Genomic DNA, 72,089 nt, shown 5'->3' with positions numbered 1-72,089 from the left:
AAAAAGCTATCTGATTTAAGGGCGGCACAGTGGCGCAGTGGTTAGCACCGCAGCCTCACAGCTCCAGGGACCCGGGTTCTCCCTGTGTCTGTGTGGGTTTTCTCCGGGTGCTCCGGTTTCCTCCCACAAGCCAAAAGACTTGCAGGTTGATAGATAAATTGGCCATTATAAATTGTCACTAGTATAGGTAGGTGGTAGGGAAATATAGGGACAGGTGGGGATGTGGTAGGAATATGGGATTAGTGTAGGATTAGTATAAATGGGTGGTTGATGTTCGGCACAGACTCGGTGGGCCGAAGGGCCTGTTTCAGTGCTGTATCTCTAATCTAATCTAGTCACGCTCTACCTCTTTGCTCATAGCCCTGCAAATTTCGCCTGTTCATCTATATAGCTAACTGCAACATATGCAATATTGAGAGCATGAAGAGGTAGATGGGGTAGCACCGAGAATAGGGAGGGAAATACAAACAGAACGAGAACATTAAACTGTCCATTCAAAAGGAACCCTAGTATGCAGGTCGAGGTGTAATACAGCAGGAAAGGGGAAAAATTTGGCTTGTGTAGAAGTATACAATTTATTATGAGTTTATATTCCAATAGGATGGGTGGCCAAGTCCATTCCAGTAACCTGGTGCTGCTCAGACAGTTCAGATAGAATATCACCAGTCTGTATACTGTCACACACATGGGAAGTGCGATGATGCAACATTCACAGAATAACTCTGAAGAGTTATGAAAAAAACTTTGTCTTTAAAAAAATGAACCTTCATTATAAAAGGTGGACAATGGTCCAAAATGTCACTAAAGAAATAGGGAATTAGCTTTTGTGTTCCAAACAGTCTGATAAAGACAAATCTTCAAAGCCAAAAAGTGTTAAAACCCATCTCACACCTATCCTACAAACACTTCAGAACTGAATGTCTTCTTCTAAAACAGAGGAAGTATGAAGTAGCCACGTCCTGGGCCATTGTGTGATCACCATGGGAAAGAAACCAGAGTGTCTCCTAACTGGAGGTGAGAACTGACACAATTTTACCTTAAAAAAAGACAGCCAGAGAGGGGGAGAGTGACTGACCCAGAAGGTGAAGCTACTTGTAACAGCTGGCATTCCAGCAAGCCAGAAAGCCCCTCCCCTGCTGACCAAGTAAAACCGACCTACTTCTTTCCCTTCTCTATCTGTTTCTTCTTATGTGTGTGTATGTGCGTGCGAGCGAATGCATGAGTGAATGAGGGTGCGACAATTTCAGGATATGGTGTATTGATCAATAAATAAATGACTCTGTTTTTAAACCCACAAGAAAAACTGTCTAGTTATTTGAAAAATAAAACGCCAAGGAGTTAAACTCTCATACAAATACACTTGCTGTGGTCAGATGGGGAGTTGAACAGTGGGAGCCACCCACATCACACCACGTGGCTGTAACAATACCATAGAATAGAATAGAATCACAGAATGGTTACAGCACAGGAGGGAGGCCATTCATCCCATCCAGCCCGTGCCAGTTTTCTGAAAGAGCAATTTCGGTCCCACTCCCCTGCCCATTCCCCGTAGTACTGCAATTTTTTTCCCCCTTCAAATACTGAAAGGGCACAGGCCTGAAAAGTTAACTTGTTTCTCTCACCACAGATGCTGCCAGACCTGCAGAGTATATCCAGCATTTTATGTTTTTAGTGCCAACCTATTTCCATTTGTGTGGTCTCTGAAAGAAACTAATTCCCACCTCAACATCTACTGCACTACCTCAATTAAACCTAAACTGTAAACAATGTTTTAAACAGTAAAATGTTTTAAAGAGTGTTTGGTCTTATTTGATGCACAGTATAACCATCTCTGAATATTCAGAGAATAAATGTTACAAAATTAGTTACATCCCATACTGCTAAAGGAAAACCTGCTTTTATATAGCACCTTTCATGACCTCAGGAGGCCCCAAAGCACTTTACAGCCAATAAAGTACTTTTGGAAGTATAGTCACTGTTGTTATGTAGGAAATGTAGCAGCCAATTTGTGCACAAGACTCCATAACAGTAATGTGATAATGACCTGATAACCTAATTTCATTTGAGAGATAAATATTGGCCAGGACACCTGGGAGAACTCCTCTGCTCTTTTTTGAAATAGTGCCTTGGGTTCTTTTACACCGAGGGGGCAGACTGGGCCTTTGTTTAACACGTCACCCAAATGATGGCATGTCCAACACTGCAGCATTTCCTTCATCTCCGGAATGGGATTTGAACCCAAAACCTTCTGAGTCAGAGGCAACAAGTGCTATCCACTGAGCCAGAGTAACATTACTTATATAGGCATATACATACATACACAATTATATGAGTTGGACACAGTGATTTTCCTGACAACAATTTCAGAGTTCACTGGGATTAGAAATCTCGCTGAATATATTGATTTATTTATAGGGATCTAAGGTTGCACCAGGTTGCAGAACTCCGGATGTAAACTATCTGATTCCAGCTTATGACTGCTGTTCCTTGGGAATAAAACAATGGTTCCCTTTAAGAAAAAGAAAGTAACTCGGGTGGACACGAAAGTAAATTGCAAAAAGCAAAACACAGCACGTGCTGAAAAACAACATTAAATTGTCTCCACTCAATACCAGTATTCCAAAGTGAGTTGTTCTCTACCACTGTGACAGGCTTGGGGGAATTCAGGGTCCAAAATAGGATCCCGACAAAGTAGTTTTTATGGGCTACCTGCTTGCTGGTGGAGAATTTACAGAGCTTGAAACAAACCACCATAAGACAAAGTTTCTATTTAAATAAGGAGAATACATTACAATCACACTCCAAAAGTACTTAATTGGTTGTAAAGCACTTACAAAGTACTTGTAAGTACTTGGTCCCGATTCCTGAAAGGTGTTATATCAGACTGCTCATTTGACATCCAGTACTGGACAAGCAGAAATTTCCTCCAACTAAATATTGGGAAGACCAAAACCATTGTGTTTGTCCCTGGCACAAACTCTGTTCCCTAGGCAGTGACTCCATCCTTCTTCCTAGCAATTACCTGAGGCTGAACCAGACTGCTTGCAACCCTGGTGTCATATTTGACCAGGAGATAAGCTTCTGACCACATATTAGTGCCATCACTAAGTCTGCCTATTTCCACCTCCGTAACACTGCCCAATTCCACCCCTGCTGCAGCTCATCTGCCACTGAAACTCTCGCCCCTGCCTTTGTTACCTCGAGACTTAACTATTTCAATGAACTCCTGTCTGGACACTCACATTCTAGTTTCCATAAACTGGAGGTCATCCAAAACTCTGCTGCCTGCATCCTTATTTGCACCAAGTTCCACTCACCTATCACCACTGTGCACACTAACCTACATTAGCTGCCAGTTAAGCAATGCCTCGATTTTAAAATTCTCATCTTTGTTTTCAAATCACTCCATGGCCTCACTTCTCCCTAGCTCTGTCATCTCCTCCAGCCCCACAACCCTGGGAGATAGCTGTGCCCTGTCTTCAGCTGCCAAGGTCCTAATTTCCTACCTAAATCTCTTTACCTCTCTTTCCTTTTTAAAGATGCTCCTTAAAACCTCTTTGGCCAAACTTTTGGTCATCTGACCTAATATCCTTAAATGGTTTGGTATCATATTTTGTTTTATATTGCCCGTGAAGCGTCTTTGGATGTTTTATTACATTTAAGGTGGTATATAAAAGCAACTTGTTGTAAATAAATGCAAGTCGTTGAGAAAAAAAATCTCAAATCAACTCAAGGGAAGAGCCGCTTGTATATTGTGACAATATGAACCCCAAAACAGATGGTACAATGTTGTCAGAGGGAGAAGTTTTGGTCCAATTTCATTCCACCTGCTTCCCAATATACTGATTACAAGGGATTGGACCTTGTTTGCCAAGTCTCACACGTGAGACTTAAAGGGATAGGGAGTAGGGAGAAGGGAGAAGGGGGGTGGGGGGGGGGGAGAATGGGAGAAGGATGAGTAGCAGAAAGGAGCATTGGGGGGGGGACGGAGGGGGGTAGGGGAGGGCTTGGGAGCAGGGAGGTAGCAGGAGATAGGGAGAGGCAGTTGGGGAATTGGGAGAGGGGAGGGAGAAGGGAGACTGGGAGAATGGGGATTGGGAGAGGGAGAAAGGGAGGGAGATTGGGAGAGGTGAGGAGAACGCAGGGGCAGAGAACATAAAAACATAAGAAATAGGAGGAGTAGGCCATTCGGTCCCTCTAGCCTGCCCTGCCATTCAATAAGATCATGGCTGATCTGCCCCAGACCTCACTCCTATTTCGTGCCAGCTCATCGCAGCCCTCAACTCCCCAATATTTCAAAAATTTATCTACCTCCTCTTTTAAGAGGAGAGAAGTGGGGATTTTGATTTTTGGCCTCGCTTCAGTCATGAATGATTGGCAACATCATAACCTGGTTTGATTAAATATGCCCATTCAAATATTACTGACACTTGCCCATTCCAACTGGACAACTCGCTTTCTCATTTGCCAATTGTACAACCCAGCAAACCATACGCATGAAAGATATCATCTGTTTGCTTAGTTGACTAGCCAAGCAATCTACCCACTTTCGTCTTGGTGTCTAATGACACGAAAGTGATATTTACATATTTGAAAAATGAAAGTTTTTACTGGGACATACTTACCCTGAACAGGTCGCTCAGGTGAATTTAACCCGTAAAGGTTGCAGAATCTTTATTTGGCGGGTCTCGTGGGCGAATTTAAAGACCATACTGAGCTATTGTAACACCACAACTGTAAACAAAAAGGAAGATTGCCAAATTAGTCATTAGAATTTGAGTAGCCAAAACAAAGGCGATATCGATTGCAAAAATATTCGGCAAAGAATTAGATGAACCGTGAGTGCCAGTAACTCATTCCCTGCCAATTCCTCATAATAAGCAGGATTTTAGCGATTGCCCCCGTCCAGGTTGTCGCACTGATAAAAGAACGATGTAAATTAAACCCAGCACTGATTTGGAATTTGTCTGGAGACATATTACCCCCGCCCCCGTTTAAAATGTTTAAATTACTTCGTCATTAAACGGTTAATCGATTCGCTCCTATTTCAGGAGCTGGCTGCACTTTGCAGACTGGATTCCACTGGTGAATTGTTGTGTTGGCAGCTGCTAGGTAACCGGTTCATACAAATACAGGTGTGTAAAATAAGCCAGTGTTACTCACAATCAATCACTCGTCAGAGTCACAATCTGTCAGACAGGTATTTCGAACGGCGGCCCATACAACTAGCAGCATTCACCTTAGAAATAGGTTAATTATACTGTAAGTGTGTCTCATTAAATTGTTTTATTCCTCACTATGAAACAATATTTTCCAAGGCTTCCGGTTAGCGCACAGTTCTTTCAAGAAAAACTGCTGGCCGGATTTTCACATAATCGATAATCAATCTTCCATATACATACGTCACCAATTTTGTAAAACTTAAAATAAACCATTAAATCATCTTTAAAAATCCGGCTGCTGACGACGAGAGCACGGGCATACGGAAGGTTTCCCGAGGCACATAATCTCTTACAATTTTCCCAATAAATCAGTCCTCTTTTACTCCTGGTCAATTCAATGTTATGATTCTGCATTAAAACTGAAGCAGTACCGAAACCGCGCTAAATTCCTTTGATGCCGGTTCTGTAGAAGATAACATCGAGCAATGCGGGCCAGGGCAGGTCCAAACCAAAATAAATGGATCAACAGCTCATCTGTTTTTGCTATTTTAGTGTGATTCCCATCTCTTAATTAAATGTACCAGTCTAGAAATTGCACTAGTAGGTTTTCACAGCCCATGTGAAACCAGCATAACACCCCGGCACAGTGGTTAGCACCGCAGCCTCACAGCTCCAGTGACCCGGGTTCAATTCTGGGTACTGCCTGTGTGGAGTTTGCAAGTTCTCCCTGTGTCTGCGTGGGTTTTCTCCGGGTGCTCCGGTTTCCTCCCACAAGCCAAAAGACTTGCAGGTTGGTAGGTAAATTGGCCATTATAAATTGCCCCTAGTATAGGTAGGTGGTAGGGAAATATAGGGTCAGGTGGGGATGTGGTAGGAATATAGGATTAGTGTAGGATTAGTATAAATGGGTGGTTGATGGTCGGCACAGACTCGGTGGGCCGAAGGGCCTGTTTCAGTGCTGTATCTCTAAACTAAACTAAACTAAAACAATTTGTAAAAGTGAATGGGCACTACAGCAGTAAGGAAGTCTTGCTGCAATTGTATAGAGTCTTGGTGAGACTGCACCTGGAGTATTGTGTACAGTTTTGGTCTCCTTACCTAAAGAAGGATATACTTGCCAAAGAGAGAGTGTAACAAATGTTCACCAGACTAATCTCTGGGATAGCGGGATTGTTTTATGGGGACAGATGGAGGAAACTGGGCCTGTATTCTCCAGAGTTTTGAATAATGAGAGGTGATCTCAATGAAACTCAAAATTTTTACAGGACAAGACAGGGTGGATATAGATAGGATGTTTCCCTTGGCTGGTGCGTCTAGACCCAGGGGACATAGTCTCAGAATAAGGGCCCCATTTAACACTAGATGAGGAAGAATGTTTTCACTCAGCAGGTGATGAATCTTTGGAACTGTCTACCCCAGAGGGCTGTGGAAGCTCAATCATTGAGCATGTTCAAGACAGAAATCGATTAATATCTGGATACTAATGATATCAAGGGATATGGGGATAGTGTGGGAAAGAGGCCTTGAGATAGATGATCAGCCATGATCTAACTGAATGGTGAAGCAGGCTTGACGGGCTGAATGGCCTACTCCTGCTGCTATGTTCCTACAAGTAAGGAAATGGAGACAAAGCTATTCCTGACCATACAAAGCAACAGGAGCCATGTTTTTACAAACACAAATGCAATATGTCATTATGTTATTGACAGCTAAAATCATAGGAAGTCACACAAGACTAATGTAGATAGGACCTAATCTAGGGATTTTTGGTGCTGCCCCATGGGTTGTGGCATCATCACTGCAGAAATAATATGAATGGGATCTTTGTGTTGTTGGCAATTGCCTCCAGGGCACCTGTGCCGAATTGCACCATCACAAGATTGGAGATACCAAAGGAATGGAAACAGAAAGTGTTGGAAATACTCAGCATCTCTGGTAGCATCTGTGGAGAGAGAAACAGAGTTAATGTTTCAGTTCGATGACCTTTCAATAGAACTGGCAAAGGTTAGAAATGTAATAGGTTTTGAGTAAGTGGGGGCAGGGTGGAGGGGAGAGAAGAAAAAATGGAAGGTCTGAGAGTATAAATTGTTGCTCCCTTTGAAATTTGGCACTCTTGCATCTGTCCTGATGAGTAAAATCTTCAACACAATGTCTCTTCTTTTCAGCAATACAGGAGTGGTAATAGTGGTCGTAAAAGACAAAGCATTTGCCATTAATACTCTCTCTGGACAAATACTTTGTCTTTTACTACAACTATTACCATTCCCTTTGCCTATTGTTCCATAACATCTTTGTCATTTAAACTCTCTCGCCCTATGCCCCATCACAGATCTTCCCTTTTGTTCTTCCCCCCACCCCCCCTTGCTCAAAGCCTATTACATTTCTAACCTTTGCCAGTTCTGATGAAAGGTCTTTGAACTGAAATGTTAACTATGTTTCTCTCCCCACAGATGCTGCCAGACCTGCTGAGCATTTCCAGCACTTACTGTTTTTATTTCAGATTTCCAGCATCCACAGTATTTTGCTTTTATTTTACCAAAGCAATGGAACTTGGTTACTCCTGCTACTACAGTTCTGAGGGAGTGCTGCACTGTTGGAGGAGCCATTGTTCGGATGAGCCATTACAAAGATCTCTCTGGTGAATGTAAAAGATCCCTTTGCCCTACTGATAGATGGGCGGGGGAATTCTGTTTTGGTCCATATTTATCCCTCAACCAACATTTAGAACAGATTATCTGGCCACTTATCTCATTCCTGTTTGTGGAAGCTTGCTGTATGAAAATGGGCTGCCCAGATTCTCACATTACAACAGTGACTACACTTCAAAAGTACTTCATTAGTTATTAAGTGCTATGTTTCTGCATCAAGTCTTTACTTCAAATTTGTTTTCAAAAAATCAAAACAAAATTGGGTTAGTTGTTGGTATTGCACACAGTTAGGGACTGCTGCCACCCAAGCCAATACAACAGGCAACCTATGTAAACATCAGTCGGAGCAAACAATTCTCAAAAGTGCAGGTAAAGTCCTCAATTCTGTAACAATAGCTGTCTATTTGGCACCATGTAGAAACTGACTGCACATTGGCAAAAGATACCTCCATCTCTGGACGAGGACGATGCATAACTTTGGCTGGGGACTGGGAACAAATAGTCAACAATAAAAAAATGTCTGCCAGTCTTAAAAATAAAATTAATATTTTAAAACTGAGACAAAGCTTTGAAAGTACTGTTCACACTAGATTTACTGCATTCTCGCTTTAAATTTAATTCTTTTGACCTTGTGTAACTTGCCTTATCTCTCCAGAAGTTGCTGACTCGTACTGTGGCTCTTGGCCTTCCTCCAGTAATTTGGCCAAGTCCAATGCCTATGGAATAAAAGGGACAGTGACAGCATGGATATGAAGTTGACTGAGTGACAGGAAAGAGAGAGCAGTGGTGAACTGTTTTGTTTTGGACTGGAGGAAGATACATAGTGGGGTTCCCCATGGGTTAGTGTTAGGACCACTGCTTTTCTTGATATATGTTAATGACCTAGACATTGGTGTACAGGGCACAATTTCAAAATTTGTGGATGACTCAAAACTTGGACGTATTGTGTATTGTGAAGAGGATAGTGATAAGCTTCAAGAGGACATGGACAGGCTGGTGGAATGGGCAAACAAGTGGCAGGTGAAAGTTAATGCAGAGAAGTGTGAAGTGATTCACTTTGGTAGGAAGAATGAGGAGAGGCAAATAAAATAAAAGGTACAATTCTAAAAGAAGTGCAGGAGCAGAGAAACCTGGGGGTATACATGCATAAATCGCTGGTTGAGAAAGTGGTTAATAAAGCATACAGGATGCTGGGCTTTATAAATAAGGGCATAGAGTACAAAAGCAAGGAAGTTATGAAAAACCTGTATTAAAAACTCTAGTTCAGCCTCAACTGGAATATTGTGTCCAATTCTGGGCACCCACTTTAAGGAGGTTGTGAAGGATATAGAGAGAGTGCAAAAAGGATTTACAAGGATGGTTCCAGGCATTAAGAACTTCAGTTACGTAGATAGATTGAAGAAGCTGGGGCTGTTCTTCTTGCAGAATATTAAGAGGAGATTTGATAGAGGTGTTCAAAAATCATGAGGGATCTGGACAGAATAGAGATTAGATAGGGAGGAAACTGTTCCCATTGGCAGAAGGATCGAGATCCAGAGGTCACCTATTTAAGGTGATTAGCGAAAGAAGCAATGGCGACATGAGGGAAAACATTTTTTTTTAAAACACAGTGAGTAGTTAGGATTTGGAATGCATTGCCTGAATGTATGGTGGAGGCAGATTCATTTGAGGACTTCAAGAAAGAATTCAACAATTATTTGAAGCAAAAACATTTGCAGGGCTAGGGGAAAAAGGCAGGGGTGTAGGACTAGGTGAGTTGCTCTTCCAGAGAGCTGGCATGAATATGATGGGCCAAAAGGCCTCCTTCTGTGCTGTAACCATTCTATGAAATTACCATACTCTGTGTAAGCCTAGAATGTGAACATTGGAAAGCCATTCGACCAAGGGTAGCACAGTCATCCTGATCCTCTTGTCACTCGACACCAGCACGCTTTTCCTGCAAGGTTAACTGGATGCCAATCAAGAAAGGGAACCCTGGCAGACTTTTTCCTTCTCCACAGCAGGGCAGAGGTTATTTGCACCATCCCAAAGGCCACACTGGCTGAGATTAGTTAATTCAGCTCAGACTTGAGACTAAACCTGGAATCTTTCTGGTTTGCAGGATTCAGTACAACGCCAATCAGCAATTTTAAACAATCAGCCACTAAAACATTACATTATACTCCTACATCACACTAGTGCAAAACAAAATACTTAATTGTTATAAAGCACTTTGAGTGGTCCAAAGTCTTGAAAAGGTGCTATATAAATGGCTGTTTTTTTTATTCTTTAAAGCCTACTGATCCTATTATTGCTAACACGCACCCCCCCCCCCCTCCCCCAGAAGCAACTTTTTGAATATTTCTTTATCCTCACTATTTCCCACTGACAACTTTTGAAGTTGAAACAAATTCAGAACATTGGATGTTCATAGGTTTAAAGCTGGCTGTAAGACAGAGTATTGCAGCCAATGAGAAAGCCCAGCATTTGGAAAATTGGTCAGTGGCAACTTCAATCGTTATAAGTCCAATTGAGGACTGCCAAACAAGCATGCCTGTCAATGGATCCCTAAAACCAAGGAAGGGTTAATAATGTACTACCCCCATCTAAAACTGCACACTGATAGCATCAATTGTTTTCACTACTTGGGGGTTTTGTAATCAAAGGTTCTGTGCACTTACCTCTCACAAAAACACTGGGTCTTTGCAACATTCATTGGGTTGCACAGCAGTGGTCAGTTTCAGGAACTTGAGTAGCATCCCAATTCTAAACTGAACATTTCTCTTTATGATTGACAAAAAAAAACCCCGCAAGGTCATTGCCTAACATGTACAAACACTAACTCTTTTTTTAATTTGCTCTTGGGATGTGGGCATTGCTGGCAAAGCCAGCATTTATTGCCCATCCCTAATTGCCCATGAGAAGGTGGCAGGCAGTGAGCTGCCTTCTTGAACTGCTGCAGTCCAGTTGGTACAGGTACACCCACAGTGCTGTTAGGACTGTTACTGCACCATTGTAATCCTGTTCCTTTAATACAGAAAAACATATTCAAACATTATAAAATTAACACCTCACCTTCACCACAAACACACTTCAGTATATTAAGTCAAACATGGGCCGCTGCTGTCCTGGAACTCGTTGCCTACAAGGGTGGTGGGAGCAGAGATTATGAATGATTTTAAAAGGAAATTGGATGGGCTCTTAAGGGAAATAAACTTGCAGGGGCTAAGGGGATACAGCGGGCAATGGGACTGATTGGATTGGTCTATAGAGAGCCATCATGGATTCAATGGGCCAAATAGCATCATCCTGTGCTGTAATGATTCTATGTTCCCAAAAGCAGCATATATCAAAAGAAAAAACTGCAGCAAGAACAGGGCACTGCAGCTTTAAGCAATCTCTCCTGCAACTAACTGAGCATCTGTCTTGATTCACAGCCTTTAGTTAACCCTTTGACATTCCTATATTGGGGGGCTTAGCAGTCATCAGAGAAACAACAAAAACAATAAAAAGCATACCGGATGATGTTATTTTAATAGAGTATTTTAACAGATATAATGGTGCATCCTAGAAATATGTTTGCTGTAAAATTTGGCCATAAAAAAAAAAAAATATATATATATAATTATAATTCCTCCAGGTGTTTCATTGCGTCAGTGATTACCTGTATTCAAAATGCTGGCAGCAGCTATGTTTCATCAGATCTGAAATACCCAAATAGCTGTTTAATACATTATAAAATTATTAATGTCAATTTGGTTGACTCTTAACTACCCTCTGAAACGGCCGAGAAAGCCACTCAGTTGTATTAAAGCGCTACAAAGTCTAAGGAATGAAACTGGACAGACCACCCAACATCAACCTTGGCATCGGAAATGACAACGGCAAACACAGCCCTGTCGACCCTGCAAAGTCCTCTTTACTAACATCTGGGGAATTGTGCCAAAATTGGGAGAGCTGTTCCACTGACTAGTCAAGCAAGAGCCTAACATTGTGATACTCACAGAATTATACCTTGCAGACAATAGCCCAGACACCACCGTCATCATTCCTGGGTATGTTGTGTCCCTCTGGCAGGACAGACCCACCAGCGGCCGTGCAGTAGTATACAATCGGGAGGGAGTTGCCCTTGGAGTCCTCAATATTGAATCCGGACCCCATGAAGTCTCATGGTTCCTGAATATTGAGGGGTGACATTCAAGAAGAATAGGAAGCTAGGCAAAGGTGGAGGGATAGAGCTGTTAATCAAGGATGACATTGGTGCAATAGTTAGAGATGACCTTGGTTCAGGAGATCAGGATGTAGAATCGGTTTGGGTGATGAGGAATTGTCGGGGAAAGAAGTCACTAGTGGGAGTGGTCTACAAGCCCCCGAATAGTAACCACAATGTAGGACGACGTATACAAGAAGATTTGGGTGCTTGTGATAAAGGGACGGCAATAATCATGGGTGATTTTAATCTACATATAAACTGGGAAAAATCAGTTTGGCAATAATAGCCTGGATGAGGAGTTCATACAATGCTTTTGAGATAATTTCTTAGAACAGCATGTTCTGGAACTAACCAGAGAGCAGGTTATATTAGACTTGGTATTGTGTAATCTGACAGGATTAATGAATGACCTCAGAGTAAAGGCACCTCTAGGTAGCAGTGACCACAATATGATTGAATTTTACATCCAGTTTGAAAGAGAGAAGACTGGGTCTAAGACTAGTATTTTAAACTTAAATAAGAGCAACTATGTGGGCATGAAAGCTGAGCTAGCTGAAGTGAACTGGTATACTAGGCTAGGAGATAGATGGACAGAAAACCAGTGGCAGACATTTAAAGGGATATTTCAGAATACTCAGAGTAAGTATATTCCTACTATAAAGAAATATTCCAAGGGGATGACCCACCATCCGTGGTTAACTAAAGAAGTTAAGGAGAGTATCAAACTTAAGGTAAAGGCATATAGTTGCGCAAAGATGAGTGGCAGTTCAGATGATTGATTAGAATATAAAGAACGCAGAGAATGACTAAAAGGTTAATCAGGAGAAAGAAATTAGAGTATGAGGAAGCTAGCTAGAAATACAAAAACGGATAGCAAGAGTTTCCACAGGTATTTTAAAAACAACGACGTCAAGCCGGTGTTCTTCTCCGACCACTGCCTCTTACTGGCCGACTGTCACTTACAGGACGACCAGCGGGTTGGCAGAGGGACGTGGAAGCTCAATGCTACACTGCTGACCCCAGAGAACGTTGAGGAACTCAAAAGGGATTACAAAGGTTGGAGGACCGTGAAACCTCTCTTTGAGTCTCCAGTTCACTGGTGGGAAGCGATTAAGGAGATCAAGAGGTTCTTCATCCACAAAGGTGTTCAGAGGGCGAGAGAGAGACAGAGGGAAATGTCCCGACTCCAGAAAAGTATGCAAAATCTGCTCTGGTTGCAGTCAATGGGGGTCGAGGTCAAGGAGGACCTCCAAGAGGTGAAGAGCCAGCAGGCCTCGCTCTTTGCCAAGGAGGCCTCCAAGATCATCTTCCGGTCCAGAGTCCGCTCCATCGAGCAGGATGAGACGTGCTCGCGTTACTTCTTCCAAAAGGTACAGAGAGAGAGCTCTGTTATCAGCAGCCTGAAGGAAGAAGATGGCTCGGTAACATCTTTGCAGTCTGACATACTAAGGATCAGCAAATCCTTTTATGCTGGGCTGTATGACGCGAAGCCCACAGACAGCAGAGCCTCCCAGTCCTTCCTGTCATCTATCACAGAGGTCTTAGATGACAGCAGGAGGGAGAGACTGGACAAGCCGCTAACTCTGGATGAGCTGACAAAGACCGTCGAGTCTTTCGAGACCAGTAAAACTCCCGGAAGCAACGGCTTACCGGTTGAGTTGTACTCGGCCCTGTGGGACTGGGTCGGCCCGGACCTGCTGGAAGTATACGAGAGTATGCTCCTGGCCGGCAGCATGTCAGAATCCATGAGGAAAGGCATCATCACCCTCATCTACAAGCGGAAGGGGGAGAGGGCAGAAATCAGAAATTGGCAGCCCATCTCACTGCGTAATGTTGACTACAAGATTCTGTCCAAAGTCATAGCCAGTCGAGTCAAATCTGCTCTGGAGTTGGTGATCCACCCCGATCAGACCTGTACTGTACCCGGCAGGAAGATCTCTGATAGTCTCGCGCTACTGAGGGATACGATCGCCTACGTACGGGACAGGAGGGTGGACACCTGCCTCATCAGCCTGGACCAGGAGAAGGCTTTTGACAGGATATCGCACACCTACATGATGGACGTGCTTTCCAAAATAGGGTTTGGGGAGGGAATCTGCAATTGGATCAAACTGCTCTATACAAACATCAGTAGCGCAATCTCAATCAATGGGTGGGAATCGGAAAGTTTCCCGATCAAATCTGGAGTCAGACAGGGCTGTCCTCTCTCCCCGGTCTTGTTTCTTTGCTGTATTGAACCCTTTGCTGAGTCTATTAGGAAGGATGCGAGCATAAGAGGGGTGACAATCCCAGGCAGCGGAGGCACTCAGGTTAAAACCTCCCTGTACATGGATGACGTCGCTGTCTTCTGCTCGGATCCGCTGTCTGTGCGCAGACTGATGAGCATCTGCGACCAGTTCGAACTGGCCTCGGGAGCCAAAGTTAACCACGGCAAGAGCGAGGCCATGTTCTTTGGGAACTGGGCTGACTGATCCTTTGTCCCCTTCACCGTCAGGTCAGATTACCTGAAGGTGCTGGGGATATGGTTCGGAAGGGCCGGGGTGTGCACCAAAACCTGGGAGGAGCGAGTAGCCAAGGTACAACAAAAGTTGAGCATGTGGGGGCAGCGATCTCTCTCCATTGTGGGTAAGAACCTGGTCATCAGGTGCGAGGCGCTCACGTTGTTGCTGTACGTGGCGCAGGTCTGGCCCATACCCCACTCCTGCGCTGTGGCGGTCACCCGAGCCATTTTCCGCTTCATCTGGGGATCTAAAATGGACCGGGTCCGGAGGGACACGATGTTCAAATCTCTGGATAAGGGCGGGAAAAATGTACCCAACGTGGCCCTCATCCTGATGACCACCTTCGTATGCAGTTGCATCAAGCTGTGTGTAGACCTCCAGTATGCAAACTCCAAGTGTCACTACATGCTGAGGTTCTATCTGTCCCCGGTGTTGCGAAGGATGGGCCTGGTCACATTGCCGCAGAATGCTCCATGCAGTTGGGCCGTGCCGTACCACCTATCCTTCGTGGAGCAGTTTCTGCGGGAAAACACCTTTGACCACCGGTCCATCAGGCTGTGGTCTGCACGGAATGTCCTCAAGGCCCTACGGGAAAAGGAGACGGTGGATCCTGTCGGATGGTTCCCCGAGCAGACCGTCAAAGTCATGCCTCATGCCTCATCACCAGAACTTTCAAACAAGCACCAAGATGTAGCTTGGCTGGTGGTGAGAAGGGCCCTCCCCGTCAGATCCTTCATGCACACCCGAAGTCTCGCCCCCTCCGCACAATGCCCCCGCGGTGGCTGTGGTGGGGAAGAGACGGTTGCCCACCTCCTTCTGGAATGTGTCTTCACAAAGCAGGTGTGGAAAGAGATGCAGTGGTTTTTGTCGAGGTTCATCCCAAGCAGCTCTGTAACACAGGAGTCTGTGCTCTACGGGCTGTTCCCAGGGACGCACACCGAGACAAACATCAACTGCTGCTGGAGGACTATCAATTCGGTGAAAGACGCCCTTTGGTCTGCCCGAAACTTGCTGGTCTTCCAGCGAAAAGGGTTGTCCACGACCGAACGTTGCAGACTGGCACATTCCAAGGTCCAGGACTACGTGCTGAGGGACGCACTAAAGCTTGGGGCAGCCGCAGCAAAGGCTCAATGGGGAAAGACCACAGTGTAAGGTCCCCCCACCAAGCTGAACTGAGGGGCTGGATCCATGGGAAACCCCTCAAACTGTATCGGAGAAATTTTGTGTGCTGTAAATGTAAAAATGTACATGGCATGACAATGAAATGGAAGGGTTGTGAGGCAACTCATGATTGTATAGAAGGTAACTGATCACCTTTGCACTGTTTGTATTTTTTGACTTGATACTGTTTTAAACTGTTTGGGAATGTAATTTTTACAGATTTTTATGAATAAAGTATATTTTGGAAATTAAAAAAAAAAAATTTTTAAACAAAAGTGTAAGTAAAGTGAGTGTTGGTCCTCTAGAGAGTGAGAATGGGGACCTAATAGTAGATAATAAGGAAATGGCGGATACAATGAACAAATATTTTGCTGCTGTCTTCACTATAGAGGATACAAAAAACATTCCAGTAATAGCTGTAAATTAGGAGGTGGAAGGAAGAGAGAAACTTGGTGAAATTACAATCACCAGGGAAACAGTACTGACCAAACTGATGGAGCTGCGGGCTGACAAGTCCCCGGGTCCTGATGGGCTTCATCCTAGGGTCTTAAAAGAAGTGGCTAATGAGGTAGTAGATGCATTGGTGCTAATTTTTCAAAATTCGCTAGATTCTGGAAAGGTTCCATCAGACTGGAAAGTAGCAAATATAACCCCTTTATTCAAGAAGGGTGGGGGGGGGGTGGAGTAGGGGGAGGCAGAAAACAGGTAACTAAAGGCCAGTTAGCTTGATGTCTGTCGTGGGGAATGTGTTAGAATCAATCATTAAGGAGGTTATAGCTGGCCAAAGAAAAACTCAAGATAGTCGGGAATAGGGGAGCTGGTGGCGTAGTGGTATTGTCACTGGACTAGTAACCCAGAGACCCAGGGTATTGCCCTGGGTACACAGGTTCAAATCCCACCACAGCAGAAGGTGGAATTTGAATTTAATTAATAAATCTGGAATTAAAAGCTAGTCTAATGATGGCCATAAAAACCCATCTGATTCACTGATGTCCTTGAGGGAAGGAAATCTTCTGTCCTTACCTGGTCTGGCCTACATGTGACTCCAGACCCACAGCGATGTGGTTGACTCTTACATGCCCTCTGAAATGGCCTAGCAAACCACTCAGTTGTATCTATCCACTACAAAATCTATAAAACGGAATGAAACCAGACGGACCACCCGGCATCGACCTAGGCACTGGAAACGACAACGGCAAACCCAGCCCTGTCGACCCTGCAAAGTCCTCCTTACTAACATCTGGAGGCTTGTGCCAAAGTTGGGAGAGCTGTCCCACAGACTAGTTAAGCAACAGCCTGACATGGTCATACTCACGGAATCATACCTTACAGACAATGTCCCAGACACTGCCATCACCATCCCAAGATATCTCCTGTCCCATTGGCAGGACAGACCCACCAGAGGTGGTGGCACAGTGGTATACAGTAGGGAGGGAGTTGCCCTGGGAGTCCTCAACATCGACTCTGGACCCCATGAAGTCTCATGGCATCAGATCAAACATGGACAAGGAAACCTCCTGCTGATTCCCACCTACCGCCCTCCCTCAGCTGATGAGTCAGTACTCCTCCATGTTGAACAGCACTTGGAGGAAGCACTGAGGGTGGCGAGGGCACAAAATGTACTCTGGGTGGGGGACTTCAATGTCCATCACCAAGAGTGGCTTGGTAGCACCACTACTGACCGAGCTGGCCGAGTCCTAAAGGACATATCTGTTAGACTGGGTATGCGGCAGGTGGTGAGGGAACCAACAAGAGGGGAAAGCATACTTGACCTCGTCCTCACCAATCTGCCTGCCGCAGACGCATCTATCCATGACAGTATTGGTAGGAGTGACCACCGCACAGTCGTGGAGACGAAGTCCCACCTTCACATTGAGGGTACCCTCCTTCGTGTTGTGTGGCACTACCACCGTGCTCAATGGGACAGATTTCGAACAGATCTAGCAATGCAAAACTGTACATCCATGAGGCGTTGTGGGCCATCAGCAGCAGCAGAATTGTACTCAACCACAATCTGTAACCTCATGGCCCGGCATATCCCCCACTCTACCATTACCATCAAACCAGGAGACCAACCCTGGTTCAATGAAGAGTGCAGGAGAGCATGTCAGGAGCAGCAAACCTCAAAGTGAGGTGTCAACCTGGTGAAGCTACAACCCAGGACTACTTGCATGCCAAATAGCGTAGGCAGCATGCAATAGACAGAGCTAAGCGATCCCATAACCAATGAATCAGATCTAAGCTTTGCAGTCCTGCCACATTCAGTTGTGAATGGTGGTGGACAATTAAATAATTAACTGGAGGACATGGTTCCACAAATATCCCCATCCTCAATGATGAGGGAGCCCAGCACATCAGTGCGAAAGATAAGGCTGAAGCATTTGCAACAATCTTCAGCCAGAAGTGCCGATTAATGATCCATCTCGGCCTCCTCCCGAAGTCCCCAGCATCACAGATGCCAGACTTCAGACAATTAGATTCACTCCGCACGATATCAAGAAACGACTGAAGGCACTGGATAGTGCAAAAGCTATGGGTCCTGACAATATTCCAGCAATAGTACTGAAGACCCTGTGCTCCAGAACTTGCCGCGCCCCTAGTCAAGCTGTTCCAGTATAGCAACAACACTGGCATCTACCCGGCAATGTGGAAAATTGCCCAGGTATGTCCTGTACACAAAAAGCAGGACAAGTCCAACCCGGCCAATTACCGTCCCATCAGCCTACTCTCAATCATCAGTAAAGTGATGGAAGGTGTCATCAACAGTGCCATCAAGCGGCACTTGCTTAGCAATAACCTGCTCAGTGACACTCAGTTTGGGTTCCGCCAGGGCCACTCAGCTCCTGACCTCATTACAGCCTTGGTTCAAACATGGACAAAAGAGCTGAACTCCAGAGGTGAGGTGAGAGTGACTGCCCTTGACATCAAGGCAGCATTTGACTGAGTATGGCATCAAGGAACCCTGGCAAAACTGAGGTCAATGGGAATCAGGGGGAAAATCCTCCGCTGGCTGGAGTCATACCTGGCACAAAGGAAGATGGTTGTGGTTGTTGGAGGTCAATCATCTGAGCTCCAGGATATCACTGCAGGAGTTCCTGAGGGTAGTGTCCTAGGCCCAAACATCTTCAGCTGCTTCATCAATGACCTTCCTTCAATCATAAGGTCAGAAGTGGGGATGTTCGCTGATGATTGCACAATGTTCAGGACCATTCATGACTCCTCAGATACTGAAGCAGTCCGTTTAGAAATTCAGCAAGACCTGGACAATATCCAGGCTTGGGCTGATAAGTGGCAAGTAACATTCGCGCCACACAAGTGCCAGGCAATGACCATCTCCAACAAGAGAGAATCTAACCATTTCCCCTTGACATTCAATGGCATTACCATCGCTGAAACCCCCACTATCAACATCCTAGGGGCTACCGTTGACCAGAAATGGAACTGGAGTAGCCAAATAAATACCATGGCTACAAGAGCAGGTCAGAGGCTAGGAATCCTGAGGCGAGTAACTCACCTCCTGACTCCCCAAAGCCTGTCCACCATCTACAAGGCACAAGTCAGGAGTGTGATGGAATACTCTCCAATTCCTGGATGGGTGCAGCTCCAACAACACTCGAAGCTTGACACCATCCAGGACAAAGGAGCCCGCTTGATTGGCACTCCATCTACAAACATTCACTCCCTGCACCACCGACGCACAGTGGCAGCAGTGTGTACCATCTACAAGATGCACTGCAGCAAAGCACCAAGGCTCCTTAGACAGCACCTTCCAAACCCACGACCTCTATCAACTAGAAGGACAAGGGCAGCAAATGCATGGGAACACCACCACCACCTGCAAGTTCCCCTCCAAGTCACACACCATCCTGACTTGGAACAATATCGCCGTTCCTTCACTGTCACTGGGTCAAAATCCTGGAACTCCCTTCCTAACAGCACTGTGGGTGTACCTACCCCACATAGAGTCATAGAGAGATACAGCACTGAAACAGGCCCTTCAGCCCACTGAGTCTGTGCCGACCATCAACCACCCATTTATACTAATCCGACATTAATCCCATATTCCCTACCACATCCCCTCCTACATTAATCCCATATTCCCTACCACCTACCTGTACTAGGGGCAAATTATAATGGCCAATTTACCCATCAACCTGCAAGTCTTTGGCGGTGGGAGGAAACCGGAGCACCCGGCGGAAACCCACGCGGTCACAGGGAGAACTTGCAAACTCCACACAGGCAGTACCCAGAACTGAACCCGGGTCACTGGAGCTGTGAGGCTGCGGTGCTAACCACTGCGCCACTGTGCCGCATATGGACTGCAGCGGTTCAAGAAGGCAGCTCACCACCACCTTCTCAAGGGCCATTAGGGATGGGCAATAAATGCTGGCCTCACCAGCGACGCCCGCATCTCATGAATGAATAAAAAAAATAGTCAGCAAGGTTTTGTGAAAGGGAAATCATGTTTAACCAATTTGTTGGAGTCCTTTGAAGGAGTGACATGTGCTGTGGATTAAGGGGAGCCCATTGACATACTGTACTTTTGGATTTCCAGGAGGCATTTGACAAGGTGCTACATAAAAGGTTATTGAGCAAAGTAGGAGCTCATGGATATTAGCAAGGATAGAAGATTGGCTGGCTGGCAATAAACACAGAGTGTGCATAAATGGGTCCTTTTCTGATTGGCAGGATGTGATGAGTGGAGTCCCGCAGGGGTCTGTGCTGCAGCCTCAACTTTTTACAATTTATATCAATGACTTGGAAGAGGGGAGCAATGGCATGGTAGCTAACTTTGCAGATTACACAGCGATAGGTAGGAAAGTATGTTGTGAAGAGGACATAAGGAGGTTACAGACCGACATAGACAGGTTGAGAGAGTTGGCAAAAATCTGGCAGATGGAGTATACTGTGGGAAAATGTGAAGTTGTTCACTTTGGCAGGAAGAATAAAAAAGCAGAGTATTACTTAAATGGAGAACGACTGCAGAATTCTGAGGTGCAGAGGGATCTAGGTGTTTTAGTGCATGAACAAAAAAAAAACAAAGAAAGTTACAGCACAGGAACAGGCCCTTCGGCCCTCCAAGCCTGCGCCGATCCAGATCCTCTATCTAAACATGTCGCCTATTTTCTAAGGGTCTGTATCTCTTTGCTTCCTGCCCATTCATGTATCTGTCTAGATACATCTTAAAAGACGCTATCGTGCCCGCGTCTACCACCTCTGCTGGCAACGCATTCCAGGCACCCACCACCCTCTGCGTAAAGAACTTTCCACACATATCCCCCCTAAACATTTCCCCTCTCACTTTGAACTCGTGACCCCTCGTAATTGAATCCCCCACTCTGGGAAAAAGCTTCTTGCTATCCACCCTGTCTATACCTCTCATGATTTTGTACACCTCAATCAGGTCCCCCCTCAACCTCCGTCTTTCTAATGAAAATAATCCTAATCTGCTCAACCTCTCTTCATAGCTAGCGCCCTTCATACCAGGCAACATCCTGGTGAACCTCCTCTGCACCCTCTCCAAAGCATCTACATCCTTTTGGTAATGAGTCACAAAAAGTTAGCATGCAGGTACTGCAAGTAATAAAGGCGGCTATTAGAATGCTATCCTTTATTATGAGAGGAATTGAAAATAAAAGTAAGGATGTTATGCTTCAGTTATACAGGGCATTGGTGAGACCACATCTCAAATACTGTGTGCAGTTTTGGTCTCCTTATTTAAGGAAGGATGTAAATGTGTTGGAGGCAGTTCAGAGGAGGTTTACTGGATTGATACCTGGAAAGAGTGGGTTATCTTATGAGGAAAGGTTGGGCAAACTGGGCTTGCTTTCACTGGAGCTTAAAAGAGTGAGGGGAGACTTGATTGAAGTTTATAAGATCCTGAAAGGTCTTGACAAGGTGGGTGTGGAGAGGATGTTTCCTCTTGTGGGTGAGTCCAGAACTAGGGGGCACTGTTTTAAAATTAGGGGATGCCCTTTTAGGACAGAGATGGGAAAAAAAATGTTCTCTCTAGAGGGTTGTGCGACTTTGGAACTCTCTGCCTCAGAAGGTTGTGGAGGCAGGGTCATTGAATGTTTTTAAGGCGGAGGTAGACTTGCTGCTGTTCAACCTTCAGTCCGTTAACACCCTATTTGTACTAATGCTTTGTCTTTCAACACACTATTAACATATTGTTTGCCTTTACTCCATGACCTTTTGGTCAGCTATGTGGCCTTGTTCAATCTACGCCTTCTCCTTTGTTATCTCTTGCCCCAACCCCGCCTCACTTGCTTATAACCTTTGACATTTCTAATATTTGCTAGTTCCGAAAAAGGGTCACTGACCTGAAACGTTAACTCTGCTTCTCTTTCCACAGATGCTGCCAGACCTGCTGAGTGGTTCCAGCATTTCTTGTTTTTATTTCAGATTTCCAGCATCCGCGGTATTTTGCTTTTATTGTAGATAGATTCTTGTTCGGCAAGGGAATAAAGGGTTATTGGGGGTAGATGGGAGTGTGGAATTCGAAACACAAACAGATCAGCCCATAATCTTATTGAATGGTGGAGCAGGCTCGAGGGCCGAATGGCCTACTTCTGCTCTTAATTCGTATGTTCATAGCATCAGGTCAAACATGGGCAAGGAAACATCCTGATTACCACCTACTGCTACCCTTCGGCTGATGAATCAGTGCTTCTTCATGTCGAAGACCAATTGGAAGAAGACCAAAACTCCTTCCACAGCACCTTCCAAACCCGCGAACTCTCCACCTAGAAGGACAAGGGTAGCAGATGCATGGGAACACCACCACCTGCAAGTTCCCCTCCAAGCCATATACCATCCTGACTTGGAACTATATTACGTTCCTTCACTGTCGCCGGGTCAAAATCCTGGAACTCCCTTCCTAACAGTACTGTGAGTGTACCTACACCACAAGGACTGCAGCTCACCACCACCTTCTCAAGGGCAATTAGGGATGGGCAATAAATGCCGGCCTAGCCAGCGACACCCACATCCCCCGAACAAATAAAAAAAATTATTTTTAAACTGCAGATGCTTTTCAATTGATGGCATTCTTAAAAACACATAGATCTCCTGCAGTATTGGTAGTTTGTTGGTCCAGAACACAGGATAAGAGCAGTCAGGCAAATGTTTCAATTACACATGCAAAATTCATGTAAATATCACAATTACACATGTGTGAATGGCAAGAAGTATTTCAATCACATATGTACGTGCCACCAAGATGCAAAAAAAGCAAGTCAATCCAATGTTAGGAACGGACAAAAGAATAGCACAACCCAACGCCCATTTTAAGGATCACAGCTCCAGGAATAGAGCAAGAGCCAAAAATAAAGTATGAGCCTGCGGACAATAGCATCGTGATAATGGTTCTGGACTAGTAATCCAGAGGCCCAGACTAATGCTCAATAAACAGGAGTTCAAATCCCACCATCGCAGTTGCGGAAACTTAAATTCAATTAATTGATAAATTTGGAATAAAATTCTAATCTCAATAATGATCAGGAAAGTACTGGGTTGTTGCAAAAACTCAACTGGTTCACAAATGTCCTTCAGGGGAGTAAATCTGCTGTCCTTCCCAAACTGGTTTACATGTGACTTCAGGTTAACAGCAACGTGGTTGACTCTTAACTGCTTTCTGAAATGGCCTAGCAAGCCATTCAGTTGTATCAAACCACTACAGAAAAGTCAATAAAAATAAAACCAGACATACCAGTCATTGACCTATACACCAGAAATGACAAAGGCACACCCTGCCCAGTTGACCCTGCAAAGTCCTCCTTACTAACATCTAGGGACTTGTGCCAAAACGGGGACAGCTGACCCACTGACTCGTCAAACAACAGCCTTACATAGCCATACTCATTGAATCATATCTTACAGCCAACGTCCCACACTCCTCCATCACCATTCCTGGGTATGTCCTGTCCTATTGGCAAGACAGACCCATCAGAGGCGGTGGCACAGTGGTATACAATTGGGAGGGAGTGGACCTGGGAGTCCTAAACATTGACTTCGGACCCCATGAAGTCTCATGGCATCAGGTCCAAGATGGGCAAGGAAACCTGATTACCTGCCACCATCATCTGTGTCCCTCCCTCAGCTGATGAATCAGTACGCCTCCATGTTGAACACCACTTGGAAGACGTACTGAGGGTAGCAAGGGCACAGAATGTACTCTGGATGTGGGACCTCAATGCCCATCACTAAGAGTGGCTTGGTCGCACCACTACTGACTGAGCTGGCCAAATCTTGAAAGACATACCTGTCAGTCTGGGCCAGCGACAGGTGCTGAAAATAACCAGCAAAAGGGAAAAACCTACTTGACCTCGTTCGCACCAATCTACCAGTTGCAAATGCATCTGTCCATGACAGTATTGGTAGGAGTGCCAACTACACAATCCTTGTGGGGATGAAGTCCTGTCTTCACACTGAGGGCACCCTCCATTGTGCTGTGCAGCACTACCATTGTGCTAAATGGGATAGACTCTGAATAGATCTTGCCACGCAAAACAGGGCATTCATGAGGCTCTGTGAGCAGCAGCAGAGTTGTATTTAACCACAATCTGTAACCTCATGGCCCGGCATATCCCCCACTCTATCATTACCAACAAGCTATGGGATGAACCCTGGTTCAATGAGGTGTCGGAGAGGATACCAGGAGCAGCACCAGGTATATCTAAAAATGAGGTGCCAATCTGGTGAAGGTTCAACACAGAAATACATGCATGCTGAACAGCAGAAGCAGCATGCTATAGACAGAATTAAGCAATCCCACAACCAGATCAGATCAAAGCTCTTCAGCTCTGCCACATCCAGTCGTGAATGGACAATTAAACTAACCAGAGCAGCTAACTAATCCTCAATGTTGGAGGGGCCCAGCACGTCAATACAAAAGACAAGGCATTTGCAACTTTCTTCAGCCAGAAATGCCGAGTGGATGATCCGTCTTGGCCTAAAGGCTGGCTCAGGTCTGCAAATGAAATCCAACCTGAGCCCGACAGAACCACATCCGACCCGAGCCCGACCCAAGTCCTTCCACTTTTTCCTGCGCCCGACCCAACCCGACCATCAGTTAACCTACCTTCCGTTTTTCACTTTGTTGCTTATCTGCACCAGTTTAAAATAACTAGCAAAACCACCTTGCAAGCCCAAAAGATAAATTAACATTGGAGCCACTTACCTGAGGTTGTGATAGACCGTGTCCAACCCGGCCCCAATGCCGGACCCGGAAGTGCGACCTGACCCAACACGTGTCATCAGGTCCCGTTGGGTTCTGGTCGGGTAGCCGGCCTTTATCTTGTCCTTCTCCCGAGATCCTCACCAGTCTTCAAACATTTCAATTCACTATATGTGATATCAAGAAATAGCTGAAGGCATTGGATGCAACAAAGGTTATGGGCCCTGACAACATCCCAGCTTTAGTACTGGTGCTCCAGAATTAGCTGCACTCTTAGCCAAGCAGTTCCATTACAGCTACAACACAAACATGGACCCGACAATGTGGAAAATTGTCCAGGTATGTTGTGTGCACAAAAAGCAGGACAAATCCAATCTGGCCAATTACAGTCCAAGTCTACTCTCAATCATCAGTAAAATGATGGAAAGGGTCTACAGTGCTATCCTGCAGCACTTACTCAGCAAAGACCAGCTCACCAATGCTCAGTTTGGGTTCCGCCAGGGCCACTTAGCTCCTGACCTCATTGCAGCCTTGGTTCAAACATGGACAAAAAGAGCTGAATTCCAGAGGTAAGGTGTGGGTGACTACCCTTGACATCAAGACAGCATTTGACCGTGTGACATCAAGGAGCCTTAACAAAATTGAAGTCAATGGGAATCAGGGGGAAAACTCTCCACTGGTTGGAGTCATACCTAGCACAAAGGAAGATGGTTCTGGTTAGTGGAGGCCAATCATCTCAGCCCCAGGATATCACTGCTGGAGTTCTTCAGGGTAGTGTCCTAGGCCCAATCATTTTCAGCTGCTTCATCAATGACCTGCCCTCCAACATAAGATCAGAAGTGGGATGTTCGCTGATGAGATTGCACAGTGTTCAGTACCATTCACAACTCATCAGATACTGAAGCAGTCCATGCCCGCATGCAGCAAGATCTGGACAACATTCAGGTTTGGGCTGATAAGTGGCAAGTGACATTCATGTCACAAAAGTGACAGGCAATGACCATCTCTAATAAAAGAGAATTTAACCATCTCCCCTTGACATTCAATGGCATTACCATCACTGAATCCCCCAAGATCCTGGGGGTTACCATTGACCAACAACTGAACTGGACCAGCCATATAAATACAGTGGATACAACAGCAGGTCAGAGGCTGGGAATTCTGCAGCAAGTAACTTAACTCCTGATTCTCTAATACCTGTACACCATCTATAATGCACAAGTGAGGAGTCTGATGGAATACTCTCCATTGCCTGGATGAGTACAGCTCCAACAACACTCGAGAAGCTCGACATCATCCGAAACAAAGCAACCTGCATAGTCGGCACCCCATCTACCACCTTAAACATTCACTCCCTCCACTACACTGCAGAAACTCACCAAAGCTCCTTCGACAGTACCTTCCAAACCCACAACCTCGACCACCAAGAAGGACAAGGGCACCAGAGACATGGGAACACCACCACCTGCAAGTTCCCCTCCAAGTCACTCATCATCCTGACTTGGAAACGCATCACCGTTCCTTCACTTTTGTCGCTGGGTCAAAATCCTGCAACTCCCTTGGAGACGTGTGACCAGTGGTGTTCCACAGCAATCCGTGCTGGGACCACTGTTGTTTGTGATAAATGATTTGGAGGAAAGTATAGGTGGTCTGATTAGCAAGTTTGCAGACGACACTAAGATTGGTGGAGTAGTAGATAGTGAAGGGGACTGTCAGAGAATACAGCAGAATATAGATAGATTGGAGAGTTGGGCAGAGAAATGGCAGATGGAGTTCAATCAGGGCAAATGCGAGATGATGCATTTTGGAAGATCCAATTCAAGAGTGAACTATACAGTAAATGGAAAAGTCCTGGGGAAAATTGATGTACAGAGAGATTTGGGTGTTCAGGTCCATTGTTCCCTGAAGGTGGCAACGCAGGTCAATAGAGTGGTCAAGAAGGCATACGGCATGCTTTCCTTCATCGGACGGGGTATTGAGTACAAGAGTTGGCAGGTCATGTTACAGTTGTATAGGACTTTGGTTCGGCCACATTTGGAATACTGTGTGCAGTTCTGGTCGCCACATTACCAAAAGGATGTGGATGCTTTGGAGAGGGTGCAGAGGAGGTTCACCAGGATGTTGCCTGGTATTGCGCTAGCTGTGAAGAGAGGTTGAGTAGATTAGGATTATTTTCATTAGAAAGGCGGAGGTTGAGGGGGGACCTGATTGAGGTGTACAAAATCATGAGAGGTATAGACAGGGTGGATAGCAAAAAGCTTTTTTCCCCCAGAGTGGGGGATTCAAATACTAGGGGTCACGAGTTCAAAGTGAGAGGGGAAAAGTTTAGGGGGGATATGCGTGGAAAGTTCTTTACGCAGAGGGTGGTGGGTGCCTGGAACACGTTGCCAGCGGAGGTGGTAGATGCGAACACGATAGCGTCTTTTAAGATGTATCTAGACAGATACATGAATGGGCAGGAAGCAAAGAGATACAGACCCTTAGAAAATAGGCAACATGTTTAGATAGAGGATCTGGATCGGCGCAGGCTTGGAGGGCCGAAGGGCCTGTTCCTGTGCTGTAATTTTCTTTGTTCTTTTGTTCCCTACGCAACATCGATGTGGGTGTACCTGCACCACAGGGGTTGCAGCAGTTCAAGAGGGCTGCTCACCAACACCTTCTCAGGGGCAATTAGGGGTGGGTGATAAATGCAACACCCACATCCCAAGAACCAATTTTAAAAAAAAGGTGGGGTGGAAGTCAGAATAGAATTATAGACTCTTGCAGCACAGAAGGAAGCCATTTGGCATATCATGCCTGTGCCAGCTCTTTGAAAGTCCTTAGTTACTTTTATGGTTAATCGATTTTTTTAATATTACATTTTTATGTGCTTTCTCTAAATTTTAATTTTAGGAGGTTATAGTTAGCTGGGTTGGTAAGCAGAGTCATGAAAGATGGATTTTTTTTCAAGGATGTGACCTGGTTCTTTTATTGGTGAAATAGTACTTTGAGATACTGTAATGTGTATGAGAGTTTTTACATGGAATTTACACCACAGGAACAGGTCATTAGCCCAACTAGTCTGTATTGGTGTTTAAGCTTCATGAGTTATTTGACACAAAGCTAGAAAATATTTTTTTAATTGATGCAATACTTATTACAAGTGCTTTTTATAAGTTGGTTAGTTGTGAGTGAATGTGAAGTTTGAGCCAATCCGTATACGTCATGCCCACAATCTCTTCACATACTTTCCCACACAGGGGACAGTTAATAGACACGATCAAAATTATGAGGGGTTTTGATAGTTTCTCACAATTTCTGTTTCTACTGGCAGGAGGACAGTAATCAGTGGAAACTGATAAGATAACTGGCAAAAATTCCAGGGTAGAGGTGAGAATTTTTAAAATTAAGAACACAGCAGTGTTATGATCTGGAATGAAATGACTGAAGGGATGGTGGAAGCACATTCAATAGTAGCTTTCTACAGGGAAATGGATATATACTTAAAAAGGAAAAAAGAAATACAGGGCTACAGGGAAAGAGCAGGGGACTAGAACTAATTGGATAGCTCTTTCAAAAAGCCAGCACAGGCATGATGGGCCACATGGCCTCCTTCTGTGCTGTAAGATAGATGATGAAAGGAACTTCAAGTAAACAATTGGAAGCTATGCTGAGAGAGTTGGGATTCTGGAGGGTTGAGCTTTGGGGGACTTTCCTTGTCTTTGACTATTCTAATATTTCAAATAGAGCCTTGGATCAAAATACCATTTTGTTGTTTCTATACTTCTCTAGGTGAGTTTTACCCTCGTTTGTGCATACCGGGAAATGTATTGGAACACAAGCAAGAAATCAGAGAATTACAGGAAAAGTTCAAGCAAAAACAAAATCTGTATTGTACAGGAAAAGTCTGGTCCGGAAGCAGCTTCTGCCAGATCAGTTAAAATAATAAAAGGGTGGGAGCTAATTCAAAAGTCAAATAGAGAAATAAATAGTTTACAAACGTTCATATATTATCTTAAGTTGTTAATGGTTGACCCAAGAAATAATAGGAAATGAATAAGAACTTCAGATTGAAAGCAGAGTTTAGACCATATTTTGCCATATATTGCTAAAAGACTAAACTAAAATGATGGGCCATGATCAGTTTCTGAAGAGACCAACCTCAGTCACGACAACATTAGGGAGACAGTCCAACAGAATCTGCTTGGCTAATGTCACCTCATTGTTTAGTTATTTGCTTGCTGAACAAAATGAACAGTAGTCATTCGGTAGCACAGAACTTGAGTACTGCTGAAAATAGAGATATTGTGTCGAAGTTTTTCATCTTGTACTCATCAGGACCATTTGCAAGAATACCAATGTCAGGGAAACAACAAATTTATACTGTATGAGAAGACAGTGCTGATTGGTTGGCAAGTGGACTTTTAAATTGGTAGAGGCGTTGTCATGGAGAATGCACCAGTTTATGGTGACTGACAGTTAACTGCCAAGCTTTGTTTGAAATTTAAACCAGGCAGCTTGACTCTGATTGGTCAAGGCATTGCCCTGAGGAATGAACCAGCAAATGGCTGTCACTTATTTTGCTTAGCTGAAACAGGCACAATGTATGTACATGTTTTTGCAAAGAACAGGGCCCTGCGTATTAATATATGTAGCTTCCAGCACACGCAAATGCGCCACACTGCGAGCCCGACTGACAATCTTAAATTGGTTGCCAGCGTAATGCTTAGCACACTGAGGATTATTTAGCAAACGTTGTCCAATCACGGAATCACATCTAAGGTTGGACACTGTGTTTTGAGTTTTGCAAACACGGGCTGGTTGGGTACGGCCTGTACCTTGCCCATTGCGAACAGCAGAAGGGACGTGTTGTTTGATACGATCCGCCAGTCTTTGGGATGTATGGCCTATATACCTAGCATCACACTGACATTGAAATTCATATATCACATTACTCGTTTTCATTTACCAAAAAGACGTTCTGCCGATCACAAAAATTACCTTGACAACCAATTTAAGATAGTCAGTCGGGCTCGTAGTGTGGCGCATTTGCACGTACTGGAAGCTACATATATTAATACACAGGGCCTTGTTCTTCGCAGACAGAAAAAACATGTACACACATTGTGCCTGTTTCAGCTAAACAAAATAAGTGACAGCCATTTGCTGGTTCATTCCTTTCATTCCTCAGGGCAATGCCTTGACCAATCAGAGTCAAGCTGCCTGGTTTAAATTTCAAACAGAGCTTGGCAGTTATCAATCAGTCATGATAAACTGGTGCATTCTCCATGGCATCGCATCTACCAGAGTCCACTTGCCAACCAATCAGCACTCTTTTCACATACAGTATAAATCTGTTGTTTCCCTTACATTGGTATTCTTGTGAATTGTCCTGATGAGTGCAAGGTGAAAAGCTTCGACAAAATGTCTCTATTTTCAGCAAGATGAAGAGTGCAAAAAGTTACATGAAGAAGCATTGCAAATGTTTGTTTTAAAGGTTTTTAAAAAAATAAGACATTTAGATTAATTATGGGGTTTATGTGAAAAATCAACACTACTTCTGTCTCCATTACACAGGAAGCATTGTTAAACACAAGGAAATCTCATGAGGTATTAGAGTTAAATTAATTTTTTTAATTTACCTCACGCCAACAAGTTGTTGTAGAATTTAAGAGTTGTGGCGTTGCAAGGCTTATCTTTGCAATGTGCTACAGGATTTCATGTGATTATTTCTGATTTTAATTTTATTTTTTTTTTTAAAAAGAGATCCCATGGCACTCTTTGAAGTCATGATGGGAGTTCTCATGATGTTCTAGCCAACATCCTCCTCATTTACCCCATCAAAACTATTTTAAAAATGAATTAACTGGTTGCTTATCTCATTACTATTTGTGGGACTTTGCTGTGTGAAAATTAGCTGTCACACTTGCCTACAAAGCAACAGTGATTACAGTTCAAAAGTAATTCATTGGCTGTAAACTGTTTGGGGATGTCATGTGGATATGAGAACTGATATATAAATAGAAGTTTTTTTTCTTTAAGTATCAATTCAATAAGAAACAGCCCATAAAGAAAATAACAAAATTACAATCATAATAGAATTAAAGTACAAAATGTACACAAGGCTGACTTGCATCATCCATCACCAAACAATACTGCTCTCACAGTCTGCAGCTTAGTCGGAATATGGATGATGCTTCTGTATAAAATTAACTCTTTCATGGCTCGTTGTAGAGAGACCATAAGCTTATGCGCTGGTCTTTAGATCCTGCAGCCATAAATCTTTCACTTAAAACAACATGATCTGAGAATGTCACGCAGTGGACGCTGGCTGTGTGGTATGGTAGAACTGCCAGGGCTTTCAGCTTCTTCCAGCCAAAGACACGGACCCGATGATCCCAACCGGCTGTGGCTAGTATCTTCTTGTCGTGACGAATGCAGGTGTCAGCTATCCCAGCATTTACTAGCGCCACAGTTTTCTGCAACTAACAAAATTAAGTTGGAAATAATTAAATTATTTGTAAAATATTCAATATTTTGCACAATGGCGCAGTGGTTAGCACCGCAGCCTCACAGCTCCAGTGACCTGGGTTCGATTCTGGGTACTGCCTGTGCGGAGTTTGCAAGTTCTCCCTGCGACCGTGTGGGTTTTCGCCAGGTGCTCCGGTTTCCTCCCACAGCCAAAGACTTGCAGGTTGATAGGTAAATTGGCCATTATAATTTTCCCCTAGTATAGGTAGGTGGTAGGGGAATTGAGGGGTTGTGGTAGGAATATGGGATTAATGTAGGATTAGTCTAAATGGGTGGTTGATGGTCGGCACAGACTCGGTGGGCCGAAGGGCCTGTTTCAGTGCTGTATCTCTAAAAAAAAACTTTCTCCCCAGTGATTTCCACTTTGTTCCAACTTTCAGACACTAAACTATTTTTATGCTAGATTTTCAAAGAAAAGTTTAATTTCCAAAACTTAATATAGGGCTTTGATGAGACCACACCTGAAGTACTGTGTGCAGTTTTGGTTTCTATAATCTAAGAAAGGATATACTTGACTTGCAGGTGGTACAGCAAAGTTTCACTAGATTGGTTCCTGGGATGACTATGATGAGAGACTGAGTAAATTGGGCCTATATACTCTGCAGTTTAGAAGAATAAGAGGTGATCTCATTGAGACATACAGGATCCTGAAGGGGCCTGACAGGGTAGACACTGAGAGGTTGTTTCCCCTGGCTGGGAAATCCAGAACACCAGAGCACTGCCTCAGTATAAGGAGTGAGGAGAAATTTCTTCACTCAGAGTTGTGAATCTTTAGAATTCTCTACCCCAGAGGGCTGTGGATGCTCCATCATTAAATATATTCAAGGATGGGATAGATAGATTTTTGATCTCTCTGGGAATCAAGGGATATGGGGAGCAGGTGGGAAAGTGGAGTTAAGGCAGATGATCAGCCATGATCGTATTGTATGGCAGTACATGCTCGAAGAGCCATATGGCCATTCCTGTACCTATTTCTTATGTTCTTAAGATATGTATAACTTACTTTAATAAATAAAATAATTTCTGCAGGATTTGGTTACAAATATGTGTATTTCAGTTACAATACAACTATAGTTACAGCTCCAATTTTGGAACTATTGTTCACTGAAATACAATGAATGGACAACAGCGATTTAGCCAGAACATTTAACCTCAGGGAAATAAAAATGAAGCACTGTATGACTGCACACAGTCATAAGTTGGAAAATGGAAGATGAAAAAAAAAAACAGTTAATAATATTTAACTGTAAACATGCGGACAACAATGGTTTTCAATCACAATGAATAATACAGCAGATATGAAGTGTCTTTTTAGTTTTGTGTTCTGCAGCTTGTTTTGTTAGGTCAGTCTGGCAAAGAGAATGGGCAGATGAACACAGGCCAAGATACAAAATGCTAGCTATAGTACATAAAACAAGAGTCATTCCTCATCTTTAGCTTTCTTTTGAACCATCAGCAGATATAGTTTGCAATGAAATTTTGTCTTTAATGCCAAAAAGCACACAAAGTGGAACAAGGGCTTACATGAGGATAATTTGCCAAACCCAAAATAAACATTTACTCTTCTAACAACTTAGCAGTATTGACTTTCTAAAACACAGAACACAAAAATCACTAACATTTCAGTACCTGCTCAAATGTTAATCCAGACAACATAACCTGGCACATATGTTGTAACTGGTACATGATTAATTACCTTGGGCTCTGCAACAACTCCTCTTCATGACTAAATATTTTTTCACCATATCAGACTGTTGGTGTAACACTAAATAAATGACAAAAAGGTCATTATTGCTGACCTTAAGATTCTGTTGCTCGTCAAGTTCCCAAGAGCTGAGAACTTTTTCCGAGGAGCCGGAGATACCCTTGACCTTCTCTGGGTCAAAGTCAAGACACATGATTGGTTCGTTGTGGCAGGCGAGACGGCTCAACATTTTCTTTTCTGATAGGTCCCAGAGGGTCACAGACCCATCCTCGTATCCAACCAATAACAAAGGCCGAGAACAGGAACGAGGCTAATCAGAATGACAGAGAAAGGAACAGTAACATAGCATGTAATGTGCCATGACAAATTCAGATCTCTGCTGCAGTCCAACATACAGCAAAGATTCAGACCTAGTGCAACCCATTTTGATAGCAGTAAAACATATACTTAAAAAACATATAGTTCTCCCAGTGTTGCCACTGAAAAAGTCTATGCGGAGAATAAAATCTCGTCCAGCAAATCGCTACAAAACTTTCAATGTGTTGGAAAAGGCTCGAGGGGCTGAATGCCCTACTCCTGTTCCTATGTTCTGGTTAACACCAACTTCAGTGTGTGAAAAAGTTTTGTTCCTCCAGCACCAGCAGTACTATGTTGCATGTGTTCAGTATCTGTGGATTAACTGATTTCTTCATATATGGAATCAAAGGTACATGCTCTAACAGTTCTGAAAATTATTTTTATTTTCCTCTTCCTTTCTGTTCCTCACCCATTTCCTTTCTACTCTTTAATTTCCTCATTCCTATCTGTTATATTTCTTCTGATGCATTTTGTTTCTTCCTCACCTCTGCCATTCCTGGGCTGTTTGTTATTAATTTTTTTTGCTTTTGTCCAATAACTCTGTCCATCCCCACTGCCTCCTTCTATAATGCTTCCCTGCACAGGTCACAATCAAGATTATGTTGAGAAAACATAAATTATTTATGTCTTGCAGTTATTTGTTAAACTGCAGTACAATATAGATTGCTTAGGTTGTTTAAAGGTATACAAGACAGTTTTTGTAAAATCAATTCCTACAGACAATTCGCAGCAGCAAAATTTGTAAGTCTCAACCCCCCCCCCATCCCACCCACCCTCACACCGCTTCGAAGTGCATCCAAATTTTGGATACCAATAAAAATACTAAATAAGCAAAAATAAGTTGCTCGATAAGTGCACATTTTTCCACAGATAATTGATACCAAAGGTCACGTCAGGGCAAAGGAGAATTCATCACAACAGGTGTGGAGCATTAAGATCTGTCCAAAAGGCATGGAAACCACATGGGATGGATGGGAAAACATCAAAGGCTACATCAGAGATGGTCAGCTACACTTCATCAAACCCTAGTGGACACTGCTTTGAAAAAAGCTACATGAGATGTGTCCTAACTCCCCTTCCTTCTTCTACAGGTCTGATAGCTACTTCAACGAGTTAACAGAAAGACACATTGAAAGGGAAGCCAATGCAGGCATTGACAATGCCACCATGTTTCAAGTCAAGTTGTAATTATTGTGAATATTAGTTGACAGTAATGTTTTTGTAAGTTTTTGCTATGACAGTTAAGATGGGTAATTTCAGAAATAAATATTTACTGGTTTCCAATGTTGTCAGACTCATATATACCAATCATGCATACCTCCACACAAACTGCTTGTTAACTACAGTGGCCAGGATTGTCTCAAAATGTTCCCAGTCTTTATTGAAATATTGAAATTTATTTCACATTATCACAGAAGGTACATAACCAGTAGCTTTGTAATTAAATACCTTTTTGAAGGAGTGCCTGGTTAATCCCAAAATAGTTTAAAGCCAATATTATCATTTCCTTCTCGTGACACTGACAACATGCCAGACTTTTCAGTCAACAACCCAGCCCCCACCCCACCCCACCCCACACACATATACACACACACGCATGAAATAAACAGCGCCTGCTGTTCAACTGTCGACAACACTAAGTGCATCAGCACTCTGGAAAATTATAGTTTTCTAGATGAATCGGAGACAAGCTAAATAGAAAACAAAAAGAGCACCTGATCAAAACATGAATCACATGCTCAAGGCAAAATGAGTCAGTGTTCAGGTTTCCGCAACACATTAGGTGTGTGTTACCTGCCACAATTTCAGACACATAGGCATGCCCAGTTTAGCATCTGCTGGCGGCTTTAGGATCCAGACTGGTGTCTTGTTAGGTAGATCGAAAATCTTCACCTACATTGCAGAAGGAAAGAAACAAGCGCGATTAATTCAGCACTGTGCCGGGCCTACATTTGTTGCATCCTACATAGAAAGCCATGGGCAATAATTTGGCAATAATTATGAAAGCACAAAGTTGGTCCACATCATCTCATTGCAAAGCAAAACTGCATTGTTTCTAATCAAGAAACATTTTGTCTCCATCCAAATTATTGTGCTTGGTTCAACACCTTTATTGTTTATATTCGGAAAACAAACACGCTACTCGTGTGCACTGTTCCAAAAGCTGCAAATGGGATATCTGGAGGCAATTTTAAAAAGAAATGGCAACCAGAAACGTTCTCTGTCAAAGATGGCAGACATAACACATGACGTCTAATAACAGGGTGAAAATCATAAGAGCTTATTGGAAGTATAACAACTGGAAAAGCAGCAACCTAAAATAAAAAGCTGCCAATCTGGCAACCCAGCAATACAGCCTAGCAGAAACTATGTTTTTACGCTGTATATTGTAATTAATCACTATTTGACTGCTCCCTTCAAGCTGTCATGTATAATCTTGTAGTGTAAATGCTCTCCCCAGTTACAATAGATATGCACAAAAAACAGATTAACCTTGTTGCAAAACTCACTTGACATAAAAATTAAGATTTAACTTTATACTTACATTGCCAGATGTATCATGATGAATTTTACTCCATGGTTAATACTAACTTTTTCTATGATTGTTTCACATCGAGACCTTTTGTCAAAGCTCAGCATTTTAATGACCAGTCTCTAATTTTATTTCTTCTTTTCAAATGCTGAAAACACTTTCACTTCAAGCATGTCTTGGCTATATGTGACATAACAAACCACTTCATTGTGTCAGCCATGGCTCAGTGGGTAGCACTCTCACCTCTGACTCTGAAGGCTGTGGGTTCAAGTCCCACTCCAAGCACAAACTCTTGGCTTTTAAAGTCCACTGCAGTACTGAGGGAGTGCTGCACTGTCAGAGATGCCATCTTTTGGCACAGACATTAACTGAGCCCCTGTCTGCCCGCTCAGGTAGATGTAAAAGAGCCTATGGCACTATATAGAAGAGCAGGGGAGTTAGCCCAACACTCTGGCCAATATTTATCCTTAAAACCAACATCATGTAAACATATTATCTGGTCATTACCACATTGCTGTGTGTGGGACTTTGCAGTGCAGAAATGGCCTGCATGGATTTCCTACATTACAACAGTGATTGCACTTCAAAAGTACTTTATAGGCTGTAAAGTGCTTTGGGATGTCCTATAGTCATGAAAGGCACTGTAGAAATGCAAGTTATTTCTTTTTCTTTCTTTATGTCGACTAAAGAGGCAGCTCTGAATTCTTTGATGAGACATTAGCTTTGAAAATAATTCTTCAAGTCAGCGTAACTGACATCTAATATATGCACTTTTCACAAGATGTTAAGAAATATGACAAAAGAGCTTATAAAAAAAAATTGGCAATGATCCACATGTACGCTGGTAAATGGGGTCGAGACAATGTAAACAGAAGGCACTGAGCATCGATTCAGACTTTTCATTAGAGCTTACCTGAAAGGCCCTAAGCAAGGGCATCTCATATCTGTGTATTATGATCATCAGATCCATATGGTAAAGTATATGATTACCTCAGACAGAGTGCAGCCCGGTGAAGCTAAAAGGTAATGGCCAACAGCTTTTTCCATCAGGGAACATCGACAGAATCCATAGCTATCCAAAGGAATGTAGTCCGTCGCTACAGTGCGCCCTTCTGATAGGTCCCACATACAGATAGCCGAGTCACGACCTTGGCTGCATAAAAATATGGAACACATCAAAACAAAGCAAAATTGTGGTCACATTTTCTTCATTAAATTAGCAATTATTTGCAATCAGAATAAAGCTTTCCTTGGTTAAAATGATATTAACTCGTGAGTAATTAAGCCATGGCTTAAACATTTGAGAATGTTTTTTTCTTTCAAACAAATTCAAGTCATAAACAGAGTATACTATTGTTCAGAACAAGTTTTTGTCTCTCCTCTCCGGAACCACTGATTCAAGCTGTGCAAGCTACTGATTTCAGTCATGGGCAATTGTCAAGTGTAAGTTGGGCACTTCTCCAAAGAAGGAGGGCAAAAGCTATAGATCCAAAAGCTTTTTGCTGGGCACGAAGAATAGCAGAGAGAACAGCAGTCAATTAGAGCATGGCCAACATGCCACAGCCAGGCAGAATAGAATAAAGGCCCCAAGGCAGATAGAGCAGCATTGCAGGGCGCATCATCAGGCTACTCATTCAAAACAACCAAGCTCAATCCTATCCCTCAACACACACACACACGTGTGTACGTATGTATATACACACACACGCTAAAGGCCTGCTACCCGACCTGAACCCGACAGGTGTCGGACTCGGGTCGGGTCAGATCGGATCGGACATGCTCTATCACCACCTCAGGTAAGTGACTTTAATGCTAATTTACTTTTTGGACTTTAAAGGTGGCTTTGCTGCAGTTATTTTAAGCTTGTGTAGGTAAGGAACAAAGTGAAAAACGGAAAGTAAGTTAACTGATGGTCGGGTCAGGTCGGGCGCAGGAATAAAAATTGATGGACTCGGGCTCAGTTCTGTCGGGCTCAGGTCGGGCCTCATTTGCAGACCCGAGCAGGCCTATAACACACGTGCGTGCATACATATACACACACACCTTAGCAAACAGGAGCAGGAATACCATTGAATATTTTCCCTCCTCAGTCCAGAGACATCAAGTTGAACTATAGTGCTTATTCTATACTGGAGATTAGTTAACTCAGTGTGAATCAAGGACCTACCTGGTCTATTTGACAGTGTATAATGGATATTTGGGGAAGGTGTCTCAAACTAAATGACGTAATAAAAACTACACTTTTGCTTAGATTTAGATATTTTCACTGAATCTCTATAACAGAGCAAAGGCCAACGTGATAAAATGTTAAACGGTTTTCACTGAGCATTGCGCAAACTTATCTTTCTTATGAGTTAATTCATTTCCTCCCATTCAGTGTTGTAAAAGCTCATCTGATAACTCAGCGTGCTTACCAATGAGAAACTGAACCATAGATGCCAAGGTCTCAGATTTGATCCCAGCCTGTGCTGAGTTAGTGGAAATCAGTTGGAGCAGCAACAGAGGGACAGACCACCTCAACACCCTCTGGGTTAGTGTGTTGTTCTGAGCCATACCATGTTCTAATTTCTTCTGCATTAAAACATGCATAGTTTGTGGCTCTCTGAAATTTCAACCACCATATAGCGATCTTTGCTTTTGCAGATTCATTTTCCACTGAGAAGGATCAGATTCCAGAGCATACTAACCTGATGAGGGAGTCCCTCCCTTGCAAAGTTTGCATCCATAAAATAGACTGACCGCCATGGCTTTCCAGCACTTTATCTGCCCTGTGTGTCTTTAAGTTCCAAATGTGTATTAGTCCATTTGCTGAGCTGTTAGAAGAAAAACTGAAGTCGTATGATCAACATAAGATTGTACATCATATTAAAAAAGCTTAAGCCAAAACATCCAATTCCACAAACAAAGCTCATGGCATCTGTAATATTCAGTGACAGAGATTGTTGGTTGATTTACAGTAAAATGTTGACTCTAACCTGTCTGCAATGGCTGAATACACTGTTAAATAAGATTTTCAGTGAGCAATTTATGTTCTACTGTGGTGCACGATCAAAACACAGCCCAAACACGACAAAACAACACGCAATGGACAATTACGGTGCTGTGTTAGAGCTCCAAAACGCAGTCAGAGTGGTACAGTGCAAGCTCACACCCACGATCTCCCACAGGCTGAGTTCCTGATTTCAAACTGTGCTGAGGAGAAAGCATCAAACTTATGTCTATCATGTGCCACAGAGGGCAGAAACCAGGAGTCAAAAGCCAATTTAGATCATTGTTGCACATCTCAGGTGCACTTGCAGAGGCCTTGCATGTGGAATGGCCAAGGATTTGCATAACAAAGAAATCCAAGAAACTGGAAGCAAATAAAGTGCTTTAAATAAAATAAGGTCTCGACCCAAAAAAACACAATTAGAAACTATATTTTTCAGTTTAGAAAGAAAGATTATTTTGGAGTATCAAAACAATATATGTGTTAATATTTGTATAATATTTTATTTTGGCATTTCTCCCATTTTAACCACATGGTTACTCTGGCCCCTTTCCCCAAACAGCCCCTGGACAAGACTATCTGAAATATGGGCTTCTTTGCTCTGTAGCTACTATCAGCATTCTCAATTACTGGGCAACAGTGCTAAGCTTCTGTAGTGTGGGACTGGTTCCATTAATGCTTCACTAATCTCTTCCCCAATTCAGGAACTTCCAAAACTGGTCCTAGAGCTTGGTCTGAATGTCAGTCACAGTTCGGATTCAAGTAACATCAATATTAAAAACAACCTGTACCTACGTAGCGTGTTTTTTGTAGCAAAACACCTCAAGCTGCCAAACAAGATCATCAATAAAAACATTTTTGACACCAAGCCACAAAAGGAGATATCAGGACAAGCATTCCGAAGACCAAAGACAATAAGCCTTACGTGACTTGTGGGTCCTAAATCTTGGAAGACTGAGCATCATTTAAGAAATAAGCATGCTTTGCAAAGCATTTTTTCTAAACTAATACCTGCAAACATAGAATGTTAAGCAAATAATTTAAACAAAGCTGAGAAGACAGGGTAACATACAGTCAAACCCAAATAAAATGACATTCTTATCATGTGCTACTACAGCCCTGAATATCCCTGTAGAGACTACAAAAAAACAAAAATGAGCTAATAAAATGTCCTCTTGAAAATAGACAGATATTTGGAGGGGGGAAAAAAAAGCATCTTGTAGATTGTCATTTTTCTTTTTGGAACACTACTTAAGTCCTCCCTTCCTACTAATAGATAAGAAGTAATTTGGAAAAATTCCAAATAATCTGCTCTCTAGCTTCAAAATACATCCTTGCAAATAATGGTGTGAAGAACTAGAAATCTGGCAGGGCTCAAACTCAACTGTTTGTTGAAGAGCTCCATTAGTCCAAGTTCCACATCAAACTTGATGCCATGCCACAATACCAGACAGTAACAATTATAATTTGGTTAGTTTTGTAGCAATTATTTTTAGTTATCGCTTTGGAGCAAAAAGATCAAAAAGAATCATTCTTTGGGGCACTTACACAAAAGGACAATTACAATAAGCTTGAATTATGTAGTAATTTGCAATCAACTCAACCCTCAAAGCAATTTGGTAATAGTGCATGGCAGAAGTGAAACATGTAATTTGGTACGAAGTTCATGACAGCATATTCACGATGGAGGCTGGGTAGATAACCCACTTGGATTTTTCTACTATGATAATTTTGGGCATAGTATTCAGACTCATTAATGACATTCAAATTAGTTCCAGTCACATTCTAGTATGAAAACCGTTTTCAACTCCAACTTGCCTTCTTTAAACCTAACAGTTCAAGCAAAGAAAATGCAGGCTATGGCCAGTACTAGTTCATAATAAAAATCTCAAGAAAGCGCAATCTTATTCATTGCAAGGCATCACCATTTCCCATTTCTTGAATAATAATTGATTCAGACAGAGTACATACTACTCACTCCATTTGAGGAATGTGATTGCTGCATGCATCGATTTTTCCCAGTCTTTTCAATGGGGCTGACTCCTAGATCAGCCGAACCTCCTTATAAAGGAGGCTCGCCTCAATTTCAATGATGGCAAGGAATCTTGAACGGTGACATGATGAAACAATAATTATTTATATTATGCTGTACCTTTCTGAAAGTCACCTGATTATGCTATGTGGCTTCCTCCAAGTAAAAGCAATATATTTCTTAGACATCAGTCATAGGAACAGCAGTAGGCCATTCAGTCCCTGCAGCCTGTTCTGCTATTCAACTAGACTGTGGCTGATTAGTATTTTAACTCCATTTACCGCCTTGGATCACAGAGCTAATAAGTATCAGTGGAAAGTATTTACCTCAATTTTGTGAACATTAAAATTAAAAATGTTTTACAAGTTATATTTGATTTTAATTAGGAGGTTCTACGAGAAAGACAATGTGTGATGCATCTGGTTTTTCTGCAAAGCTAAATTTCTCCACTGTTTTTTCTGTATGCATAACAACTGAATATTGAATACTGAATATTTCAGAATACTGAAACTTGTGGTTCTGCGATTCTGGCGATAATTGGAGCTCTCAGAACTTTTTTTTTTCCTGGTCTGATGCTCATTGGTTAAGGTCGCTTTGTAGTATTATTGGTTCTGCTGGAGTTATCACCTGCTAATCTATATGTAAATAGTCTAGTCATCGGTACTCATTTCAACTGGAGCTGAAGTAACCAGAATGCAGAAAATGCTGCTCAGTTCAGCACGGACATGATGGGCCAAACTGCCTCCTTATGTGCAGGAAATCTTTCTATGTTACCATGTTTACAGAATGAGTGGCACTGCCAGTATTTGTTTGTATTTTTGCACAGGCACAGAGGCAGAAGCTGGATGCACAGAACCCTGACAGTCCTGACAAAAGATATGGTTGGGAGCATATAAAAAAAAAACAAAGAACAAAGATAATTACAGCACAGGAACAGGCCCTTCGGCCCTCCAAGCCTGCGCCGATCCAGATCCTCTCTCTAAACATGTCGCCTATTTTCTAAGGTTCTGTATCTCTTTTCTTCCTGCCCATTCATGTATCTGTCTAGATACATCTTAAAAAACTCCATCGTGCCCGCATCTACCACCTCCGCTGGCAATGCGTTCCAGGTGCCCACCACCCTCTGCGTAAAGAACTTTCCACGCATATCCCCCCTAAACTTTTCCCCTTTCACTTTGAACTCGTGTCCTCTAGTAATTGAAACCCCCACTCTGGGAAAAAGCCTCTTGCTATCCACCCTGTCTATACCTCTCATGATTTTGTACACCTCAATCAGGTCCCCCCTCAACCTCCGTCTTTCTAATGAAAATAATCCTAATCTGCTCAACCTCTCTTCATAGCTAGCGCCCTCCATACCAGGCAACATCCTGGTGAACCTCCTCTGCACCCTCTCCAAAGCATCCACATCCTTTTGATAATGTGGCGCCCAGAACTGTACGCAGTATTCCAAATGTGGCCGAACCAAAGTCCTATACAACTGTAACATGACCTGCCAACTCTTGTACTCAATGCCCCGTCCGATGAAGGAAAGCATGCCGTATGCCTTCTTGACCACTCTATTTACCTGCGTTGCCACCTTCAGGGAACAGTGGACCTGAACACCCAAATCTCTCTGGACATCAATTTTCCCCAGGACTTTTCCATTTACTGTATAGTTCACTCTTGAATTGGATCTTCCAAAATGCATTACCTCGCATTTGCCCTGATTGAACTCCATCTGCCATTTCTCTGCCCAACTCTCCAATCTATCTATATTCTGCTGTATTCTCTGACAGTCCCCTTCACTATCTGCTACTCCACCAATCTTAGTGTCGTCTGCAAATTTGCTAATCAGTCCACCTATACTTTCCTCCAAATCATTAATGTATATCACAAACAACAGTGGTCCCAGCACGGATCCCTGTGGAACACCACTGGCCACACGTCTCCATTTTGAGAAACTCCCTTCTACTGCTACTCTCTGTCTCCTGTTGCCCAGCCAGTTCTTTATCCATCTAGCTAGTACACCTTGGACCCCAAGCGCCTTCACTTTCTCCATCAGCCTGCCATGGGGAACCTTATCAAACGCCTTACTGAAGTCCATGTATATGACATCGACAGCCCTTCCCTCATCAATCAACTTTGTCACTTCCTCAAAGAATTCTATTAAGTTGGTAAGACATGACCTTCCCTGCACAAAACCATGTTGCCTATCACTGATGAGCCCATTTTCTTCCAAATGGGAATAGATCTTCTCCAGCAGCTTCCCTACCACTGACGTCAGGCTCACCGGTCTATAATTACCTGGATTATCCCTGCTACCCTTCTTAAACAAGGGGACAACATTAGCAATTCTCCAGTCCTCCGGGACCTCACCCGTGTTTAAGGATGCTGCAAAGATATCTGTTAAGGCCCCAGCTATTTCCTCTCTCGCTTCCCTCAGTAACCTGGGATAGATCCCATCCGGACCTGGGGACTTGTCCACCTTAATGCCCTTTAGAATACCCAACACTTCCTCCCTCCTTATGCCGACTTGACCTAGAGTAATCAAACATCTGTTCCTAACCTCAACATCCGTCATGTCCCTCTCCTCGGTGAATACCGATGCAAAGTACTCGTTTAGAATCTCACCCATTTTCTCTGAGTCCAAGCATAACATTCCTCCTTTGTCCTTTAGTGGGCCAATCCTTTCTCTAGTTATCCTCTTTCTCCTTATATATGAATAAAAGGCTTTGGGATTTTCCTTAACCCTGTTTGCTAAAGATATTTCATGACCCCTTTTAGCCCTCTTAATTCCTCGTTTCAGATTGGTCCTACATTCCCGATATTCTTTCAAAGCTTCGTCTTTCATCAGCCGCCTAGACCTTATGTATGCTTCCTTTTTCCTCTTAGCTAGTCTCACAATTTCACCTGTCATCCATGGTTCCCTAATCTTGCCATTTCTATCCCTCATTTTCACAGGAACATGTCTCTCCTGCACGCTAATCAACCTCTCTTTAAAAGCCTCCCACATATCACATGTGGATTTACCTTCAAACAGCTGCTCCCAATCTACATTTCCCAGCTCCTGCCGAATTTTGGTGTAGTTGGCCTTCCCCCAATTTAGCACTCTCCCTTTTGGACCACTCTCGTCTTTGTCCATGAGTATTTTAAAGCTTACGGAATTGTGATCACTATTCCCAAAGTAGTCCCCTACTGAAACTTCAACAACCTGGCCGGGCTCATTCCCCAACACCAGGTCCAGTATGGCCCCTTCCCGAGTTGGACTATTTACATACTGCTCTAGAAAACCCTCCTGGATGCTCCTTACAAATTCTGCTCCATCTGGACCTCTAACACTAAGCGAATCCCAGTCAATGTTGGGAAAATTAAAATCTCCTATCACCACCACCCTGTTGCTCCTACATCTTTCCATAATCTGTTTACATATTTGTACCTCTATCTCACGCTCGCTGTTGGGAGGCCTGTAGTACAGCCCCAACATTGTTACCGCACCCTTCCTATTTCTGAGTTCTGTCCATATTGCCTCACTGCTCGAGTCCTCCATAGTGCCCTCCTTCAGCACAGCTGTGATATCCTCTTTGACCAGTAATGCAACTCCTCCACCCCTTTTACCTCCCTCTCTATCCCGCCTGAAGCATCGATATCCTGGGATATTTAGTTGCCAATCATGCCCTTCCCTCAACCAAGTCTCAGTAATAGCAATAACATCATACTCCCAGGTACTAATCCAAGCCCTAAGTTCATCTGCCTTACCTACTACACTTCTTGCATTAAAACAAATGCACCTCAGACCACCAGTCCCTTTATATTCATCATCTGCTCCTTGCCTGCTCTTCCCCTTAGTCACACTGACTTCATTATCTAGTTCCTTACAGGCTTTTGTTACTACCTCCTTACTGTCAACTGACCTCAATTGGTTCCCATCCCCCTGCCACATTAGTTTAAACCCTCCCCAACAGCGTTAGCAAAAGCACCTCCAAGGACATTGGTTCCAGTCCGGCCCAGGTGTAGACCGTCCAATTTGTAATAGTCCCACCTCCCCCAGAACCGGTCCCAATGTCCCAAAAATCTGAACCCCTCCTTCCTGCACCATCTCTCAAGCCACGCATTCATCCTGACTATTCTTTCATTTTTACTCTGACTATCACGTGGCACTGGTAGTAATCCTGAGATTACTACCTTTGAGGTCCTACTTTTTAACTTGGCTCCTAACTCCCTAAACTCTGCATGTAGGACCTCATCCCGTTTTTTACCTATATCATTAGTGCCTATGTGCACAATGACAACTGGCTGTTCACCCTCCCCCTTTAGATCTACTATCTCAGGACCAAATAGTTAGATAAAACTGAGGAGCACTGCATGCTGCATGTTTGATACTGAGCAATTGAGAGCCCAACTCTGCCTGTGGCCCTTGTCACGATCCTGTTATTTTTCCCCTCGGGAAATATTGTGGTGTGCCTTTAAGGCAGCAAAAGATCAGTACTTCTTTAAGACAGCCAGCTTCAGAAGTTACCAAGTGAAAGTGCATCTTGGTTGCCTGGATACAACCATACAGAGAGGGAGAACAGGACATACAATGTTGCATTTTGATTTTGATAACTGGCTTTGCAGAGACAGTTGACAGACAGACAGCTGTGTGTTAGAATCTGAAGGGAGAAAGGAGGGTTCTCAGACCATTTATACCGAAGGAAATCAGTTTATTATTCTCTTAAAATTCTAAAAAGTCAAACCAGATTCATTCTTTTAAAATAGCAAATTGTTGACCTGCTGTGTTTATTGCCGGAAAAAAGAGTAACACTTCAACTGCTGAACTAGACTGCTGAAATTCCTTTCATAAGAATTAGGAGCAGGAGTAGGCAATTTAGCCCCTTGAGCATGCTCCGCCATTCAATACGATCATGTCTGATCTCCTCTCGGCCTCAACTCCACTTTCCTGTCCGTTCTCCATAACCCTTCAACCCATTACTAATTAAAAATCGGTCTATCTCCTCCTTAAATTTACTCAATATCCCGGCATCCACAGCACTCTGGGGTAGTGAATTCCACAGACTCATGATCCTTTGAGAGAAGTAATTTCTCTTCATCTCTGTTTTAAACCTGATATCCCTTATCCTAAAACTATGACCTCTCATTCTAGATTGCCCCACCAGAGGAAACATCCTCTGTCAATCCCCTTAATCATCTTATATACCTCAATTAGATCTTCTCTCATTCTTCTAAACTCTAGAGAGTAAAGGCCTAAACTGCTCAATCTCTCTTCATAAGACTAACCCCTCATCTCTGGAATCAATCTAGTGAACCTCCTCTGAACTGCCTCCAATGCAACTACATCCCTCCTCAAGTAAGGGTACCAAAACTGTACGCAATACTCCAGATGCGGTCTCACTAATGTTTTGTACAGTTGCAACAACACTTCCCTACTTTTATACTCTATTCCTTTAGCAATAAATGCCCAAATTCCATTTGCCTTCCTTAATACCTGCTATACTTGCATACTAGTCTTCAGCGATTCATGCACGAGGAAACCCAGATCACTCTGCACCGAAGCACTCTGAAGTTTCTCTCCATTTAGATAATAATTTGCCTTTCTATTCTTCCGACCAAAATGGATAACCTCATACTTATCCACGTTAAACTCCATCTGCCAAATTTTGGCCCATTCACCTAACCTATCCATATCCATTTGTAAATTTCTTATTTCTTTATTGCAACTTACTGTCCCACCTATTTTAGTGTTATCTGCAAATTTGGCTATAGTATCTGCTATCCCTGCATCCAAGTCATTAATATAGGACCGAACCCTATGGCACCCCACTAGTTACATCTTGCCAACCAGAAAAAGACCCATTTATCCCAACTGTCTGTTTTCTGTTGGTTAGCCAATCCTCTATCCAAGCTAATAAATTGCCCCTAACCCCATGTGATCTTACCTTGTGTATTAACCTTTTGTGTGGCACCTTATCAAATGCCTTCTGGAAGTCCGGATATACTACATCTACAGGATCCCCTTTGCTTGTTACAAATTCGAAGAACTCTAGCAAATTCGTCAAACATGATTTACACTTCATAAAACCATGCTGACTCTGATGGATTGCGTTTGGACTTTCTAAATGTCCTGTTATTACTTCCTTAATAATGGATTCTAACAATTTCCCAACAACAGATGTTAAACTAACTGGTCTATAGTTTCCTACTTTCTGCCTCCCTTCCTTTTTGAATAAGGGCATTATATTAGCTTTTTTCCAATCCACTGGGAACCTTTCCCGCATCCAGGGAATTTAGGAATATTATAACCAATGGATCCACTATCTCCGCTGCCACTTCCTTTAAGACCTTAGGATGTAGGCCATCAGGCCCTGGGGTCTTGTCTGCCTTCAATCCCAATAGTTTGCTCAGTACTTTTTCCCTAGTGATAATGATTGTTCGAAGTTCCTCCCTTTCTATAACCTCTGCATTACCTGTTACTATTGGGATGGTACTAGTGTCCTCCACCGTGAAAACTGAGGCAAAATACTGATTTAGTATCTCCGCCATTTCTGCGTTCCCCTCTATTAACTCCCCAGTCTCATTCTCCAAAGGACCAACATTCACTTTAGCTACTCTCTTCCGTTTTATATACTTATAGAAGCTTTTGCTATCCGTTTTTATATTTTGCTCTAGTTTTCTTTCATAATTTACCTTTGCTCTTTTTATTATTTTTTTTAAGCAACCCTTTGTTGATTTTTAAAAGTTTGCCAATCTTCCAGCCTGCCACTGGCCTTTGTAATATGGTATGCCTTAGTTTTTGTCTTTCATTGAAGAACTTGTTTTTTTTCCCATCAGACAACAGCGAAGATTTCAAGCAACCTTGGACTGCTTCTACATTGAAGATTCCACTTCATCAGGAACGTAAACCTTCAAAGACTTTATAGTTATTTCTATTTTTTCGGGCAGCTAATTAAACACCAAACTACCATTAGTTTGGGTATATGTATGTGAACGTGGGAGTTAGATTCCTTAAATAAATTATAAGGTCTTTAGATATTGGTTTATCTTAGTGTTTAAGATTTTTAGTTTTTTTAAATATACAGTTAATTTGTTGATATCTAAAGATACCTGGTTTGGTTCGCCTCATTCAGGGGTTACTAGATTATTTCAATCCGGCTGCTACTTTCTTTGATTTGGAAAGCTTAAAGATATGTACGATGCGGTCTTTGGAGCATCATACCATAACATGTTAATTGGGGGCTCGTTCACAATTGAATCATATTTTAGTTAGGTAGCTCGTGTCTGGGATCAGAATCAGAGTAATTGAAGGGCTCGCATTTGGAATATTAATTACTCGTCTCTGGGATAACATATTTAAATTGGGGTCTTGCGCCTGGCATCATATTAATTGGTCTCGTGTCTGGGATCATATCAATTGGCAACTCGATTGTTGGGATCTAAATCTAAAGCCAATTACGAAGAAATAAAAGGAACCAGGTCTCTTGTATAATAAGGCACAGTCTATACCATAGTAATGGCATTAGCAATTGCAGCAGAGTTTTTGGGAAAGCAGAATGTTTCCCTGACTGACTTGATAACTTTAACTAAGAATAAATTAAAAGAACTGGCAGCAAAATTGGGGTTAAAATTGAAATTAAGTGCCATAAAAGCAAAAACAATTGAGATAATAGCCCAACATCTGGAATTAGAAGGAAAAGATGTGAGCCAAGAAGGTCATAAGTTAGAGTGATGCAGTAGAATTGGCTAGGATTCAGTTAGAAATGAAAAAAAAACTTGAATTGGAAAAAGAGGAAAGGGAAAATGAAAAAGCAATAGCAATAAGAAAACTTGAATTGGAAAAAGAAGAAAGGGAGAAAGAGACAGCACTTTGGAGAGAAAGTGAAAGAGGAGAGAGGGAATTTAGGCTAAAAGAGATGGAACTGAGACAAAGGAGTAGTCTTAAATCCAGGGTAAATTCGGGTCAGGAAGAATCTGAATTCAGCTCAGGACCCAGCAAAAAGCTGTTTAAAGTTACTCAAGCTCTTCCTAAGTTTGAGGAAAGGGACAGGCATTTTTCATATCATTTGAAAAAATAGCCAAACAGATGAAATGGCTGAAAGAAAATTGGACACTGCTTATGCAAAGCAGATTGGTAGGCAGAGTTCGTGAAGATTATGCCATGCTTCCTGAAGAGGCTTCTGCAGATTATAAAATGGCAAAAAAGGCTATTCTCGCTGCATATGAGTTAGTCCCTGAAGCTGATCATCAGAAGATTTGGAACCTATGGAGATTGGCTGGGCAGACATATGTAGAATTTGAGAGGGTGAAGCAAATTACTTTTGACTGTTGGATACAGGCATTAAAGATAGAAACCACATACGAGAACCTTTGAGAATTGATTCTCTTAGAAGAGTTTAAAAACTCCATTCCTTCAGTAGTGAGAACTCGTATAGATAACCTGAAAGTTTTGAAAGCTAGGCAAGCAGCGGAAATTGCTGATGATTTTGAGCTTGTGAATAAGCCAACCTCATTTGTCCGTCACTCCTATAAACCCGAGAAGGATAGAAAGTGGAAGAGTGAAAGGAAGGCAAGTAGCCGGGGACAAGGAGGAACAGCTGGGAATGCCCCAGGATCACCTCCTCAGGTCAGAAAGGAAGGTACTGAGGGTAGAAGTGAAGTCCGCAAGCCAAAATGTTATCATTGCTACAAAACAGGTCATCTTCGTTCAGAGTGCTGGAAATTGCGAGGTAAACCCATAGGACATGTTGGGGTACGCAAAGCAAGTGCGGAGGATAAAGACTCTGACTGAGAGTATAGCAGACCAGGCTATAGCATTAACGACAGCTGTGAAACCAGATACTAAAACAAAAAGGAGTGTAGAGTTTAAGAATAAAATACCTGAGAGTTATAATGATTTTTTGTCAAAGGGGAAAGTAACTCCATATCCTGTAAGTGAGGCAGGAAAACCTATTATACTCAGCGATACAGGCGCAACCCAAACACTCTTTCTGGGGAAAGATATAAGGTTTCCACCAGACAGCACCTTGAATGCTAAAGTTTTAGTTAATGGAATCGGTGGGGAGTATTATACCCGTACCTTTGTATAAAGTACATCCAGAGAGTGACTTAATATCTGGGATAGTAACTGTAGGAGTTGTCCACAGTTTGCCAGTAAAGGGAATTGATCTACTCCTAGGAAATGATTGGCTGGATCAAAAACATCAGTTTCTCCTATAATTACAGAGGAACCAAGTGAAATTAAGGAAACGGAGCAATTACAGGAACAAGTTCCGGGAATATTTCCTGCACGTATAGTCACCCGAGCAATGGTTGAACAGGATCCATTATCGAAGGTACAAGGGGCACAAAGAATAGCCAAGTATCTGAAACCTTATCTGGAGATTTATATAATCCAAATGAGACGTTTAACAGATCATCTATCATTGCAGCACAGCAAGCTGATCCAGAGATAATCTGAATGGCACAGACGGCTCTGCCAGAAGCTGAGGCGAAAGGAGTTCCAGAAGGCTATTATATGACAAACGGGGTTTTGAGCAGGAAATGGAGACCGCCTCATAGACCTGCCGAGGAAGACTGGACAGTTGTGGAACAGATAGTGGTACCACCTAAATATTGCCAAGAATTATTAAGGTTAGCACACGACATTCCTTTTGCAGGACATAGGGGAATTCGGAAGACCAAATCACGCATAAGCCGACATTATTACTGGCCAGGTCTTACAAAGGATGAGAAACAATTTTGTAGGACATGCCATACCTGTCAAATGGCGGGAAAAGCACAACCTACCATAAAACCTGCACCACCAGTTCCCATGCAAGTGATTGAGGAACCATTTAGCAGGGTATTAGTGGATGGTGTAGGACCCTTGCCAAAAAAAAAGCAGGGCATCAATACATACTTACTACCATGGATATGGCTCTTTGATTTCCACAGGCCATTCCTTTGAGGACAATTACCGCTAGAGTAGTAATAGAAAAGTTAACTCAATTCTTTACGAGATATGGGTTGCCACTTGAAGTTCAATCAGATCAAGGTTCTAATTTCATGTCTAGGATATTTCAAGAAGTCGTGGGCAAATTGGGGATTAGACAATTGAAATCTTCAACATATTTATTTATTATTTATTTAGAGATACAGCACTGAAACAGGGTCTGTGCCGACCATCAACCACCCATTTATACTAATCCGACATTAATCTCATATTCCTACCACATCCCCACCTTTCCTCAATTCCCCTACCACCTACCTATACTAGGGGCAATCTACCTATCAACCTGCAAGTCTTTGGCTGTGGGAGGAAACCGGAGCACCCGGCGAAAACCCACGCGGTCACAGGGAGAACTTGCAATCTCCGCACAGGCAGTACCTAGAATCGAACCTGGGTCACTGGAGCTGTGAGGCTGCGGTGCTAACCACTGCGCCACTGTGCCGCCCTTATGACCCACAGTCACAGGGAGCTTTAGAGAGATTTCACCAAACTCTCAAAACGATGATTAGAACATACTGTCACAAGTATCCACATGACAGGGATAAAGGACGAGACTTTCTTTTATTTGCCACCAGAGACTCACTGTCTCTATTTACAAAGGAGAGGCTGTTTACAGGTAAAGGGACGTCTGGCAAGTGGGAGGCTTTTAAAAGTGAGATAGGAAGAGTTCAGGGCCGGCATGTTTCTGTTAGATGGAAGGGCAAGGCTGGCAAGTTTAGGGAACCTTGGTTGACGAGGGATATTGAGGGTCTGGTCAGGACAAAGAAGGAGGCATACGCCAGGTATGGGCAGCTGGGATCAAGCGAATCCCTCGAGGAGTATAGGGGATGTAGGCGTACACTTAAGAAAGAAATTAGGAGGGCGAAAAGGGGCCATGAGATTTCCCTGGCAGATAAGATAAAGGAGAATCCTAAAAGATTCTATAAGTATATTAAGAGTAAAAGGGTAGCTAGGGACAGAGTAGGTCCCCTTAAGGATCAGTGTGGTAATCTATGTGTGGAGCCACGGGAAATGGGCGAGGTCTTAAATGAATACTTCTCGTCTGTATTTACCATGGATAAGGTCATGGAAGCTAGTGAGTTCAAGGGAGGGAACAGCGATATCCTGGAGTATAACAATATTACAAAGGAGGTGGTGTTGGAGGTTTTGAAGCGCATTGAGGTGGATAAATTCCCAGGGAATGACCAGGTGTGATTAGATTAGATTAGATTAGATTAGAGATACAGCACTGAAACAGGCCCTTCGGCCCACCGAGTCTGTGCCGAACATCAACCACCCATTTATACTAATCCTACACTAATCCCCTATTCCTACCAAACATCCCCACCTGTCCCTATATTTCCCTACCACCTACCTATACTAGTGACAATTTATAATGGCCAATTTACCTATCAACCTGCAAGTCTTTTGGCTTGTGGGAGGAAACCGGAGCACCCGGAGAAAACCCACGCAGACACAGGGAGAACTTGCAAACTCCCCACAGGCAGTACCCGGAATCGAACCCGGGTCCCTGGAGCTGTGAGGCTGCAGTGCTAACCACTGCGCCACTGTAGGATGCTATGGGAAGCAAGGGAGGAGATTGCTGGGGCCCTGGCAGAGATTTTTGTATCATTGTTAGCCACGGGTGAGGTACCAGAAGACTGGAGGATAGCTAATGTTGTGCCTTTATTTAAGAAGGGCAGCAGGGATAAGCCAGGGAACTACAGGCCGGTGAGCCTTACATCAGTGGTGGGAAAGTTATTGGAAGGGATTCTGAGAGATAGGATTTATATGCATTTGGAAAGGCAAGGTCTAATTAGGGATAGTCAGCATGGCTTTGTGCGTGGGAAATCATGTCTCACGAATTTGATTGAGTTTTTTGAGGAGGTGACCAAGAGGATTGACAAGGGCAGGGCGATGGACGTTGTCTACATGGACTTTAGCAAGGCCTTTGACAAAGTCCCGCATGGTAGGCTGGTCCAGAAGGTTCGAACACATGAGATTCAGGGTGAGCTAGCCAATAGGATACAAAATTGGCTTGGTGACAGGAGGCAGAGGGTGGTAGTGGAGGGTTGTTTTTCAGATTGGAGGCCGGTGACCAGTGGTGTGCCGCAGGGATCGGTGCTGGGCCCTCTGTTGTTTGTCATATATATTAATGACTTGGATGTGAATGTAGGGGGCATGATTTGTAAGTTTGCAGATGACACCAAAATTGGTGATATAGTGGACAGTGAAGGCTGTCTAAGGTTACAACAGGATATAGATAAACTGGGAAAGTGGGCAAAGGATTGGCAAATGGAATTTAACACAGACAAGTGCGAAGTGATGCATTTTGGGAAGTTAAGCCAGGGCAGGACATATACAATGAATGGCAGGACCCTGGGGAGTGTTCTTGAGCAGATAGACCTTGGGGTGCAAGTACATAGTTCCCTGAAAGTGGCAACACAGATAGACAGGGTGGTGAAGATGGCATGCTTGCCTTCATCAGCCGAGGCATTGAGTACAAGAGTTGGGATGTCATGTTACAGTTGTACATAATGTTGGTTAGGCCGCATTTGGAGTACTGTGTGCAGTTCTGGTCGCCGCACTACAGGAAAGATGTGATTAAGCTAGAGAGGGTGCAGAAAAGATTCACAAGGATGTTGCCTGGTTTGGAGGGCTTGAGTTATAAAGAGAGATTGGATAGGCTGGGTCTGTTTTCCCTGGAGCGAAGGAGGCTGAGAGGGGACATGATAGAAGTATATAAAATTATGAGAGGCATAGATGGGGTAGATAGCCAGAGTCTGTTTCCCATGGCAGGGGTGACTAAAACTAGAGGGCATAGATTTAAGGTGAGAGGGAGGTGGTTTGAAGGGGATCAAAGGGGTAAATTTTTCACACAAAGCATTGTGGGCATCTGGAATGAGCTGCCAGAGGAGGTGGTGGAGGCAGGAACAGTAGCAACATTTAAGAGGCATATGGACAGGTACTTGAATGAGCAAGGCATAGAGAGATATGGAATTAATGCAGGCAGGTGGGATTAATATAGATAGGCATTATAGTCGGCATAGACGCAGTGGCCGAAGGGCCTGTTTCTATGCTGTACGACTCTATGACTCTATGATTGAGTCCACAGATTCTTGGAACAAAAGAATGAATCTTCGATACTAGACTATGTATCTGTGTTCCGGGAAACGCTCACGAAAGCTTGCGGTGTAGCTCAGGAACAGCTTAAAGCATCCCTAGCCAATATGAGAAAATGGGCAGACAAAAATGCAAAAGCCCATGATTTTCAACCAGGGGTGAAGTATTAGTGTTGTTTCCATTACAGGGAGAACCATTAAAAGCATGGTTCAGTGGCCCATATAGAGCGATCAAAAATTGGGTAAGGTAGATTACTTGATTGGTCGCCAGAAGAACAACCAATTGTGTCACATCAATATGCTAAAGCAATATTATCGCAGGGGGAAGGATAAGTCAGCATACGTATGTCAGGTAATCAGGACTGTTGAGAAGGAAAAGGATAGTGAGGATGAGGCAGAAGCAGGCCGAGGAAATTCTCAGATTGAACCTCCGACTATCAGATTAGCAGATACGGAATGGCTAGGAAAATTACACAACATGCTTTTGCACTTAGAGGCAAAACAGCGTGAAGACCTAACCAGGCTTTTCACCACATTTCAAAGAGTTTGTAGGGATAAGCCGGAATAGCCACACATGATGTGAACATTGCTGTCCAATAATCCAAAAACCCTGCACCATGTTTTTTTTCTCTATTGCGGTTTCCTATTGAATTGATGTTGAACTTAAAAATAATACCTTCTCTCTGCTCAAAAAAACATTAGGAAAACATTTACACTTGACACACCCAAAATCGGTTTCTTACTATACATGTTTCATGGGAATTGCAGATTTTGAAATGGTCAAGGTTGTCTCAAAAAACATGCTGGAAATGTCACAGTAAACAGTTTGCATTAAGTTTGCTCAAGAATCCTCCTGCATATAGCAGCACACCACAGGGTGCCAGCACTGGTAGCAGAATCCTTTCACGTTAACACAATGGAAAATCATCCATTTTATTAGTTACACATACATGTGCTACTTTTGTATTAAGTTTCAGCAGACTACTCAGTGCACCACAGGAGACGCAGATAACATTTCTCACCCGGAGAAGAGTATAGGATCGCAGCCCTCCTGATCTCTGCAGCAGAAATGCAGAGTGTTCACTGACGCTCCAGTCCCTCGAAGCACAAACTTTGGATCAGGGGGTTGCAGGGCCATAGGGTCACCACGGAAATCTGTGGAGAGGACATTCAATGAGTAACACAGCAAGGGTTTAAAAATTGATTTAATATTCCTTAATTCAAATGCATTAGCCATGTCTGTTGCTACACAAGTGCATATTCTAGACTTTTTTGTGCATTTAACAAAATAGCACACACCACATGCTCCACTATGGGTCATATGAGAACAGCAGAAATACATTCTACAGCAAATCAACAGCACTAAATAGATAAATATTTGAAACAAAGTGTGGATTTAGAAAACCACAAATGGATATTCACAAAGACTTACAGCACAATACAGGTACTATTGGGATAATATTTATTGTTGAAAAAATCATTAATATCTCTGGGTAGCCCTGTGCAATAGCATGGTTAGATACAGTTTTACATTCATACTTTATCATTTGGTGAATTTCTAATTCTAACCATGTAATTAAGGGGAAGTGCCAAATAAAGGCAAGACATTTCCCTTATATGGATGTAATGGAGGAGGAATGCATTCCCATATTTGTTCAAGGTCAGCATACACAGAGCAGGTCACTTCCTACCCATCAAAAGCTGCACCTCATATTTCTCCATATTAATTTCATCTAATATCCATCTACCCATTTTAACTGCAAACGTCCTCCTGAAGTCACTTGCAGTCATGTTTCACAGTTAACCATGCTCCTGACTTTTGGATCATCTGCAAATTTGATATTACCCCCCATTATACCCAAAGTCAGTTATATATATAAAAATTGAAATGGTGCACTATCTCAGAATTCCAAAGACCAGACCTGCAGTTCGTGGTATTAACGCAATGTTATGTGACAAACTGGAATGCAATGCGAACCTGAACATTACACAATAGCCCGAACTAACCAAGCTGGGAACATGGAAGGACAGAAGCCGTATTTACCAGAAAAATAAGTGACCAAATCCAGTATGGACGGCTGCAGACAGGGCCAATAATGCAAAACGGAGCCATGAAGAAAAATCTCAGGAGGGGAAGAATGAACAACTTCAATTGAAAATTGCAGGATATTATTGGCCCAATAACAACAGAGCCACCTCAAAAGGTCTCTGATGATGTACAATTCCAGGAGGACACTCTCTCAGGACAGTGGAGCTTCCTTATCTCTACCCCTGCAGCACCCCCACCCCACCAACTACACTCACTGCCTCCCCCCCAAATGTTGAGCAAATATTTGGCCTCCTTAGTCCCTGTCCTGATCTCACCTCCTGCACGGTTTGCTGTCAACTGGTAGTTTCTATCTCCTTTTGCTACCTGCTCACTGGTATGTTCCATACCTATTCAATTGTGATTTCTTCCTGTTTTTAATGAATGACATTTCAGCCAATCAAGTGCGAGTGTGACACATACTTCACACATGAAGTATAATGGATATAGATGCATGCCACACACAAGACTATATTTTTTCTTCCCCCTTCTGGATGATTTAATTTAGCTCTTCAGGCCCAGGGTACAAGAACTGCTATAAAAGTTTGTTTTCCTCCAAATAATAAGTCTCATGATATTTTTCAATGCTTCATGTGAGTTTATTTCTGTGGGTAATGTCAGCAACATCTAAAAGAACTGGATATCCTGTCTTGATTAGAAAACCACTTGGTTAAGGAGCCCTCGCTTAATTGTGCATTGCTAATCTGTCAGCCACACAGATTTGTCAGCCCAGCCTCCCTAATTAAGGCCAGTGCCCGGGAATGCTTCCTAAGTAAATGCTGAGCGATTAAGATAGCTGTTCTCACAGCCATGTACTCTAAACAGTTAGGAAGTATGTTTTGTGCTAGCTCATTTCTCCTTTGAGGAAAAGTTTGTTAAAAAGCTTTCACTTATCAATATTTGACCAAACACAAGAAATGCTATTTTAAAACAAGCAATTAATTTCACATGGTTGAAATGACAAGAGATCTATTGACATAAAAATTCATGATTCATGCTACACTAATAGCAGTCAGGTGCTTTTAATATTTATATATAATACAAAACCTTGGGCATAGAACCTAAATTTAAAAACACAAAATATCAAAAACTTATCACATTGTTCAAATGTTTTAACTTTGTCTATTGTGCAAGTACAGAACAAGAACACTTACAGAAATTAGTCAGTAAGTCTTATTAGTCAGTCTTAACTTGAAAATAAAAACAAATTATATTCACTTTGTAGCTGTAGGTTTACTATGTGGTGAAAACTGCTAAAGGTATGCAGAACACAGCACCAGTTCCACTTTTTATCAATTTAAACTAAGGACTTGCAGATTACAAAAATGCAAGGAAAGCACATTAATGAAACCCAACAAATACGAGTTAAACTACATTAGCATAAGGCAATAAGCAGCTTTGAACTAACAGTAATAAATTGAGCACAGATTCTTATTCATTGCACTTCCAAAGCTGAAATTGGATCACTTCAGTAATTTAAACTTTTAAGACAGCGATAATTTAAGGTGGGGAAAGGGAGAAATTAATTTAGTTGGAATGAATCAAAGTGATTTTCTTTTTCAATATTCTCATCCCAATCCCATATATTGTGGGATCCCATTCCTCTTTGAAGAAGTAACCAAGAGTCAGCCTTGTAGTCAGCAGAAGCAGATAACACAGGAACTGTAATCTGACTCTAAGCCTTGGATAAAGAAAGTTTGTTTCCTTGTGACCATATGATGGCTTGTCCATCAACACATTCTCACTAATTAGGCCTAATTATCAGCCAAAGCTCGCTTCCCCTTCATGTTATTAAATCAGAAATAATCACATGCCCAGGCTTCTATCAGCACCTGAGAGACCGGAGACCCTAATTCAATTGAAACCACTATCAAGCCCGTCCTTTGGAAGAGCTAGCTTGGCAATTTCTCCTGGCTTCAAAGATCCAGGTCCCACAGCCGCATGCCAGCGATGCATTCTCGGGAGTGGATGTGACCATATGACTGACAGTGACACCCTTGACCCCTGCATTATTTCACAAATTACTGCTCCAGAAAGATAATGATTAGCTATTGTGCGTTAATATTGGGTAAATGGCACACCAAACTTTTAAAATGCATTCATAACAAAACACGGCGCGAGGACAGAGTAAAAGAAAAATGATCACTGTCAACAGAATGGACTCTGTACAAGTCCCACATTTTGACAAAGGCAGGACAGATTGATTAGAATCAAATAGCCACGATTGTGTTACACATGAGCATTTATAGAAGAATCTGTAAGCCGGGGATTTAGATAAAGTTTGAAAACAGGGATTCTGGTGAAATTTGAGGAAGTTTTCAAAATCAACACATAAAAATCTTGCCAATTCTACTTCCAGTTTGTAAAATTTTTGACAAGAAATTATGTTATCCTCAAACACTGATCAATGTCACCTTTATTTTGTTTACAGAATGTTTATGGCTGATTCAGAAAAAGCTACGTTGACTGTTTCTAGTCTACAGACTTTGACCAACAGCAATGAACGAGACAACAGGACATGAAAAGTTCCAAAAACCATATAAAGTAACTAAAACACTTGGGACTTGAAAATTACTAACTTCAGACTGGATTATTTCCCCGTAATCAATTATTTATCATCACCAGATAAAACTTACAGCGAATAGGTCACAATCATTAATCCTTCACCACATACCCTTAGACAACAAGCCATAAACCAGTACTAGCATTGAACTGTCAGTAAAAACTGACCCAAAACGAAAACACCATTCCGTTATAAATAAAGCTCTGGAATTTGACTTACGGACGCAACCTGGAAGGTAGACCTAAAAACACGTCCATTCCGCCAATGTCAAGTTACGCTCAAACTTCCTGCCAATCTTATAGAATACGCCCGCACTTAAAAATGATAATAAAATGATGCAAATCAGCATAAACAATCAGGGCCCAAGGAAAGAAAATTCACACCATATATTCCTTGAAAATATACTCATTCAACCATCATTCATGCATACAAAACAAAAAACAAAAGCCATGTAGGTTCTGATGTAATGGAGGAGGAATGATTTTCCCGTGCCCCACTGACTGGGAGGGGAAGTCAGTAGCAGAGGAATTCTTTAAGCTGCTTTTGTATGCCTCCTGTCTGCTGTTTGACTGGTACTGTCACAGATCTTGCATCAGGTAGTCCACATGGTACTAGCTGAATCATGGCCTGGTGGCACCTGGGGAGAAAAAAAGGACTTTCTCTCTAAATGGGAAAAAAATTATTCCTTAAAAAACTCTCAGATGTCTCACAAAGGCATATTGCAAATTGCAGCAGCATTCATATTTTACACTGTGAAGCATCTACAGGCGTTTTTTACAACTGGGAAATACCTCATATGCAAAGCAAGTAGGGGGTAACATATTAACATGAAGTGAGGATTGATTAGCAGAGAGTATGAATAAATGCCATTTGTGGGTTGGGAAACTGTAACTAGTGGAGCAATACAGCGATCAGTGATGGGGCCTCAGCTATTTAAAATCTATATCGATTTTTTCACCCCCCCCCCGCTCTCCGACAATGAGGGGCTTCCTCTTTGCCCCCTCTCCTTTACAGTGAGGGACTCCCCTCTTCCCCCCACCCTTTACATTGAGGGGCTCCCCTCTTCTCCCCCACACCCTTTACATTCAGGGGCTCCTCTCCCCCCCTTTACAGTGAGGGGCTCCTCTTCACCGCCCCCCCCCCACCATTACAGTGAGGGGCTCCTCTTCCCCACCCCCCCCCCTGTTTACAGTGAGGTGCTCTTCCCCCCCCCCCTTTAGTGAGGGGCTCTTCTTCTTCCCCCCCCCCCCCTCCCTCCCCTCCCCTCCCCTTTACAGTGAGGAGCTCCTCTTCTCTTTCCCCCCCCCCTTTACAGTGAGGGGCTCCTCTTCTCCCCCCCCCTTTTACAGTGAGGGGCTCCTCTTTTCCACACCCCCCCTTTAGTGAGGAGGTCGTTCCCCCCCCCCCCCATTTACAGTGAGGAGCTCCTCTTCCCTCCCCCCTCTTTTACAGTGAGGGGCTCCGCTCCCCCCCCCCCCCTTTACAGTGAGGGGCTCCTCTTCCCCCCCCCCCCCCTTTACAGTGAGGGGCTCCTCTTCCCCCCCCCCCCCCTTTACAGTGAGGGGCTCCTCTTCCCCCCCCCCCCATTTATAGTGAGGTGCTCTTCCCCCCACCCTTTAGTGAGGGGCTCTTCTTCCCCCCCCCCCCTCCCCTTTACAGTGAGGAGCTCCTCTTCTCTTTCCCCCCCCCCCCCCTTTACAGTGAGGGGCTCCTCTTCTCCCCCCCCTCTTTTACAGTGAGGGGCTCCTCTTTTCCCCACCCCCCCTTTAGTGAGGAGCTCGTCCCCCCCCCCATTTACAGTGAGGAGCTCCTCTTCTCTTTCCCTCCCCTTTTACAGTGAGGGGCTCCCCTCCCAAAGAAACGCCTGCCGTACATACAGGAGCTTCTCCCAGCCCCGCAGTCCATTCAAGCCTGCGGCCTAATGTGCCCGTTGCCAAGGCAACCTCGACTTAGACCCAGACCTGTTCGGGACCCGCACCGGGACTGCTGCCTAAATCACCACGACCGCGGCATGAAATTACCGGTTAAATCAGCAGGTAAGCAAGTAAACACTGCACAAATCCGATTAATCTCTTGCAAAACAGTAACTTCCGGCCGTTGCTAGGCACTCTGGGCAATGTAGTCAGTGTTCGTGTGTGAATCATTTTCTGCTATCTTAAATTATTCCAAGGATTCACTACCTTAACCAGCACTCATTCCCCATGTTGATCAACCTTTGTGCAGCAAATTTGCTTTTCACTAGTTTGATCCTAAACTCCCTTGTTTAACTGCCTGCAGATTTAATTTGTTATAGTGTCCCAGATTTACCTTTCCAATGCTGTTTATTACCTTGTCTAATCTCTCTTCCATCTCCTCTCAGTTGATACCTTTCATAACAGAGTTCTCCTGTGATTCAAATCAATCCTATGGCTCTTCTCTGTATCACCTCTAGGGCCTAAGGTCCTCATGCCTTTTGGTGACCAGAACTGAACAGAGAAGCCGAGGTGTTTTTCTCTCTCCTCAGATGCTGCCAGAGCTGCTGTCTTTCCAGCATTTTCTGTTTTTATGACAGGAGTCGTTGTGTGGTTTTCTTAGTAAAATCATAAGGAGATGCTGCATCACACCATTGTCATCATGAAGTGCCTCCCTTTTTTTTTAAAGGAGTACAACTAATAAAAACTAAGCCATAAAACAAAGGTAACGTAAATGAAGTAACAACATTATGATCTGTGTGTATCCAGCACGCACTCCTGTCCCTGCGGTCTCTATCGGTCACTGAAGAAGTCAAGTGTGTGTTAACTCTGCTGATGGGTGTGGGGAGGAGTCAACATCTGTATGTGTAATGTGTGTATATCTGTGTTTTACGATGTTGCACACTTTGGGAGTCTGTAGAGAAAAATGTCTCGAGTGGAGCGCTCTATCTGATCAGCAGCCACCACAAATTGTAAATCTATAAATAAATATACAAAATAAAAACAGAAAATGCTGTGAAATACTCAGCAGGTCAGGCAGCATAGAGTCATAGAGTTTTATAGCACAGAAACAGGCCCTTTGGCCCAACACGCCTGCACCAACCATCAAGGACCAGTCCTAACTAATCCCATTTCCCCACACTTGGCCCGCAGCCTTGTATGTTATGGCGTTTCAAGTGCTCATCTAAATACTTCTTGAATGTCGTAAGTGTTCCTGCCTGTACCACCCCTTCAGACAGTGTGTTCCAGATTCCAACCACCCTCTGGGTGAAAAAATTCTTCCTCAACTCCCCTCTAAACCTCCTGCCCCTTACCTTAAATCTATGCCCTCTAGTTATTGACCTCCCCGCTATGGGAAAATATCCTATCAATGCCCCTCATAATTTTGTATACCTCAATCAGGTCCCCCCTCAGCCTTCTCCGCTCCAAGGAAAACAATCCCAGCCTATCCAGTCTGTCTTCATAACTGAAATGCTCCAGCCCAGGCAACATCTGGTGAATCTCCTCTGCACACCCTCTCCATTGCAATCACATCCTTCCTATAGTGTGGTGACCAGAACTGTACACAGTACTCCAGCTGTGGCCTAACCAGCGTTTTATACAGCTCCATCATAACCTCCCTGCTCTTATATTCTATGCCTCGGCTAATAAAGGCAGGTATCCCGTATGCCTTCCTAACCACCTTATCTATCTGTGCTGCTGTCTTCAGTGATCCATGGACAAGCACCCCAAGGTTCCTCTGACCCTCTGTACTTCCTACGGTCCTACCATCCATTGTATATTCCATTGCCTTGTTACTTCTCCCAAAATGCATCACCTCACACTTCTCAGGATTAAACTCCATTTGCCACTGCTCTGCCCATCTTACCAGCCCATCCATATCGTCCTGTACTCTGAGACCTTCCTCCTCGCTATTTACGACACCACCAATTTTCGTATCATCTGTGAACTTACTGATCATACCTCCTATATTCACGTCTAAATCATTAATGTACACTACAAACAGTAGGGGTCCCAGCACCGATCCCTGCGGTACCCCACTGGTCACAGGCCTCCATTCACTAAACCAATTTTGCATCCAATTTGCCAAATTGCCCTGGATCCCATGGGCTTTTACTTTCTTAACTAATCTCCGATGCGAGACCTTATCAAAAGCCTTATTGAAGTCTATGTAGACTCCATCGACTGCTTTACCCTCATCTACACCCCTAGTCACCTCCTGAAAAAATTCAGTCAAATTTGTTAGACATGATTCCCCCTGACAAAGCCATGCTGACTATCCCTGCCTCTCCAAGTGGAGATTAATCCTGTCTCTCAGAAATTTTTCCAATAATTTCCCTACCACTGATGTTAGACTCACTGGCCTGTAATTACCTGGTCTATCCCTGCAACCCTTCTTGAATAATGGTACCACATTCGCTGTCCTCCAGTCCTCTGGTACCTCTCCTGTGGCCAGAGAGGATTTGAAAATTTGTGTCAGAGCGCCCGCTATCTCCTCCCTTGCCTGACATAGCAGCCTGGGATCCATCTCATCTGGGCCTGGGGATTTATCCACCTTTAAGCCTGCTAATACAGCTAATACTTCCTCCTTTTCATTGCTAATTTGATCAAGTATATCACAATCCCCTTCCCTGATCACTACACCTACATCGTCCCTCTCCATAGTGAACACAGATGAAAAGTAATTGTTCACAACCTCATCTATGTCCTCCAGCTCCACACACAGATTGCCTTTTTGATTCCTAATGGACCCCACTTTTTCCCTGGTTATCCTCTTGCCCCTAACATACTTATTAAATGCCTTGTCTGCCAGTGATTTTTCATGGCCCCTCTTCGCTCTCCTAATCACTTTTTAAGTGATCGGGAGGCAGTCACACCTCAGGTAAAAGAAGAAGGTAGATGGGTTACCGTCAGGGGAAGGAGAGGGAACCAGCAGGCAGTGCAGGGATCCCCTGTGGCCGTTTCCCTCAACAACAGGTATACCGTTTTGGATACTGTTGGGGGAGACGACTTACCAGGGGTAGGCAATGGGATACAGGTCTCTGGCGCAGAGTCTGTCCCTGTTGCTCAGAAGGGAAGGGGTAAGAGGAGCAGAGCATTAGTCATTGGGGACTCCATAGTTAGGGGAACAGATAGGAGGTTTTGTGGGAACGAGAGAGACTCACGGTTCGTGTGTTGCCTCCCAGGTGCCAGGGTACGTGATGTCTCGGATCGTGTTTTTGGGATCCTCAAGGGGGAGGGGGAGCAGCCCCAAGTCGTGGTACACATAGGCACCAACGACATAGGTAGGAAGACAGATGGGGATTTAAGGCAGAAATTCAGGGAGCTAGGGTGGAAGCTTAGAGCGAGAACAAACAGAGTTGTTATCTCTGGGTTGTTGCCCGTGCCACGTGCTAGCGAAGTGAGGAATAGGGAGAGAGAGGAGTTGAACACGTGGCTGCAGGGATGGTGTAGGAGGGAGGGTTTTGGTTTCCTGGATAATTGGGGCTCTTTCTGGGGTAGGTGGGACCTCTACAAACAGGATGGTCTTCACCTGAACCAGAGGGGTACCAATATCCTGGGGGGGAGATTTGCTAGTGCTCTTCGGGGGGGTTTAAACTAATTCAGCAGGGGGATGGGAACCTAAATTGTAGTTCCAGTGTGCAGGATGTTGAGAGTAGTGAAGTCAGGGATAAGGTTATAAGGACACAAGAGGACACTGGCAAGCAAGAGCTTGGTTTAAAATGTGTCTACTTCAACGCCAGGAGCATCCGGAATAAGGTGGGTGAGCTTGCAGCATGGGTTGGTACCTGGGATCTCGATGTTGTGGCCATTTCAGAGACATGGGTAGAGCAGGGACAGGAATGGATGTTGCGGGTTCCGGGATTTAGATGTTTCACTAAGAACAGAGAAGATGATAAAAGAGGGGGGGGGTGTGGCATTGTTAATCAAGGAAAGTATTACAGCGGCAGAAAGGACGTTTGAGGACTCGTCTACTGAGGTAGTCTGGGCCGAGGTTAGAAACAGGAGAGGAGAGGTCACCCTGTTGGGAGTTTTCTATAGACCTCCAAATAGTTCCAGAGATGTAGAGGAAAGGATAGCAAAGATGATTCTTGACAGGTGCGAGAGTAACAGGGTAGTGGTTATGGGGGACTTTAACTTTCCAAATATTGACTGGAAATACTATAGTTCGAGTACTTTAGATGGGTCTGTTTTTGTCCAGTGTGTGCAGGAGGGTTTTCTGACACAGTATGTAGACAGGCCAACCAGGGGCGATGCCACATTGGATTTGGTACTGGGTAATGAACCCGGCCAGGTGTTAGATTTAGAAGTTGGTGAGCACTTTGGTGATAGTGATCACAATTCGGTTAGGTTTACCTTAGCGATGGGCAGGGACAGGCATATACAGCAGGGCAAGAATTATAGCTGGGGGAAAGGAAATTATGATGCGATTAGGCAAAATTTAGGATGCGTAGGATGGGGAAGGAAACTGCAGGGGATGGGCACAATTGAAATGTGGAGCTTATTCAAGGAGCAGCTACTGCGTGTCCTTGATAAGTATGTACCTGTGAGGCAGGGAGGAAGTTATCGAGCGAGGGAGCCGTGGTTTACTAAAGAAGTTGAAGAGCTTGTCAAGAGGAAGAAGAAGGCTTATGTTAGGATGAGACGTGAAGGCTCAGTTAGGGCGCTTGAGAGTTACAAGCTAGCCAGGAAGGATCTAAAGGGAGAGATAAGAAGAGCAAGGAGAGGACACGAGAAGTCATTGGTGGATAGGATCAAAGAAAACCCTAAGGCTTTCTATAGGTATATCAGGAATAAAAGAATGACTAGAGATAGGTTAGGGCCAATCAAGGATAGTAGTGGGAAGTTGTGTGTGGAATCGGAGGAGATAGGGGAAGTGTTAAATGAATATTTTTCGTCAGTATTTACAGTGGAGAAAGAAAATGTTGTCGAGGTGAATACTGAGATACAGACTACTAGGCTAGATGGGATTGAGGTTCACAAGGAGGAGGTGTTAGCAATTTTGGAAAGTGTGAAAATAGATAAGTCCCCTGGGCCAGATGGGATTTATCCTAGGATTCTCTGGGAAGCCAGGGAGGAGATTGCAGAGCCTTTGTCCTTGATTTTTATGTCGTCATTGTCGACAGGAATAGTGCCGGAAGACTGGAGGATAGCAAATGTTGTCCCCTTGTTCAAGAAGGGGAGTAGAGACAGCCCTGGTAATTATAGACCTGTGAGCCTTACTTCGGTTGTGGGTAAAATGTTGGAAAAGGTTATAAGAGATAGGATTTATAATCATCTTGAAAAGAATAAGTTCATTAGAGATAGTCAGCACGGTTTTGTGATGGGTAGGTCGTGCCTCACAAACCTTATTGAGTTTTTTGACAAGGTGACCAAACAGGTGGATGAGGGTAAAGCCGTGGATGTGGTCTATATGGATTTCAGTAAGGCGTTTGATAAAGTTCCCCACGGTAGGCTATTGCAGAAAATACAGAAGTATGGGATTGAAGGTGAATTAGTGCTTTGGATCAGAAATTGGCTAGCTGAAAGAAGACAGAGGGTGGTGGTTGATGGTAAATGTTCATCCTGGTGTATAGTTTCTAGTGGTGTACCGCAAGGATCTGTTTTGGGGCCACTGCTGTTTGTCATTTTTATAAATGACCTGGATGAGGGTGTAGAAGGGTGGGTTAGTAAATTTGCGGATGACACGAAGGTCGGTGGAGTTGCGGATAGTGCCGAAGGATGTTGTAGGTTACAGAGGGACATAGATAGGCTGCAGAGCTGGGCTGAGAGATGGCAACTGGAGTTTAATGCGGAAAAGTGTGAGGTGATTCACTTCGGAAGGAGTAACAGGATTGCAGAATACTGGGCTAATGGGAAGATTCTTGGTAGTGTAGATGAGCAGAGAGATCTTGGTGTCCAGGTACATAAATCCCTGAAAGTTGCCACCCAGGTTAATAGAGCTGTTAAGAAGGCATATGGTGTGTTAGCTTTTATTAGTAGGGGGATCGAGTTTAGGAGCCACGAGGTCATGCTGCAGCTGTACAGAACTCTGGTGCGGCCGCACCTGGAGTATTGCGTGCAGTTCTGGTCACCGCATTACAGGAAGGATGTGGAAGCTTTGGAAAAGGTGCAGAGGAGATTTACTAGGATGTTGCCTGGTATGGAGGGAAGGTCTTACGAGGAAAGGCTGAGGGACTTGAGGTTGTTTTCGTTAGAGAGAAGGAGGAGAAGAGGTGACTTAATAGAGACATATAAGATAATCAGAGGGTTGGACAGGGTGGATAGTGAAAGCCTTTTTCCTCGGATGGTGATGGCAAACACGAGGGGACATAGCTTTAAGTTGAGGGGTGATAGATATAGGACAGATGTCAGAGGTAGTTTCTTTACACAGAGAGTAGTAGGGGCGTGGAACGCCCTGCCTGCAACAGTAGTAGACTCGCCAACTTTAAGGGCATTTAAGTGGTCATTGGATAGACATATGGATGAAAATGGAATAGTGTAGGTCAGATGGTTTCACAGGTCGGCACAACATCGAGGGCTGAAGGGCCTGTACTGCGCTGTAATGTTCTATGTTCTAAGTACTCCCCTACACTTTCTATACTCCTCTAGTGCCTCCGCTGTTTTCAGTACTCTGAATCTGCCATACACCTCCTTTCTTTTCCTTATCCAATCCTCTATATCCCTTGACATCCAGGGTTCCCTTGACCTGTTGGTCCTACTCTTCACCTTTACAGGAACATGCTGCACCTGAATCCTCAATTTCCCTTCTAAATGACTCCCACTGGTCTGATGTAGACCTTCATACAAGAAGCTGCTGCCAGTTCACTTTGGCCAGATCCTGTTTTATCTGTCTACTGGAGAGAGAAACATAGGAGCACGAGTAGCCATTCAGCCCTTCAAACTTGCTCCACCATTCTAGATCATGGCTGATCATCTACCTCAAAGCCATATTCCCGCACTATCCCTATATCCATTGATATCATTAGCAACTAGAATTCTATCGATCTCTGTCTTGAACTTACTCAGTAACTGAGCTTTCACCACCCCCTTGGGCAGAGAATTCCAAAGCTTCACCACCCTCTGAATGTAGAAGTTCCTCCTCATCTCAGACTTAAATGGCTTGCCCTTTATTCTGAGATTGTGTCCCATGGTTCTAGATCCCACAGCCAGGGGAAACATCTTTTCTGCATCTACCCTGTCTATCCCTTTAAGAATTTTGTAAGTTTCTATGCAGTCTAATGTCAATGACCTCTCATCAGAACTGGAAGTTAGAAATTTAACAGTTTTTGTTATAACAATTGATTAGTTAAGATGTCTTCAGCACAGAGGAGTTTGGAATACTCCTGGAGTAAAACAGTTGCAGCCAGGTTCCGTTTTATGGTGCAGGAATGTTGTTGTACTTACTCCACAGACTTGACCTGACTTATCAGTGGAGTACTGAGGGAGTGCTGCACTGTCGGAGATGCCACCTTTCAGATGAAACGTTAAACCAAGACCCTCATCTTCCCTCTCAGGTGGACGTACAAGATTCCAGTGCACTATTTAATGAAAAACAGGGAAGTTATCCATGTGTCCTGGATCAATATTCATTCCTCAATCAACATCACTGGTCATTATCACAGTGCTGTTTGTGGGAGCTTGCTGTGTGCAAATTGGCTGCTGCATTTCCTACATTACAATAGGCGATTACATTTCAAAAGTACTTCATCGGCTGAAAAGTGTTTTGGGATATGCTGAGGTCATGAAAGGTGCTACATAATTGCAATTCTTTCTTTTCTTTTTTTAAAGGGTTGAATGAATAGAGGAGCACTCAGCCCACACAGCAAATAAACACTGGTCAAAACGTGTTGCATTAATTCTGAGTACACAAAGAAACAATTTATGAATCAAAGTACTTTGTTAAGTACACATGGAACTGCAGAAAAATGATAGAATACTACTGCCTGCAGCAATCAGCTTAAACTGCTGGAGAAATCAAAAAGAGGGACTATGTAGCAGCTTGCTAGCTGAGTTGGTGTAAACCCATCTCCTATTTATGCAGATCAGGGTAGGTTTATTTGATATTTTTGTCATTGGATCACTAGAAGCTTTAATACCTTTCAATTGGTAAATTGCATGGCTATATATCATAGCTAAACTGTACTTACATCTAAAAGCAACTTTAGTTCAATTTTCCACCCTATTAGCATCTCAGTTACAGCAATGAATAATTTTAACACACATTTTATAAATCCTGTTAATTAGAACATATCAGTCTCAAGCAATAGCAGTAGATGAACATCTGACATATTCCATTAAGGAGAAGAGCTGGAACAGAATCTTGTAATGTCCCTGTCTCTTTGTACCTGGACTCTACTCATCACCTCAGAATAGCTGAGATAAGAAACTTGCCACATGCGAATGGGAAACATTAGACCAATTTCTGCCATTACACATTATAGTACCCCTGTACTGCACCTCTCTCTATCAGCTTCCCTTTTCTCTCTGATAAGAAAAAAGTGAGACCTGATGTTGAAGGAGTGACATCATTGAATATGTTTTTGCTAAGCCTGTAACCCATTCAAGTATCCAAAGAAAATCCTCCATCAATGGCTGAAGGGTGGTAAATGGTTCGCAGCATGCGTTATAATGTAAGAATTGTGCAATGAGCCCATACTTCAATTCTATGCCAGAACACATGGTACAAAAAAAGGCCAATCAACACATTAGGCCATTGCTTCTCCCACCAATGACAACCTTTCAAATGATGGATTCCACCCAACTAATGGCAGAGGGCACAGCTTTAAGATGATTGACAAAAGGACCAGAGGAAAACCTTGTTTATGCAACACGCGGTTAGATTTTAAAAATTTGTTCTTGGGATGCAGGCATCACTGGCAAGGCCAGCATTTATTGCCCATCTCTAACTGCCCTTGAGAAGGTGGTGGCAAGCCACCTTCTTGAACTGCTGAAGTCCACATGGTGTAGGTACACTCACAGTGCTTTTTTTGTAGCAGTTTGATACAACCGAGTGGCTTCCTACATCATTTCAGAGGGCAGTTACAAGTCAATCACATTGCTGTGAGTCTGGAATCACAATTAGGCCAGATCAAATAAGGACAGCAGATTTCCTCCTCTGAAGGACATTAGTGAACCAGATGCATTTTTATGACAATCTGATAGTTTCATATCATTATGAATGAGACTAACATTTTATTCCAGATTTATTGATTGAATTTAAATTCCCCCAACTGCCATGGTGGGATTTGAACTCATGTCACTGGAATATTAGTCTGGGCCTCTGGATTACTAGCCCAGTAACATTACCATTATGCTACCACCCTCCTGTAGGATGCACTGCCTGATAGCATGCATGGATATAGATTCATTAGTAGCCTTCAAAAGGGAATTGGATAAATACTTGAAGGAGAAAAGATTGCAGAGAAAAGACTGGGGGAGTGGGGCTAACTGGATTGCTGTTTGAAAGAGTGAGCACATACATGATGCGCCAAATAGCCTCCTTCTGTGCTGTACTATTCTGTGATTCTATAAAAACAATAGATTAGAAGAATGCTACACGGCATGCATTATAATGTAAGAATAGTGTTGTGTTCGATACAAGTGCGATGAACCCATACTTCAATTCAATGCCAGAACACATGGTACAAGAAAAGGCCAATCAACACATCAGGCCATTGCTTCACCCACCCATGACAACCTTTCAAATGATTGATTTCACCCAACTAATTTAATCTCTGAAGGAAAGTTTTGTTAACTTTTTGCCTGACCTTCCCTTCCCGAAGATAGTCAAGCAAAAGTCCACAATATCATACTGTACTTTGACCTCCATGATTCAGTTGCCTTCCAAAAATGACTTTTCCCTGGTCACAGCAGCAGAAAAACTAATGTGTATCGTGGACAGTCTCCATCTATACTCATTCCTATTCATAGGCCAAGGCTTGATATGAATACATAACAAAACTGTCCTTCGGATGAGCAGAAACCTTCCCAATTAAATATTGGGAAGACTGAAGCCATTTGGCTTTCTTTCCTGCCACAAAATATTGTCCCTAACCATCAACTCCATCCCTTTCCCTGCCCAATGTCTGAGGCTGAATCAGATTGTTCGCAACCTTGGTGTCCTATTTGACGCTGTCATCTCCATATTATCACCCATCTCTACCCCTGCCTTAGCTCATCTGCTTCTGAAACCCTCACCCATGCCTTTATTACCTCTAGACTCAACAGTTCTAATGTTCTCCAAGCCAACTTCCCACTTCACTCTGTCCATAATCTTGAGCTAATCCAAAACTCTGCTGCCCATATCCTAACTCACAGCTAGTACCATTCACACATCACGCCTGTGATCGCTGACCTATATTGACTCCCAGCCGTGATTATAAAATTCTTATCCTTGTTTTAAATCCCTCCATGGCCTTGCCCCTCTCTATCTCTGTAATCTCTGAGGTGAGAGTGACTGCCCTTGACATCAAGGCAGCATTTGACCGATTATGGCATCAAGGAGCCCTAGCAAAACTGAGGTCAATGGGAATCAGGGGGAAAACACTCCACTGGCTGGAATCATATCTAGCTCAAAGGAAGATGGTTGTGGTTGTTGGAGGTCAATCATCTGAGCTCCAGGACATCACTGCAGGAGTTTCTCAGGGTAGTGTCCGAGGCCCAACCATCTTCAGCTACTTCATCAATGACCTTCCTTCAATCATAAGGTTAGAAGTGGGGATGTTCGCTGATGATTGCACAATGTTCAGCACCATTCGTGACTCCTCAGATACTGAAGCAGTCCATGTAGAAATGCAGCAAGACATGGACAATATCCAGGCTTGGGCTGATAAGTGGCAAGTAACATTCGCGCCACATGAGTGCCAGGCAATGACCATCTCCAACAAGAGAGAATCTAACCATCTCCCCTTTACATTCAATGGCATTACCATCGCTGAATGCCCCACTATCAACATCCTCGGGGCTACCATTGACCAGAAACTGAACTGGGGTAGCCATATAAATACCATGGCTACAAGAGCAGGTCAGAGGCTAGGAATCCTGAGGCGAGTAACTCACCTCCTGACTCCCCAAAGCCTGTCCACCACCTACAAGGCACAAGTCAGGAGTGTGATGGAATACTGTCCACTTGCCTGGATGTTTGCAGCTCCAACAACACTCAAGAAGCTCAACACCATCCAGGACAAAGCAGCCCGCTTGATTGGCACCCCATCTACAAACTTTCACTCCCTCCACCACCGACGCACAGTGTCAGCAGTGTGTACCATCTACAAGATGCACTGCAGCAATGCACCAAGGCTCCTTAGACAGCACCTTCCAAACCCGTGACCTCTACCAACTAGAAGGACAAGGGCAGCAAATACATGGGAACACCACCACCTGCAAGTTCCCCTCCAAGTCACACACCATCCTGACTTGGAACTATATCGCCATTCCTTCACTGTCGCTGGGTCAAAATCCTGGAACTCCCTTCCTAACA

The 72,089-nt window shown here is 43.4% G+C and overlaps 1 protein-coding gene across 3 annotated transcripts; it reads right to left on the bottom strand.

Moving 5' to 3' along the window:
• Nucleotides 1–30,212: 30,212 nt before the first annotated feature.
• On the bottom strand, nt 30,213–60,772 carry gnb1l (guanine nucleotide binding protein (G protein), beta polypeptide 1-like). 3 transcript variants are annotated; one of them, XM_068054675.1, is made up of 8 exons: nt 60,698–60,765; nt 58,896–59,313; nt 55,050–55,182; nt 38,635–38,760; nt 36,938–37,100; nt 35,209–35,307; nt 33,152–33,367; nt 30,213–31,306 (listed from the first exon to the last, which is right to left on the bottom strand). In XM_068054675.1, exons 3-8 carry the CDS (start codon nt 55,163–55,165, stop codon nt 31,040–31,042), a joined length of 987 nt encoding a protein of 328 aa, XP_067910776.1. In that variant the 5' UTR covers nt 55,166–55,182; nt 58,896–59,313; nt 60,698–60,765; the 3' UTR covers nt 30,213–31,039. The 3 variants fall into 3 exon arrangements, with proteins under 3 accessions (XP_067910776.1, XP_067910778.1, XP_067910777.1); XM_068054677.1 differs by lacking the exon at nt 60,698–60,765 and adding an exon at nt 60,554–60,569 and having other exon boundaries at nt 58,896–58,990; XM_068054676.1 differs by lacking the exon at nt 58,896–59,313 and having other exon boundaries at nt 60,698–60,772.
• Between the last annotated feature and the right edge of the window lie 11,317 nt (nt 60,773–72,089).

This window comes from Heterodontus francisci, chromosome 23, assembly GCF_036365525.1.
Source record: "Heterodontus francisci isolate sHetFra1 chromosome 23, sHetFra1.hap1, whole genome shotgun sequence".
Taxonomy (NCBI): domain Eukaryota; kingdom Metazoa; phylum Chordata; class Chondrichthyes; order Heterodontiformes; family Heterodontidae; genus Heterodontus; species Heterodontus francisci.
This window is presented reverse-complemented; position numbering and strand designations above follow the sequence as displayed.

Bases quoted from the DNA above. Each gene is read 5' to 3' on its own strand.
- gnb1l (XM_068054676.1), bottom strand. From the start codon at position 55,165: ATGGCCCTGCAACCCCCTGATCCAAAGTTTGTGCTTCGAGGGACTGGA. The intron at 35,308-36,937 runs GTAATCATATAC...TCTGCAATGTAG, and splicing joins CGGGCTGCACTCTGTCTGAG to GTGAAGATTTTCGATCTACC. The intron at 33,368-35,208 runs GTAACACACACC...CATTCTGATTAG, and splicing joins TGTGTCTGAAATTGTGGCAG to CCTCGTTCCTGTTCTCGGCC.